The sequence below is a fragment of the Nelumbo nucifera genome, chromosome 5 (genome assembly GCF_055504915.1).
Source record: "Nelumbo nucifera cultivar China Antique chromosome 5, China Antique-T2T, whole genome shotgun sequence".
In the NCBI taxonomy this organism is placed as follows: Eukaryota; Viridiplantae; Streptophyta; class Magnoliopsida; order Proteales; family Nelumbonaceae; genus Nelumbo; species Nelumbo nucifera.
The window spans coordinates 53,393,089-53,465,177 of record NC_142653.1 but is presented as its reverse complement, the minus strand read 5'-3'; the positions used below and the strand labels follow the sequence as shown (position 1 = coordinate 53,465,177).

The 72,089-nt window shown below is 39.2% G+C and overlaps 2 long non-coding RNA genes and 1 other non-coding gene across 3 annotated transcripts; 2 read left to right on the top strand and 1 right to left on the bottom strand.

Annotated features, from left to right (window-relative positions):
- Positions 1-14,459: 14,459 nt before the first annotated feature.
- LOC148791620 (U4 spliceosomal RNA) lies at positions 14,460-14,613 on the bottom strand. The gene has a single exon (XR_016076831.1). It is a non-coding gene; the product is annotated as a U4 spliceosomal RNA (small nuclear RNA).
- A 23,540-nt stretch (positions 14,614-38,153) lies between these two features.
- Positions 38,154-39,093, top strand: LOC104596739 (uncharacterized). The gene is made up of 2 exons (XR_735087.3): positions 38,154-38,364; positions 38,692-39,093. It is a non-coding gene; the product is annotated as an uncharacterized LOC104596739 (long non-coding RNA).
- Positions 39,094-49,127: 10,034 nt separating this feature from the next.
- LOC148791619 (uncharacterized) lies at positions 49,128-50,617 on the top strand. Its single transcript, XR_016075940.1, has 4 exons — positions 49,128-49,641; positions 49,744-49,878; positions 49,996-50,053; positions 50,143-50,617. It is a non-coding gene; the product is annotated as an uncharacterized LOC148791619 (long non-coding RNA).
- The last annotated feature ends 21,472 nt before the right edge of the window (positions 50,618-72,089 follow it).

The window sequence follows — 72,089 nt, the reverse complement described above, 5'->3', positions numbered from 1 at the left end:
TTTTCGCCCGTGGCCATGCTTAAATCCATTCGGATCCTGCTAGCTGTAGCAGCATACCATGACAACGAGATTTGGCAAATGGATGTCAAAATTGCATTCGTAAATGGAGATCTTACTGAAGATATCTATATGCAGCAACCGCAAGGTTTCATAGCTGCGGGTCAAGAACACATGGTATGCAAGTTAAATAGATCCATATATGGACTTAAGCAAGGCTCTAGGAGTTGAAACATCCGGTTTGACTCTACCATCAAAAAGTTTGACTTTGAGCAGAACCCGGATGAGCCCTGTGTTTACAGGAAGTCTAGTGGAGATAAGGTTACATTTCTAGTTCTATATGTAGACGACATTCTACTCATTGGGAATGATGTAGGAATGTTGACTACGGTGAAAATGTGGCTTTCACAACAATTCTCCATGAAAGACCTTGGAGAAGCCTCCTATATACTGGGTCTTCGACTCTACAGAGATAGATCGAAGTGGATAATAGGATTATCCCAATCTACTTACATTGAATTGTCAAGAGATACAGCATGGAGAACTCCAAGAAGGGAAATGTTCCTTTCAGGCATGGAGTCACTCTCTGTAAGAAGATGTCTCTCAAGACTTCTAAGGAGATTGAGGGCATGAAGGACGTTCCCTATGCCTTAGCCGTAGAGAGCATCATCTATGACATGCTGTGCACTCGTCCTGACATTGCTCAGGCAGTGAGTATGGTAAGCAGATTCTAGGCCAACTCAGGGTAGGAGCACTGGACCGCTATGAAAAATATACTTAAGTACCTTTGAAGGACAAAAGAGTTTTGTCTGGTATTTGATGGTAGCTCACTAAAAATCCAGGGGTATACTGATGTTGATTTCCAGTCGGATCTAGATGATAGAAAGTCTACATCTGGGTATGTTTTCACAATAGGATCGTGTACTGTTTGCTGGAAAAGTAGCAAATAGGGGTCCACGACAGACTCCACAACCAAAGCCGAATACATTGCCACAAGTGAAGCTGCCAAGGAAGTCAAGTGGATGAAAAAGTTCATTCACGAATTGGGAGTAGTTTCGTCCAACACGTCACCCATCCCGTTGTTGCGTGACAACAATGGAGCGATCGCTTAAGCTAAGGAGCCACGAGGCCACTCGAAGTCGAAGCACATCGAGAGGAAGTACCACGTACTACGGGAGATTGTTGGTAGAGGGGACGTCCTGATTTAGAAGGTAGCGTTAGCGGAGAATGTAGCAGACCCATTGACTAAGCCATTGACACAGAAAGTGTTTGAGAAACACATGGAAAGTATGGGACTCTGGCTTATACCAAATTGGACCTAAGTGTAAGTGGGAGTTGTTAGACAATTGTATGCCCTTAGCTCCAATCAGATTGATGTACTTATGACATTTATTGTAAATGAATAAAGTGTATATTTGATTCATGTTCTTGTGGTGTGTTTTTGTGTAATACCCTTAAACTGGACACTTAATAAGACTCGTGTTAGTTTAGAATGTTCACAGCCGTTGGATAAGTCTGGGGAGATTTATCCTGTTAAGGCTGACACTAGTGTGCCACTAAGTGTTGGGGTGGCCTGTCTCAGCTGCCAGGGTGAGACCCAAAGCACATGCAGTGTAAGGTTTACTTGAAACCCTGAACCGGAGTAGTTTTTGGTTCCTTCCTTGGGAGTGAACACCTCCATTGGGAGATACTGTTTCTCCGTGTCAGGTATATCCCTCTCCTGCTTCTGGTTTCAGATCTGATTTGGTTTATAGTTCAAGATTGATATTTGAAAATGCAGATTTTCTAAAATAGGGAATGCGATTCCTAGATGAGGGGAAAAGAAATTTTTGAAATTTCGCCCAACCTACCTGCAGGGTTCAGCCATTCATATGATGAATCTCTATTCCTTTCAAGGATACCATTAAATTTAGCTCATACAGATTATTATTTCTCACTCCCCAATGACAAGACAACATAAGAGCCTTGCAAGAGGACAAATTAAAGCTAGAAAAGATGATGATCTAATGTGCAATAGTAAGACAAAATTCACACTTAGGGCATTTAATTAAATTTCCATGCGTATTTTTTTTCCCACTCCCCTTCCTTTTTACAGTTTCTTCCTTCCAGTTGTGTTCCATTGAAATAAGTTGAGCCGGTATAGCATAGCTCAAGTATTTCTCCACTTCCCTCCTTAAGTCTTGTTGGAAAAATGGGTCATGAGAATTTAGGATGTTATTTGCCTCTACTTAGCGTCATTGAGCTTACTGTTGCATTATAGGAAAATTTGTTATCAAGAGACAATAGAGACTTGGACGAGAAACTACAACTAGTAAAGTTAAAGATTCTCCGGTGAAACTTTCTATGGTACAAAGAAAAATAAGAGTGACTTTTAGTGAGAGGTGATAAAAAGCCTTTGTGTTAATCGACTTGGATTATTTCATTTTATAAGTTCTAGAGAGTTGTCACAAAGAGGGGTGTGTCCATTTGATTTGTACCATGGTTTTAAAAAACGACCAAAAACTAGAACCATTCTAGCCACCGGTTTTTGAGTTAATGGTTCAACCATCTGGCTCGAACGGATGGCCTGTTTTTACAAAAAATTAAAAATAAAAAATGTCAAAAAACCATTGAACGGGTCGATGGTTTGACCATCTGGATCAACGGATCATTGACTGATCCAACAGTTTTTGGACAAGGACCGAGTTTAGGGTAAAACAGAGCCGGTTGCCTAGACTGTTCTTGGGCTAAATGGTCCAATCATCTAGGTCAACAACGGTTCAAAAACCATAATTTGTACAATTATGAATTCAAATTCTGTGACTACAAACAGCTAGTTGATAGTTAATGATTGTTAATGTTTGAATAAGATACCTTCGTCACACTTGATAAAGTTATGACTATTGAATTAATTTAAAACATCAATGGTTATGGTTCGGTCCCAAGACTCAAATGCACCCTCATGTCTGATTCAAACCAAATGCGGCTTTCCGGAGTCTCTACTTGCGAATTGCGAGTTGCGGCTTGCGATTTTTGCCATTTGGCATAACTTGTGATTTGCAATTTCGCTTAGTGTGTGACTTGTGATTTTACAAAATTCATAGTCTACGAATTTGTGATTTTGCAAAGTCTGCTGCTTACAATTTGTGATTTCGCAAAACCATCTCAATGCATCAAGTGCGCCTTAATGCACTGCACACATGTGTGCATGCGGGTTTAAGTCTCTATTCTCTTCTTTACAAATGTAAGTAATGCAAATAAACGTTTTGTGGCAACATTTGTTTAATGACATTTAATACAAACATCTTAAAAGATAACGTTTCCAATAAATATTAGATGGAAACAGTAGCTTGGGCGCAATTCCTAGGGTAATAGTGGATCAGCGGAGCACCCACTCATTATCCTTCCATCGGCGGGAGCGGGAGGTTGTCGCTGCTCGCCAGCTTGATATGCCGTTGCAGATGAAAAGGAGACAAATCGGCAGAGGCCTACTGTCCCTTGTAGATCAAAAGACAAATCGTTGCAAATGCCGTTTGCCTATTAGATGTAACTGTGCAGGAATACTGTGAGAGAAGTCTCGACTATGAAAGAAAGAGAGAAGATGAAAGGGGGAGAGGAAAAGACAAAAGAAATCGATGACTTACCTCACCAGATTTTGGTTCAGTTCGATCAATCCTTTTCAGACCCCGAAGGAAGGAGAGGCAAGAGATTAGGAGAGATGGATGGAAACTAAAATCGGAGAGAAAAGTTTAAGGGGGCTTCGCTGGTGCAGATGAGGGATGATGAAGGAAGTGGGAGTTTCGTTTGCGCGGGATTCTTTTTGTTTTTCAATGTACTACGGAGTGAATGTTTTGCGATTATGCATTCGCCACCATACCTAATTGTTTCTATAGCAGCGATTTTTGTTAATCGCCACTTAAAAAACAGACGTATAGCGACGGGTTTCTTGGTGTCGCTAAGAAATCCGCCGCTATATGCTGAGTTTGTTGTAGTGCTTATAGATCCAATTTACATGCATAAAACTTGAAAGCATACTCAGTTGTAAGTTCTCAGTCTCAACTTCTTCATGTTCATCATTATTCAGAGTAAATGGAATTACAATGGTATCCTCTAGGCACAAACAATCAAAAGAATTGTTCCTCTTTTTTCCTTTCCATTTTATCAGATAACATGTACATGACCAAAACATATAGAACATTTAGCAAATTATATAGAAACATAGTGCAAAATTGTTTTATTGATCATTGTGTATCTTTTGTTCTGATCTTCTTTCCATGTATTTATTTATTTCTTTACTCATTTTGACCTGAAACAAACTAACAATCTCTCATGGACCATCATCAGCCTTTAGTCCTTATAGACAAAAAGGAAAAAAGAACATTATTTCAGAGAAAAGAAAATGAGAAGGCAAGAATAGTTGATGAAACATGAGGTAATGTGGAATTATTGGTCAGGTGAAGGAAAGGGGTAAGATACCAACAAATTAATTACTACCAAAATATATTATTATATTTCTGTTTTTCGCAATTAATATTAGTGACATAGTAATAACTCATGATTAATTACTTAGTGATATGTTTCCAACAAATTAATTAATTACCAATAATAATTAATTATTATATTAATATTAAAATTTAAAAATTAATAATTATTTTATGAATAATTAAATTAATTACTTTTATTACTATTTTAATATCAGAATTAGTTAAAAACTCCCAAAATTCAATTAAAAACTATTATTCGTATATTCATCATTAATTAAAAATTACAAAAATTAAATACCAAAATTTATTTATTGTTTTTATTAATTTATATTAGTGATATATTACTAACAAATAAATTAATTGGTAAGAATAATTCATTATTTTATTGATATAAAAATTTAAAAATTAATAATTTTGTTCATTAATAACTAAATTAATTATTTTATTAATATTTCTAATAATTCATAATATTATTTTTATTAATTAATAATATTATTGGACTTTACTGTTAATAACATTAATATTTTTTATAAATTAAGAATTATAAAATTTATTAATTCATAATTAATAATTTTTAACAATTTTTGTGAATAATTGAAAAATACCATAAAATAGTATTGTTTTTAGTAATTAATATACTCTTAATAACCATAAATTAAAAGTACTGCTATTAATTACCAGCGGGGACCCATGTGATGCACGAGTTTTGTTAAAAGAATTGGAGGCAAAAGGAGCTAGGGGTATAGCTTAGGTTGGGTGGGCCTAACTCAATCCCGACCTGACTCAACCAAAGGTTTTGCACAAGTTGTGCTTGAGTTTTCAAACTTCAAAGTTGAAATTGAGTTTAAGACAAAAAAACTCAAGGCTAACCTAAACTTAAGTTGGGGCTTCAGTTAAGGCCTTGGATAGTTCTAGCTTGACCTAACCCAATTTTTGCCCACACCAACATTTTATTATATACATATCTACATACTATCAATATGTTCTACTTGGAAATTGGGCTATAAAGCTCAATACGCTTAGTCAAAGTCCAACCCAAGATGTTAGGTTAAGGTTAGGTCAGGCCTGAGTTGGTAAATTCAGGCATATTAGTAAATTACCTATAACTGTTGAAAATTATCGGTAACTTTTCTTTTACCAACCTATCCCTAACCCGAGCTTTAACCGAACATTTTGAGTTGGACTTGAGATTAGACATGTTGATCTTTGTAGCCCAATTTCTAAGTAGAATATTTTGATAATATATAGATATGTATATCACAAAATGTTGGATAATCTCAAATTGGTTGAATCAGGCTGGAATTACCTGAAGCGTCAACCCAAGCCTAATCTGAATTTAGGTTAGACTTCACTTTTTTTGGAATTAGGGATGCAGCTTGGGTTCTATAATATTACACACGCTCTAAGTGGTTGAACCCAATTAGTGAATAAGTTTTCTAGGATTTTAAAGGCTCCAGGAAATTTTATAAATTATACACCTTTAAATATGCCTTTGTTTAATTATTTTATCGACTATAAAAAAAAAAACAAATCATTCAATTAAACAACTTTCGGTTGTGTCAATCTCGTTTGACAGAGAAGGCCCACCGTGGTCCGTGGGATGTCAAGATCATTCGCTGCAAGACTTGAAGAAGTCAATGATGCCTTCCACGGTTTCCTCTTGTGGTGTAAACCAATCAAAGGAGTTTCGAATCTGTTAAGCATGGTCCCATTTGGTCACACCACAAGTGGAAGATTTTCTTATCCAAGTGATTTTTATTTTTTATTATTATAAAATAAACAATTTGGTGGATATTTTCAGTTTAATTTATCAATGATTTATAATATCAGTTCAATCAAAACCAATCTGACCTTGCTTAATATTTTCAGTTTAATATTCTTAGTATCTCCTCTTCTTTCAGTTTATTTGTATTATTTTCTGTATCTATCTTAATTGTGAATTCTTGTTGAATTGAATTACGGGAAGTTCTCTTAATTTGAGGAATGGTGATCTCTCTCAATGTCCTCCATTATTTTGTAACAAAATGAACAGCCCTTTCCCATAAATTCTTTGTTGTTTGAACTCGAGCCAAAGAATGATGGTGATTATCAAAATCATTCTCTTGATTTAATTACGGTGTTCTAATTTGTGAAAAAAAAAAAAAAAAACTGCTTCTTCTGACTTTCTGACTTTCTCTCCTCGACTGGTCATCAGAAATAGGGGTATCAGCTGGTATTTAAAAGAAAAGATACCAATTACTTCAGATGTGGAAATTAAAATGGACATTATATTTTCTTGGGGTCCTTCCTTGATTTCAGAACTAAATATTATTTAATAAACTTTTGCCATTTGACCTAAAAAATAAAATAAAAACAAAATTCACTTTATTTTTATACTTTTCCATATTGGTGTCGGGTGATAATAGTTCTAATTGGTGAAGAGAAAGCATCTATCTGTCTACACGTATGCACACACGATCGAGAATGATCTATAAATAGGGGTTGGAGCGAATGATAGCTAACACATTGAATTGAAGTAACAAAATGAAGTCCATTGTCCTGGTTTGTGTTCTTCTGATTTCAGTTCTTTTCCCCCCAACGGAAGTAGGGGCTCGACTATTGGTCGAGAAGTCTCTACTAGGTATGTATACCATATCATTTTCCTTGTATTTCATATTAATTAATTGTATCTGTTTGGCATCGATGCCATTGCTCCAGAAAACGGAAAATGCCTGTTTAGAAGTCTTTCCTCCGAATCAATGCATTTACAGCGCTAGTTTCATATAAAAAAAAAAAAAAGAAAGGAAAAAAGAACAACTGAAGTGAAAGAATTTGTTTCGCCCACGAAAAATTTAGAAGTCTTTCTCTTCCGATTCTCTAGTGAGAGAAGAGTCATCTCTGATGAGAATACCTTCATCAATTACATAATCATCTTCTTTTGTTAATCGGTTTCATGTTCTATATGGTTCAGAAATGGCTGCTACGCCCATAACTGTTAATCCTGCTCGTCCAGTCTGTGGCAAAGGTACACTGTACAAGTCTTGCATCCCTGCCAGAAAGCACCCTCCGAAGTGTAAATCCATCTATCGTTGCAGATCATCACCTCCCTCCCCTTAAAATGACTATTAATTTAGTAGCTTATGGTCTCAATTCACCAATATGATCAAATAGTATAGCCCTCAACATGCTTTGTGGGTTTTGGTGTTAATTTTTAAAAAGGGGATCAGTTGTATTGGAGAAGTGCTTGATTTAATGATGTAAGCTAAGCTGGTATATGGTATGTATCAGTACAAAGAATAAAGGATCAAAAGTAGGTAGTGTTTTATTTCTCTTCTCTCCTCCCTCTTTACCTTTCATCCCTCCAGTTGTATGTGATTGAAATTATCAACAACAGTGAATTTTATGTATTACTCCTTGTTATATTAATCCTCTTGGAAGTTCATTTTTAATGTTTTATGTTAAATAAAGGATCTTGATTGTGGTCAGTGTTATCGTAAAATACATAACATTACTGATTGTAAGGGGGTAATTTTTTTGGATTTTGAAAGGGGGGAAAGTTCGTCAATGGGATTATAGTTCCCATTGATCAAGAATCTCATGTTCTTTTTTTAGATTTATGTGAGGATCAGAGAAAGTTTATCTTCCAGAGTATCACTTACGCGGGTAAGTGATATCCATCTCCTAAGTGGGTAAATAACTTTCTCACCTAGTTAGGGGGAGAGTTGTCACTTGCCAACACTTGAATGGGACAAAAATGTCCCTTTAAATAATGGATTTTTTATGGCTAAAATGGTCATTGTCTTATTTACATGAGAAATAAAAAAACATAGGTAAATACACTTACCCAAGTAAATGTTTCCCAAGAAAAATAACTTACCAAAAATAATGCTATATAATTACTCATCAACCATGCACCCTTATTTTCCAGATTTTACAATTTTTGTTTGCCTTGGGTTCTTGTTTTTTTCTTTGTATTATTTTGTTGTTAAATTAAGGACACTTCATCATCATTTATCTCTTTCTATTTATTTGTTCTGTAGAAAAGGACGCTTTCATAGTTCCATTACTCTTATTCCTAAAACTCCACCTATTATTTGTAGCAAGAATGGTAATTGGTAATTAAACCATACTAGTGACTGAATTGGTAAACCATATATAGATACACACACATATAATCCCCTTTTCCCTTTTTCTCTCATCCCTCCAAACAGTGACTGAATTTCTCAATTCCATCGATAGTGAAGGTTATGTTTGTTACTTTTCTATTCGTTAGACCTGGACCAGTCTGAACGATTGAACCATTGAACCATGTCACCCACAGTTGATGATTGAGCTAATTTCCCTACTAGACTCAATTATATGCTATCATTCCAACATATATATGAAGCCCCAATTAATATTATAATGTCAACAAGATCCGGTCCAATATGGGTCCGAGTGTAACTTGGACGGGCTTGGGATGTAAATTTGATAAAATCTGAATGGACCTAGCACAATGCCATAAGGGGGGCACCCCACAAGGTTTCACAACACATTCTTGCCATGTATTAAGAATATCTCTTAATGATGATATCATTGCTTCTAATATTATCATAGGGAGATGTGAACTCACTTAACACAAAATAAGAACGGGAAAAGTACATCCATTGACTCTGACTGCCCAAGTCAAGAGTTGGAATTTGATAATTAATAAGCAGCATTGACTCCAAGTCAATGACCTACCAAAATGTGATAGTTTATAAACAAACAAACCTGAATATAGGCTCAATTATTCAAATCCGATTGTTGGATATGAGGGTCTAAAGAGTTTGGGCCACCCACGTGAGTGATTGTAGATCCATGAGAAATGTTTTGGCTTCTTTCAATGGTGGATTACGCCTTTCTTTTCCAAAAATATCTTCAACTTGATCTGTCATAAAATGGGCTACTAAGCCTTATTTGCCAAATGCTGATGGTTAATGGTGTTCCCCTCCCTCCTTCCATGGAAGAGAACATTAAAAACTGTAGAAAGTGGGAAATCTAGCCACCAAAGTTGGCTTTCCCATTTCCAAAGAGTGACCCCAAAATGTATGATCTTGACATTTTGACTATAGTCACTACAAAGGGTTCTATCATTTAGATCCTTCAATTCTAGTCCCGACTTTAGAGAGTGTTTGGTATTTATCTATTGTCTGCCATGTTTAAATAATTATCTACTTCAATGTATGTGTATACAAGAACAAAAAATCAAGATTGCTCGTGTATTGATGTAGGAAAATCAATGTAAAAACTTTATATATTTTTTAGTGAAGAGTTTACTCTCAATAGAGAATTGACCATCATAAATTGTATTAAAGTTTACCATAAAGAAACAATGAATTGGGACATATATAAACAGCTTACCCCCTAAAAAGGAGAACTGGCCCATAATACAAAGGTCCAGCTCACCTACAAAGAAATCATAATAGAAGTTTTTAGCAATTATCATATCCTAACCTAAGGGAGACAAAGAAAGATGCTCCGGTTTTGTAGCCCCTTAAAAAAAACTTGAATTTGGTCCTAATTTCACAAGGAAGCTGGGTGGATGAACGAAATATAATCTTACAGTGGAAGTAACAAACACAATTAACTAGGGAATCTGCAAACAGGTGCAGTGATGAAAAATGTTTTCATTTTTCTAGGCCCCGTTTGTTTTTGGTAAATTACTTTAAGAGCAAAATGATTGTTTTTGGTAAATGTACTTATCCGGTTAACGGTTTGTCCATTTTCTCTTAACTCTTGCAATTTGAAGAACAAAATGATTGTTCCTTTCCTCTTATCTTTTATCTCTTAAAGTAGATTCTTATATTTTTTTGTTTTCCAATTATACCCCAAATCCACAAAACACGTTTTCCTCCTTATAACTCAAGGACCTCGTATGCAATAATAATAATAATAACTATTATTAATTATTTATTATAATAATAATAATTGTATTTTAAAATATAATTAATAATTAATTAATATTTATTATTATAATAATTAATCATTAATCCCAAGTGACTAAGTTGTTTTTTTCATCTATTTCCCCTATAAACAAAGGTATGATTTGTCTGTAATATGAGGAATGACAACCGAATAAAATGCATAACAGAGAAAATTATTCCGGAATCTTATTTTTGTAACATTTTGTGGAGAACCCATGAGTCGCATATGCACGACAAACTGCATTTTGTTTCATACTTACAAATTTTGGTGTCTTCTAATAATTCAATCCCTCTCTCTCACACAAACCATACATTTACAAGAGAATGATCTATAAATAGGGATTGGAGCAGAAGACAGCTTAACACATCTTAATAGAAAAATGAAGGCCGTTGCCCTAGTTTGCGTCCTTCTGATTTCAGCTGTTTTCACCCCAAGAGAAGTAGGGGCTCGGCTACTTGGTGAGTACACCATTTCAATTATATATAATTAATTGGAGAAACATTTGATATGTTATAGAATTAGTGGCTGTTTCATGCATTCGTTAGATTTGATTCATTCATAGCAAAGAAGATAGACCTTATTGATTTCTAATTCTCAGTCCAAAGAAGCTCAGTTTGGAAGGAGTATAAATACAAATATATAGAGTGCGAACCCTTATCTTTTGTGTTTTTTTGTATGAATTTGCATTGTACATATATTTGTAGATTAAGAGTCAGTTTGGAAGGAGTACAAATGCAAATATGTACAGTGCAAATATATACAAAATCATGGTTTTTAAAATCGATCCAGAGATCGAACCGGTCAGGGGTCTGATTATCGGGTCAAACGGCCCGACCATTTGAACTGAACAGTCAACCCATTCTGACAAAAAAATAAAAAATTTAAAAATAAAAGAACGGTCAAAATTGTTTGACCAAAGTGGTTGCGGGAACGAGACGCTTTGGTTACCGGCGAACGCTTCCAAAGGCGACCCTCTCGAGTTTCCGGCTGTTTCATTTGATCCAAGAGGTCCTATCGTCGCCCTACCCTAAGAAAGAAGTCACTATCAGCCCTACTGAAGTACCAAAGGTGCGCTCCGCCCGGTGACTAAGAAATGGGTTTGCGACTGAAGAAAGGAGGGCGGCGTTCGTCCCTCAAAAGGCGACCAGCTTTCAATACTAGTTGTTACGTTACGCTGCCATTTTTCCAATATTTTCGAATAGCATGGCCTGGGGCTAAGGTAACTCAAGTGGGAGAGCCGTGTTATGGGTGACCTTATTGCACGGTTCAGAGAGCACTTGTGTATGTGATGCAAGTGAACGTGTACGAAAAAGCTGTCGTAAAGTTTCGTTGTTCGTTCCGTCGTCGACCCTATCTATGTTTCTACGATGGCCCAAGAACACGCTCATTCTTCAGCCGTAGAGAGACTTTTGAATTGCGAGGTACCATTACGAGCTCAATATATACGAGTGTCATTCCGTGAAATAACTCGAATTTCAAATCATTCACTTGCTTCAACTACTCATGCTATGGATGTGGGAGCATCAACTCCGTCCCTGTGGGCTTTTGAGGAGCGGGAGAAATTGTTGGAATTCCATGAAAGAGTCCCGGGAGCCAGGATGCATGCCAGTTTCATACGACCAGGTGGAGTGGCACAAGATCTGCCTCTTGGCTTATGTCGAGATATTGATTCCTCCACACAACAATTTGCTTCTCGTATCGACGAATCAGAAGAGATGTCAACCGGCAACCGTATCTGGAAACAACGATTAGTGGATATTGGTACTGTCACTGCACAGCAAGCAAAGGATTGGGGATTCAGTGGTGTAATGTTAAGAGGTCGTGCGACATGAAGACATTGATAGCAATATGGGGGAAGTTCCCATCAGGCAACAACGGTTCTGCCTGACCCTACTCAAGCATGCATATTATGTCAGTGAAGACTTGGTGTGAAGCCTTGGAGACGACGTACCCGGGGCTAGGGTGAGCTGAGGGGGGACAGCGTAAGTGAGCGAATGTGTGTAAGCCCAGTCAAACATGACTGTTCTAGGCGGGGCGGGCCACCCACCTTCGAATGGTGTTGGTCCTACGGACCGTGAACGGATTCGCCTCTGGCCTCTGGGCACGTCGGAACCGCATGAGTTCACCGGGGTGGAGCACGGTCCGCCAAAATCGGCATAGGTTAGGTGCTATTGATGGAACATGGTAAGCCCATCTTTCTCCATATGGAAGTGCTGCGGGCACATAGAGATGTGGGTAGAGGAAGCCTCAAAAAGCGAAGGCCGAGCTGTAGGTCACGTGACCTGCACCGATAAGGTGGCTGACTGGGCTTTCTCCTTGATCAAAGCAGATCAGCTCGCCCCATTGGTCGGTCGAATCGGGCGGGCCCCTGCCCCGGAACGTCGAATGAAATAGGTGGCCCTGTCTTTAATGCAACCCTTTTGATATGATAGGCCCGGCCCCCTTCTAACAATGATTATGAATTTGTCTTTGCAATAGATAATTATTGATGAGGGCAGATTTGGCCCTCCACTGAAATTATGACACCTGGCACCTCATGTCAATTAAGTGCAGCCTCTTGATAAGTAGACAGGTCGAGCTAGATACAGGCAATTCGTCACCTATAGGCAGTTCGCCACTTACAGGCAGCTCGCCACTTACAGGTAGCTCGGCATAGGCAGCTCGCCACATGTAGCTCGCCACTTACAGGCAGCTGGCCACTTACAGGCAGCTCAGTGCAAGGTAGCTCATTGCAGAGCAACTCGACACAAGGTAGCTCGTTGCAGAGCAGCTCGGCGTATCGCAGGAAGATTTCCTACCTAACAACCGTACCTGCCAAATCTGGAGACCTGCGCTCACATCTCTCATCGTGCCTACCAGCCCTGAGAGGTGTCCCTTGTCTGGTAGGGCCGTACTCTGCAACGGTTACCTGCGCCCACCAGCTCAGCCCTGGCAAGTAATGGCTGTGGCAGAGAATTAGAGGTGATTATGCCAGATCTATCAGAACACCGCTATATAAGAGCTCCAACCCCCCAAAGAGAGGGGGAGAGGAAAAATAGAGGTAATCCCTACTCTCTAGCTCTCTCATTTCTCTAATATCATCTTTAAGCTCTCTATTATTAGAGTGCTAACTTAGTCATCAGAGTGGCCCCGCCGGGTAAACACCCCCGGGTCCTCTGATTCAGTTCTCGTAGGTTTCTCGGCTTCCGCCGTCTACAAAGAGGAGCAGATCATCTCATGCAAAGGGCAGTTGGATTACACTACACCAGGGAGCTCGCCACCAAGGCAGCGCACTTAGCAGCTCATCAAGGTGGCTCACTTCTAGGGAGCTCACCAAGTAGCTCACTACCAGGGAGTTCGCCACCAAGTAGCTCACCACCAAGCAGTTCGCCACCAAGAAGCTCCATCATCCTTTGAGTCACAGGCCACCTAGGAACAGGTCAAAGGACGAGGTACTTAGCCAAAAACTTGATATATCACAAAAAAATTGGTACGTGACAAAAAACAGTTATACCAATTATTATTCAAACACCAAAAAACAAGAACAAGGTTATTCCAAGGGACAACCAATGCTGTCAGCCAATTTATATGGGCATTTGATTTAAGTAGTTAGAATATTAAATGACATCTACTCTATTGTCTCCATAAATTGGACAAGATTTCATTTATTCTTAATTAGTCCTTAAACATACTAACCGATGTATGTATGTATGTATTCTTAATTAGTACTTAAACATGCTAATTAATACATCTTAATTAGTCCTTAAACTTACTAACCGATATATAGAATGCCAGCAATAAATGTTGAATATATATATGTTGATCTTAAACAATTATTAACTCCCATCTATAGTATATCGATTTTATACATTTTAGAACTTTCATAGGACTGAAGAATTTCCTTGATGGAAATTGTATCAATCGACTTCATGAATCAATATATATGCTCAGCACGGGCGCCCCTCGCTAGTGCCGATGTAAAGAATTCTTGAATCAATATCTCCAATCCTTGATAAAAGTAGCTAACATTAGTAATATACCGACAATTCATATCGAAGGAGTACCATCAAAACATTTTGGAGACGGGTTTTGTAGGGTCTTACCCAATTAGGGGACCCTTCCAGAAATTCTCAGAGGCCAGGGCGGCAAGCCCAGGCCTGAGAGGGGGTTTGGAAATAGTTTTCAACCAGCAATTGACGCGCCTCGGTTAATACCTCATCGACTGCGTCATTGCCCCAAGCGCAAAGATGGTTTCTGTTGTTTTCTTATCACTGGTTTATAGAACCACATCTCCACTCACATTTATCTCATATCCGATGTGGGATTTGTCCAGCCATATTTGCTTCCTTTTCATTTTTCAATTTTAGTCTCGTTTGGTTCGCAGGATTAGGGGTCTGAAATGGGCTATTCCGATTTCAATGGTTTGATTGGGTGGAATCGAAATTCTGTTTCCATTCTTATTGGAATGACATTCTTTCATTTGAGGGAATGGCTATTCCCTATTCTTCCCTTGAGAATGAAATCACATTCCCATTTCTATCTGAACCAAATAAACTATGGGAATAGGTCATTCCGATTCCAGTTCCAAAGGATTTCAATTCCAATTATGATTTCGATTCCAACTGCAAACCAAATGGACCCTTAACAATTTGCAACTGTTTATTAGCATCTGCTAGGACTGCTATCCTATAATCATGTGTCAATTTGGTCTCTCAAAAGTTAATACGCCATACAATCAAATTCGAAAGTCTCCGTGAACGGCTGTCTTCCAACTTCAAGTTCTACTTTTACCAATGGTTTGGGCGGTGACTGGTGAGTGTAATCGCCAATCAGCAATGGCTGATCAGCTTTTATAGTAATCTTGTTGCTTTGGATAAGATGTCAGCCTTACAGTTTGGCTTGTCTGTTGATTCTTATCTTGCTCAACATGTGTTTGTTCTTTGCTATAGATACAATTGTGGAAACTGCCCTGGCTGAACAAATTGATCTCTTCCCTTTCCTGCTCCTAACCCCCCTCCTCTCAAGGTTGTCTTATTGTGTTCAGGAGGTTTATGCCTCACGTTTCACGCCTTGCATCAGACCTTTACGTTTTAAAACATTGCTGCTGATTAATTGTATTACCAAGAGTTTGTATTCTAGAAACAAGAGTAAAGTGTAGATCGATGAAACAGTAGAGGCAACTTTGGATCTAGTTTCTGTAGCATTTTCAAGTGGCACGTTTGAATTTCTTTACTGCACAATATATCATTGGAAAATTGATGAAATGTTATCTATCACATACATTATCCAACCAATCGGCAAAGGCACCAGCAACACTCATATAACACTCATATCTGTTTATCAAATTGGTATGGCTTCATTGGATCTGTTGCCTTGAGAAGATACTCAATTGGAATCTCTGGCTTTGACCTCTGCAATGGAACCAGAGGATGGTAGTGCTTCTCTGGGTCTAGACAGTAGTCCTGAAATGAAAATAACCCAGTCCAAAAATTACGAAACCGCCACTGCACCATAGCATTTAAACAAGCCTAACTTTCTAATTCAGGAAAATGGAGGCTTCTCTTCTTCCAAGTTCGAACGAAGACGCGCAGCGGCGGATCTGAACCCGACAATAACCTCTCTCCGGCCTCTCATCTTCTCTCCGATCCCCCTCTCTCTCCCACCTTCTTCTTCTTCTTTCCCGTCGTTGCCCCCCCTCACACACTTTTTTTCCTTTCTCTGTTCTGCCACTGCGTCTGCAACTTGCAGCGGCGGATCTAAACCTGGCAGCAACCTTCCTCCCACCACCGGGTCTCTCCCCCCATTCTTCTTCTTTTCCTTTCTTCTTTTTCTTCTTCTTCCACCATTGTCATTTTCTACTGTCCATGTGGGAACCGAACCACAACAGCACAAACCCAATGCAGATTTCTGATGTCCACTGCAGGCTATAAACATCCAAAATGTCAAAACCCCCACTACAGAGCTATAATTCTTAAATTTAGATAGATATTGATAAAAAGTATGAGAGAGGATAAATAGGAATTAGAGAAAATTTAGGAGAGAAAATCTCTACTAAATTAGAGATAATTGTGGAGATAAATAGGAATTAGAGATAATTTAGAAGATAAATAGAAATTAGAGATGATTTTGGATAAAGTGGGGGAGGTAGTTTAGGGGAAATTTTAAGAGAAGAGACTATTTAGATTATTGGGAACCTATATCCCATTGGTTGTTTAAAAAATGACATGGAATAAAAAATAAAAAATTCAAAAAAGGAGAAAAGTGAAATAATAAAAATAAATAATAGTAAACATATGTAGCTACTGTACAAAAATAATATGTTTCAATAATACATTGTCCATACAATTTATGATATTACCATTAATTTCTAAAAATGGTCATATTTCAGAAATATTGGTAATATACTTTTGGAAATTAAACGTAATTTTCTACTAATTTATCATATTTTTTGGTAATTTTTACTAATTTATGAAATTTTTTGGTAGTTAAATGTAATTTTCTAATTTAAATATAATTACTCTTAATCATAGTTTTTTCTAACATTTTTTGGATAATTTTCAACGATTGTGACAAAATTGTAAATTATTGGTAATTTTATGGTATTTCCATTAATTTCTGAAAATGGTCATATTTTTAGAAATATTGGTAATATAATTTTGGTAATTAAATATAATTTGAATACTAATTGTGACAATTTTTGTTAATTTTTCTACTAATTGATCGCGTATAAACAGATTTAAAGCAACGGAAATCAACGATATCGTTGATAACCATTAATTTATTTATAACTTCAAATTGTATTCAAATTATTTATTTAAATATATTTATCAGTATAGTTAATGCTAATAATAGTTTAAATATAATTACAAATAAAGAAAAAATAATTTAAAAAATAAGTATAGAATAATTTTACAATAATACGAAAACTAATGTTTATTTATGTTGAATTTTGGTAATCTACCATATTTAGTCAAAATAATAATTATTTTGTCAATATAATTTAAGTACAATAATATAAGGTTATTTATTTTAATTACTATATTTTTAAATAATAAAGCTATATTTTTTGTCTTTATTATAATACATTGATAATTAAACTTATAGTCAAATCATTAATAACCATTAATTTCAATAATTTATTTAAATATAATTGAAATATAGTTGATATTAATTATAGTTTAAATATAATTACTCTTATAATTTGTAATTTATTCTATCTTTAGTTAAAATAATAATAATTATCAATAATTCAAATTTAACTTATTATATTATTATTACAGATATAATTATAGATAATTAGGATAGTTCTTAATTTGTAATTTATTTTATCTGTAGCTAAAATAATAATTATTGTCTATATTTCAAATTTAGCTTATAATATTATTATGTAGATATAATTACAGATAATTAGGATAGTTCTTAATATTAAATATCATTATTTAACTTATATTATAAACTGAAGATATAATTTAATTTTATTTATAGGAACATAAAATATAAATATAAACTTGAAATGTATTTTACGTTTATTATATTTAATTTCATTTAGAGGAACGTAAAGTATAGTTGAAATATAAATGTTTTTTAAACCTGTAATTTATAAACTTACAACATAAATTTGAAATTTATATTTCATTTATAAATTTAAGCATGAAATAAAATAATAACCTTGCAAAATGCTATACATGTATAACATGGTGTATGTATTGAAGCGGGTACAAAACTCTGGCATGTAACCCAATAATAATTCTTCCTTGAAAAAAGATCCAATAATAATTCTCATTGTTTATTATTATTAAAGAAATAATAATAATAATAATTATTATTAAAATAATAAAATTGTAAAGTGTTATAAACGTATAATAACCTTGTAGATATATATAATGTGTACAACGATGTATATAATGAACTGGATTCAAAACCCAATGTGTAATAATACTGTTAACAATTAAATAAAAATTGTATTTAAATAAATATTGTAACTAATAAATACAATAACTAATTTAATACCGTTAAATTTTACTGCTATTTAAATAAATATCATAATTAAATTAAATATATATTGTATTCCAAACAATGTTAACGAATACTGTAATTAATGAAAAATACTGTAATTAAAGTAATACGTAGCAATTTAATAAAAAATAACATAATTAAATTAATAAAACTACACTGCAATTAATAGTAATTTAATAATATAATTAAATACCAGTAATCTAATTTAAAAGTAAAATAATTAAATAAATACTGTAATTAATAAAACTATAATTCAATTGAATACTTTATTTTAATAAATTCTATTGTTAAAAAATTAATTAAATACCGGAATTAATGATAAATACCTTAATTAAATAACGGAAGTCTTCGGTAGAATGAAGATGGCAGTGGGTAGAAACTCAATGACTGCAAATACGACTGAAGTAGTGCCCTCCCCTGCTTCGTCACCTAAAAGAGCAAAAAAATAACAGATAAAAAACAAAAAAAAAAATAACAGATAAAAGAGCAAATACGACCCGTTTTTATTCATCTTTTTCACCCGACTGCTAAAACGGGTTAAACAAAAAATTTTTAACAGCGGCTTTTCCCCTTTGTTTTTTGGTTTTCTTCTTACCGTTTTTTCTTCCTAAGCACACATATAGTGTTCAAATATATTTAATGTGGGTTCAAGAACAAAAGTGACTGTTCATGTTTGGTGTTCTTCAGCCAAAACTGTGTTTCTGCCCCTGTTTTTTGTCAAAAGTCAAACATATTTAATGTGGGTTTATAATAGAGAAAGAAGATAGAAGACAATAAGGTGATTTTACCTTCCTAGGCGATGAAATAGAGTAGTTCGACCCTTGTCGTTTTGTCCATAACAGAGCAGTTTTGCCTCTGTTTTCATCACAGATGAATCACCTCTGCTTTTTAGTTTAAAGCAATGAGAAAGAAGAGTTGGAAATGAAAAGAAAGTAAGTCAGCTTGGTGTCTTAGTGGAACGTCCATCGATGTAGGCATCGGACGTGATGACTCTAGAAAACGCCATTAGATGTGGCCAACAAAAACATAGAAATTTGATTCGCTACTCGGTTTGGATGTGAGAAATTTAGGAGAGTCCATTGGATATAGGCATCTCAGACATGGCCAACAGAGAGAAATATAAAAGATTGATTCGCTATTGAGTTTGGACGTAAGAAATTTGATTGGTTAGATATAGAAAAATGTGGATTAAAAATTTGAAAATTTCAAAAAAAGGAAAAAATTTTTGACCTCTTTGATTTAAAATATATACTAGTGGGGATCCACACGGGATTTATTAAGCGGAAGCTAAATAATAGAAACGGCCATTTATTAAAATACTCTTTATAGTTTCATGGATTTACTAAAATCTACACTATAGTTAAAATTTTACTAAAACACCACTTATAATTTGCAATGGATTTAATCAATCTTCCATTAGATGATTGCGGAAAAATGATAGTGTTGAATTTAATGTTCATTTAAATAAATTTAATAAAATAAAAATAAAAATAAAAATACCATTTTTGCCCTTTATAAGATACGAGTAACCACTCTATTTGCTATATTTGGTTAATTTTGTTTTTTGTACAAAAAAACGTGTTAAGGGTATTTTGGGAATAAAAAATCAAGGGCCTAAGGGCAAAAGAAACACTCATTAATTATGAAAGGTTGATTAAGTAAATAAGTTGTAAAATATATGCGATGTTTTAATAAAATGAAAACTATAAGGTATGTTTAAGTAAATATGTAAAACTATAAGATGTGTTCTACTAAATGACCTTAATAAAATCACATAAGAGTATACAATTGTTTTATATTTTTAATTTTTTAAATAAAAATTAATAATTATTCATATTTTATATATTACTTTTAATAATTTTTTTATAATACAAAAATAACAATAATTAATTTCAATTAGGTTTATTCATCAAATTGATGAAACAGGCCAACCAGATCAACTCGACCCAAGTTGGTCGGTTTTCTAGTATTTTAGGTTGGCTATGGTTCAAAAATTTCCCAATTTGACCAAATTGGATCAATTTCACTTTGACCACTTGTAAGCCAATAAAAATCGAATGACCTAACCTTGGATATATATTAACATTTTATATTTTAAATATAAATTTTGATATGGAAAAAGTGGAAAATTTCCCATATTTCTTAGTCTAAAATATTTTATATCATAAATCTAATTTTTAAATTTATTCTTCTAATAATTACACTATAATTTTTAAAATTAAATTAAATTTTTAAGTTTAAATCTTTTGAACTAACTAACCAAACCAAAAAATCGACCCAAATAGATACAACCTAAGTGGGTCAGTTTTCACAAAATTTTTAGTCAATTTCAGCTAACCAATTCCCCAACTTGACCAGGCCAATTTGGTTGGCCAAATAGCCTATGACCGAACCGAACCAACTCATGAACACCCATAATTGCAACTAAATTAATACTCATTTATGATAAATAACAATAGTTTAATCTCCAATAATTATTGAAAATTTATAGAAAAAATACACAATTATTAAAAATAATTGATAATGAAAAAATACAATAATTAATAAAAATATATTAACTTAGTCAATAAATAGTATAATCTCAAATAATAGTTTAATCTCTAATAAATATTAATCAGTAAGTTATAACAAAAATACAATAAGCACAATAAGTACAATAAATTAAATTAAATTTAATCTCCAATAATTATTGAAAGTTTTCTATTAAATAATAAAACAAAATAAATTTATACATAACCATTGAAAATACATTTATCACTAAAACAATAAATAATTACTAAAATACAATAAGTATTAATATTAGTATATATAATTATATAGTAAAGGCAAATTAAGAGTTTAAAATTATTATTAATAAATATTAATTTTTTTGAAAGTTATTTTCTCGAATTATTACTTGATAAAAGTGAAATTAGTTATTTACAATATTATGTAAAAATATTAAATTATTATTAATTTCAATATTATGTTATATTTATTTTTCTACTTTACAGATATTTTTTTTATTTTATTATATATTTTTTTTATTTTAACTATTTAAAATCTAGTTATGTTAAATATTTTTTTATTTAAAATACCCAGTTATTTAAATACTTAATTAATACGTAAAATATTTAAATTTTAAAAGATTATTTATTTATGGAATTTAATTATCCATAAAATAATAATTTATACTATTATTACATAATTTCATTATTAATTTTGTAATATGTTAAATTATTATTAATTTCAATATTATGTTATAATTATTTTTCTGCTTTAAAGAAATTTTTAAATTTATTACATAATATTTTTTTATTTTAATGATTTAAAATCTAGTTATTTAAATATTTAAATAATCTATAAAATATTTAAAATTTTTTGTTATTTATCTTTATTTATTTAAAGCTATTACATATTATTAAATGTTTGAAAAACATTTAAATTGATTATCCAGAAAAACATAATTTAAATTGTTAGTGCATAATTTTGTGATATATTTTATAAAAATATAAAATTTTTTATTTGTTAATTTCATTTTTTTAACTATTTAAAATATAGTTTTGATAAATATTTAGTGATTTAAATATTTAAAGAATCTATAAAATATCTATTTTTTTTGTTATTTGAATTTTATTTATTTAAAGCTATTACATATTATTAAATATTTGAAAAACATTTAAATTAATAATCTAGATAAACATAATTTAAATTGTTAGGACATAATTTCGTGATATATTTTATAAATGTATAAAATTATTTTTTTGTGTTTTTAATAAATATTTTAAAGTTATTATAATTTTGTTAGAATATTTAAATAGTTCTTAAATTTTTTAATCTAAACTTTCTTTAGATAGATATAGATAAAAAGTAGGGGAGAGGATAAATAGGATTTAGAGATAATTTATGAGAGAAACTCTCTACTAAATTAGAGATAATTTTGGAGATAAATAAAAATTAGAGATAATTTTGGAGAAAGTTGGGGAGGTAGTTTATGAGAAATTTTAGGAAAAGAGATTATTTAGGTGATGGGGAAGTGCATCACATTGATTGTTTCAAAAATGACATGGAATAAAAAAATAAAAAAATCAAAAAAAGAGAAAATTTCTTCACCATTTTGTTTTAATAAAGATTTTTTGCCACGTCTTCTCTTTGTTCTATTGCCTCAACCAAGTAATTCTAAAGGGGGTGCAAGATTCCCTCAAAAAGCCCACAGAATTGCCACCTCAGCATAGCACTCTCTCCCTTTTCTGCCCCAAGTAACTATATCTATAGTATATCACGATTATAGGAATCCAACCCAATATAATAGGAAACCAATCACCATATAGTAGGAAATCTTCCCACCTTTTAAACTCTATCCCAATATAGTAGGAACTTTTCCACATTTCAAACCCTCTTCTCTCTCTATTTATCTTCTACCCAATATAGTAAGAAAGCTTTTCACAATTGAGTTTATAGTTCTCTCTCGGTTCCCACAACATCTTTTCACTCTGCTATACTCTTTCCATTCTTTCTCTTTACTACTCTCTTTCAGAAGTTGATTGACAGAAGGCGACTGGGTGAATTCAATGGAGGGAAGACGTGCCATAGATGCTGCTACATTTGCATTTTGCTTGGTGCATTTTGTCATCTTATTCTTTTGTTGTTTAGAGAGAAAATCAGGACATGTTTCATTTTATTGTTTTGAAAGGTGTTTGACAAGACAATAGCGGAGAAGATTTTTTGAAAGATTTTCTAATAAGGTTTCATTTTGATAAGACAATTTAAATTATTTAAATTATTCCTTCCAATAAGCTTGGTCAATCTATTGTTTTCTTTCCAATAAGGTTTGACAAGACAATTCAAACAATTTAAATTATTCTTTCCAATAATTTTATTCATTTTGACAAGACAATTTCGTGATTTGCAAAACCTTATTTAAAACTATGTTTGACAAGAAAATAGCACAGAAGACAATAGATCAACAGAGAGAAGAGATAGAGATCGTTGTTCGACTGAGCACACAAAGAGATCATAGTTCGACCGAGAGAAAACAACAGATTGACCAAGGGAAGAGGGGAAAGGTAGCTCCATTCCATCATTATTCTACTGAGGAAGCGAAGGGATGGACTGGTTTAGAGCTCCATTTTAGCGTTGTATGATTTAGGAAGCTCGATACCAGCTTTAAATCCTTGATCGATTGAGAGAGAGGGAAAATTTGTTTTCCTTGATTGGGAAAGCTCCGTATCAGCATCGACCCTTAGATTTGTTCAACAAGGTAATCATCTAATCCCCTTGATAATCTTTCATTTTCTAACACTTGTATTTTGGAGATAGTATGTAATAGTTTTTTTTCTGAATCCAACGTGAGATCAATGAAATCGGATTTTGTATAAGAGGCCAAAGGGTGAATTGGGTTTAGGATAGTAGACCAAAGGGTTTTCTCCCAATTCTAGAGAGATTCTTCCATCCTAAAAGTTTTATTGAGTTGATACAAAACACTAAAGGCCTAGACTAGAAACTCCTATCTAAAAACCTTAGAAAACCCATTAAAACCTATCTCTATACCAACTATCCTCTAAATCTCACCATTTATGCACTCTCTTTGGTCTATCTGGTTCAGTTCATACTATTTTCTCAAATAATATATATATATATATATATATATATATATATATATTGTACTGTAACACTTGAAAATTCTATGTAATTCATTAATGCTTACTGTTTCCTTTCTAGATTAAAATTTTTATTGGTTTTAATAAAGCAATAAAAAATGGACAAATAACTAAAATGTGCATATGGTAATTAGTCCAATGACTTGTAGATCCAATTTACATGCATATAACTTGAAAGCATACTCAATTTTAAGTTCTCGGTCTCAACTTCTTCATGTTCATCTCATTATTCAGAATAAATGGAATTACAATGGTATCTGATTAATCAATTTTTGGTCATGTATCAATTTTTTGGCTAAGTACTTCGTCATTTGGTCTGCATTCAAGTAGCCGATGATTCAGAGGCCGAAGTGGAGCTGCCTAGGTGCCGAGCTGCCTGTGAGGTGCTGAATTGCCTGTGAGGTGCCGAGCTGCCTGTGAGGCGCCGGGCTGACTAGGTGCAGGCTGCCTGTGAGGTGCTAGGCTGACCAGGTGGCGAGCTACTTGTGAGGTGCCGGGCTGACCAGGTGCAGAGTTGGCTGTGAGGTGTTGAGATGCCGAGCTGCCTAGGTGTCGAGTTGTATTGATGAGCTCCGTTGCTCTTTAGAGACTTGCAAGGAACTAAATGTCAGAGGACCCGGGGTGGCTAACTCGGTGAGGTCGTTCCGATGCTTAAGTCAATACTCTCATAGTAGACTGCGAGCTAAAAATCACAAAGTATGAGAGCTAGAATTTGCTTACTTGTTTGCTTTCTCGCCTGCTTGCTATTGGGGTTGGTGCCTTTATATAGGCATTGTTTGGCATGGGCTTCACACACCATATCCGAGATTTCTACAAGGTCGTCTAAGTGGTTCGAGATTCCTAGAGGTAACCGCCATGCACATTGACCACCCTCTGAATCGTTCGACACGTAGGCCGATTTACAAGGATTGTGGGATTGTTTGGATATGCATGCCAAATTCGTCTGCGAGCACGTCTTGCAAGTCGCCAGGTCGGCAGATGTGCCTGGTCACCCGGTCGCGCCTGTGCTAGGCTGCCAGGTCGCGCCTGTGCCAGGCTGCCAGGTCGCACCTGGGCCAGGCCACCTGGTCGGTGCCTGTGCCAGGCCGCTAGGTTGTGCCTGTGCTAGGCTACGAGCTCGTGCTAGGGCCAGGTCGCGCTTGGGCCAGCCCGCCAGGTCGCGCCAGGGCCAGGTCGTGCCTGGGCCGCCAGGTGGGACACCATCAACTTGGCTAAGGCAAGTTGTTGCCAAAGTGATTTCGGGTGTCACCTATTTGTTCTGAGGTGCCATGTGTTACAATATCATTAGAGGGCCAAATCCGCCTTCATCATTTGCTCCCCCACTCCCGAGCTGAAAGTAACTCGACGAAGGGAGTAGATTTCTCCTTTTGGCCCAGAATGAATAATTTGATGAGCTCATAAGCGTCATTTCATTTCCTTAGGCTCTGGGCGCAACTCGTAATCCGCTCCTTGATTTTGCCCATGCCGAAGAGGCGACTAAGTCTTATATGGTGAGGAGGTCTTCGCTAGTTCGGTATTTTGGCCCTTAGGCTCTGAGAGCAACTTGTAGTCCACTCTTCTTGATCTTGCCCATGCCGAAGAAGCGATTGGGTCTTATGTGGTATTTTAGCCCTTAGGCTGTGGAAGCGACTTGTAGTCAACTTTCCTTGATCTTACCCATGCCGAAGAGGCGACTGGGTCTTATGTAGTATTTTAGCCCTTAGGTTGTGGGAGCGACTCATAGTCCACTCTCCTTGATCTTTGACTTTGCCCATGCTGAAGAGGCGAGTAGGTCTTATGTGGTGTTGAAGTCTTTGTCAGTTTGCCAGTTCGCGCCTAGGCCAGGTCGCCAGGTCGGTGCTTGGGCCAGGTTGCCAGGTCGCGCATGTGCCAGGCCGCCTGGTTGCACCAGGGCCAGGCCGCCTGGTTGCACCAGGGCCAAGCCGCTGGGCCGCGCCAGGGCCAAGCCACCAGCTCACACCTTGGCCAGGCCGCGCTTGTGCCAGGCCTCGCTAGATCGGCTCCTTAGAGCTACGACTGTGCCGCATCAGCCTCGTTAGTGACGTCGGTTACCCACTCCTACAAGAAGCTACTAGGAGCTCAACCTACGGGGGCAGCACTACTGACTTTAGGTCACCAGCTCGCACGGGAGCCTTGGAAGGCTTGACTAACAGGGGCATCCGTACAGTCTGTTGGTCGCCTACTCCCGCGGAAGCCACGAAGAGCTCATCTTTGTAGAGGGTACCTCACGAAGAGGACTAATGTGGCTTTATCCGAGTTGAAATAAAGTTGGTAGAGCTGCTTAGTCTGTTAGCCATCAACTTCCTGCATAGTCTTTGAGTTCATAAAAAATGGAAACTAGAAAGTGATAGCTTTTAGTTTCTAAAAGGTGAGAACTTAGCTTTCTGGAAGAAGAGGACTTTGCCTTTCGGAGGATAAGAATTTAGCTTTTTGTAGCATTTCCCACAGACGACGCCAATTGATTAATCAGTATCCTCTAGGCACAAACAATCAAAAGAATTGTTCCTCTTTTTTCCTTTCCATTTTTGGTTTTGTAGAAACTTATTTAATTATCAGATAACATGTACAATAACATATACATGACCAAAACATATAGAATATTTAGCAAAATATATAGAAACAAAGTGCAAAATTGCTTTAGTGATCATTGTGTATCTTCTGATCTTATCTTCTTTCCATCTATTTAGTTATTTCTTTACTCATTTTGACATGAAACAAACTAACAATTTCTCATGGACTAGAACTAAAGCAAATCATCAGCCTTTAGTCCTTATAGACAAAAAGGAAAAAAGAACATTATTTCAAAGTAAAAAGTAAATGGGAAAGCACGAATAGTTGATGAAACATAAGGTAATATGGAGTTATTGGTTAGGTGAAGGAAAGGGGTAAGATACCAACAAATTAATTACTACCAAAATATATTATTTATATCCACAATTTATTAAAAACTACCAAAATATATTTCTGCTTTGCGTAATTAATATTAGTGATATATTAATAACTCATGATTAATTAACTAGTGATATATTACCAACAAATTAATTAATTACTAATAATAATTAATTATTATATTAATATTAAAATTAAAAAATTAATAATTATTTTATGAATAATTAAATTAATTATTTTTATTACTATTTTAATATCAGAATTAATTAAAGACTCCCAAAATTCGATTAAAAGCTATTATTCATATATTCATCATTAATTAAAAATTACAAAATTTAAATACAAAATTTATTTATTGTTTTTATTAATTTATATTAGTGATATATTACTAACAAATTAATTAATTGATAAGAATAATTCATTATTTTATTAATATTAAAATTTAAAAAATTAATAATTTTGTTCATTAATAACTAAATGAATTATTTTATTACTATTTTTAATAATTCATAATATTAGTTTTATTAAATAATAGTATTACTGAACATTGTTGTTAATAACAATAATATTTTTATAAATTAATAATTATAAAATTTATTAATTCATAATTAAGAATTATTACTATTTTTTGTGAATAATTGAAAAATGCCATAAAATATTATTGTTTTTATTAATTAATATACTCTTAATAACCATGAATTAAAAGTACTCCTATTAATTACTAGCGGGGCCCATGCAATGCACCGGTTTTATTAAAAGAATTAGAGGCAAAGGGAGCTAAGGGTGTAGCTTAAGTTGGGTGGGCCTAACTGAAGCCTAACCCGATTCAACCAATGCTTTTGCACAAGTTGTGCTTGAGTTTTCAAACTTCAAAGTTGAAACTGAGTTTAGGCCAAAAAACTAAGGCTAGCCTAAACTCAAGTTGGGCTTCAATTAAATTCTTGGGTAGTTCTAGTTTGACCTAACCCAATTTTGCCCACACTAACATTTTATTATATATATATCTACATATTATCAATATGTTCTACTTGGAAATTGGGCTATAAAGCTCAATAAGCTTATGTTAAAGTCCAGCCCAAGATGCTTGATGTATGCGCAAATTACACAACATTTCTATTGTTTTATGCATGGTTTTGATGATAATTTGCATGATTTCTCACCCTAATTGAGAATGATTTCAGGAATTCAAGAGTGTGAACCAACTTAGGGGGAAGATAGCATAAAAACCATGTTGAGAGGGCAAATGTGGAAGCAATTCGGCCCATCTAGAAGACAGGCCCAGCCGAGATTCATAAGTAGGGAACTTTCGGCCCATAAAGAAGCAAAGCCCCATGGGAGACACCAAGAAGAGAGCCCAACCGAGACTCTCCAAATGAGACCTTTTGGCCCACCAAGTGGGAGGCCCAAGTGTAGCCCAAGTTGCAGCCCAAGGGGTCCTAAAGGCTGCTACAGTTTAGAAGAGAGAGGGCTGAAGAGAAAAGTATAAAAAGGAGAAGAGAAAGGGGAGAAAAGGGTTCGAACCCCCAAAAGGAGAAAGGAGAGAAGAGAGGCGCGAGAAAGGAGAAAAGAGAAGATTTAGAGGAAGAAGAAGGTTGCTGAATGCGAATTGGAGGAGAATCACATCCAATAAATTGAAGATTGAAGCAGAATTCTAGGTTGTCTTCTTCTTTGGTTCAGCGCAATTGGTAACTGAATTCAGCTAGGGTTTCATGCAATTTTGTCAATTAATTTCTCTTTCTTGCTAGAATTCGAACCATGATTGATGATGCTTCAGATCTGTAATTATTTCTCTAGGGTTATTCGATTGATTGGATTCATTCTTGGTGTTTCTTGGTTAGGGTTTTAATTGTTAGAACAGTTTTGGTCAAATTGTTCTTGATTCTTGGATTGTCTGAATTACTTGAAAAAGAATTTAGGTAATTAGATCTGCTAATCAAGAACCGAATCTAACACATCTTAGAGATAATTTGTGTGATTCGGTTGGTGTTCATTCAAATCTGAATTGATGCCCTTCGAATTGTTTGTTCTTAATGCATCCATGGGGATTAAATTCTTGATAGAGATATAAGAATTGTCACCCATTGATAGGATGAGTTGTGCTTGAGAGAGGCTGCTCATTGCCATCAGGGTTTCACCAAACCATGGCTGAATCCCAATTCAATTGAATAACTTCACGAATTAATTGCTAGATCGAATTTGTTAGTGTTCTTATACAACCTTGCTTTTCTCTACATGAAGGTGGTTTGATCCGAATTGATTAGGATAGTTTGCTAGTTAGGAATTCAGATTTTGATTAGGTTAAGAATTCGGTTTATCAAATAACAATTGACTGATTTATTACTAGTAGTTGTTGGATAAATCCTCGTGGGAACGATACTCTATTCATCACTTTATTACTTGATCGGCTAGTGCACTTGCTAATGTAAGCAATACGAATCAATGATACGTTAAGCTTAGGTTAGGTCTGAGTTGGTAAACTCTGGCATATTAGTAAATTATCTGTAATTATTGAAAAATACCAGTATTTTTTTCTCTTACCAACCAATCCCTAACCCGAGCTTTAACCCAATGTTTTGATCTGGGCTTGGGATTAGACATGTTGAGCTTTGTAGCCCAATTTCTATGTAGAATATTTTGATAATATATACATATATATATCACAAAATGTTGGCTAAGTTCAAATTGATTGAATCAGGATCAGACTATCTAAGGCCTCAACTCAAGCTTAATCTGAATTTAGGTTAGACTTGAGCTTTTTTGGCATAAGCCCAACTTGAAGTTTGAAAATTCAAACCCAACCTATGCTAAATCTTTGATTGAATTGGATTGAGCTCAGGTTAAATGTACTCAAGCTGCACCCGTAATTCCTTTTGCCTCCAATTCTTTTAACAAAATCCATACATTTTACGTGTGTGTATATATAACCATATTTCTGACTATAATATTACACACCCTCTAAGTGGTTGAACCCAATTAGTGAATAAGTTTTGTAGGATTTTAAAGGCTCTAGTTCTAGGAAATTTTATAAATTATGCATCTTAAAATATGCTTTTGTTTAATTATTTTATCCACTATAAAACAAAATAACAAATCATTCAATTGATTTCAAAATCATTCATTTTCTACGACGGCTACTCGTTTGACAGCGAAGGCCCACCGTGGTCCGTGGGATGTCAAAATCATTCACTGCAAGACTTGAAGAAGTCAATGATGCCTTCCACGGTTTCCCCTTGTCACGTACACAATCAAAGGAGTTTTAATCGGTTAAGCATGGTCCCATTTCGTCACACCACAAGTGGAAGATTTTCTTATCTAAATGGTTTTTATTTTATATTGTTAAAAAATAAACAATTTAGTGGAAATTTTCAGTGTAATTTATCAATGGTTTATATTAATAGTTCGATCAAAGTCCAACTTGACCTTGCTTAATATTCTGGGAGAATGACCGAACAGCCTGGGTCAGAATTTGTAGGCCCTAACTACAGTTGGGGTGGATGGCAGTTTTGAATTCATGTTAATTCATAGGCGGATATTGTTGTATAGAGTGGGGGTTTTTAGCTTTTGAATGTTTATAATTCTATAGTAGAAATCAGAAATTTACATTGGGCTTATCTGTATTTTTCCCTAATATTTTCAGTTTAATATTCATAGTATCTCTTCTTCTTTCAGTTTATTTACATTTTCTCTTATCTATCTTAATTGTTAATTCTTGTTGATTTGTGTTTGGGTTATGGTTGAGCTAGCTCTGGACACCGCGTGGTGCCTACATGGCCGCCTTATCTCTTCGGCCACGTTAGTGCCACATCATATCCATGGCTCACCTCATCTCTTCGGCCATGTCAATACCGCGTCACTTCTGCTGCCCAGCTTATATGTCCAGCCACGTCGACTCCACGTCATGTGGATAAGCACAATCAAGACAGGAGAGTGGATGAAGATAATCCCGCTGGGGATTAGGTCTTATCTCGAAGACCTCGGAGGTTAATCTCATCCCGACAACCCCGGAAGCCTCATTCGACCAGGACATGAATCATTGGCTATAAAAAGGCTCCTCCCGCTCAAGGTAAATGATCCAATTCTCAACTTCCATAAAACTACTATTGCTTGGACCAACACTGATCTCCAACTGCTCGGCCTGATTCTCCTTGCTTTCTACTGACTTGAGCGTCGGAGTGTCCACCCGAGGATAACTCCTCAGGTCTCTGATTCTTTTCTTGATTTCAGATCTTGGAGCGTGGTTTCGTTCTTCCACTTCGGCTTCGCCCAATTGACAAGGATTATCTAACTGCGACCTCGATTCTTGCACCACCTAGGATCGAGTAGCATCAATTTGAATTACGGGAAATTCTCTTAATTTGAGGAATCGTGATCTCTCTCAATGTTCTCCATTATTTTGTAACAAAATGAACAACCCTTTCCCATAAATTCTTTGTTGTTTGAACTTGAGCCAAAGAATGCTGGTGATCATCAAAATCATTCTCTTGATTTAATTACGATGTTCTAATCAAATCATCAATTTATACGCCAAACAATCTTAATTAAATTGAAAATTCTCTATTATGTAAATAAAAAAATAATTGCTTCTTCTGACTTTCTCTCCTCAACTGGTTATCAGAAATAGGGGTATCAGCTGGTATTTAAAAGAAAAGATGCCAATTACTTCATATGTAGAAATTAAAATGGATATTTTATTTTCTTGGGGTCCTTGATTTCAGAACTAAGGCCCCATTCACTTTTCGGTAAATTACTTACCCGGGTAAATGCAATTACTTACCTAGGAAGCACATACCCAAATAAGAGCATTTACCCATGTTCTTTTATTTCTCAGGTAAATAAGGCAATGACCATTTTATCCATAGAAATTTATTATTAAAAGGGGTATTTTTGTCTCATTCAAGTATTGACAACTTTTCTCCTATGGGGAAAAGTTATTTACCCATTTAGAACATGGGTATTACTTTCTTGGGTAAGTGGTACTTAAAAAAATAAACTTTCCTTTATCCCCACATAACGTTGAAAAAGAACATGGGGTTCTTGGTCAATAAAAATCAAAATTCCATTCACCAACTTTCCCCTCTCAAAATCTAAAAAAAGAACACCCCCTGAATATTAATTAATAAATTTTTGCCATTTGACATAAAAAATAAAATAAAAACAAAATTTACTTCATTTTTATGCTTTTCAATTTTGGTGTCGGGTGATAATAGAAAAAGCATCTTTCTCTATCTCCACATATGGACACACGGTCGAGCATGATCTATAAATAGGGGTTGGAGCGAAAGATAGATAACACATTGAATTGAAGTAACAAAATGAAGTCCATTGTCCTAGTTTGTGTCCTTCTGATTTCAGTTCTTTTCCCCCCAACAGAAGTAGGGGCTCGGCTATTTGTCGAGAAGTCTCTACTAGGTATGTATTTACACCATATCATTTTCCTTGTATTTCATATTAATTATGTGTTAATTATGTGTTTAAGCTTTGCTATTAATTGGCGAAATATTTGATATGCTTATCATAGGGCTGCAAATAAGTGGGATCCGAATTCGATCCAATAAGATACAGATTTACATTTACATACCTCCCTTGATCCCGGATATTTTCATATCTGATACAATACTCTCGATTAATTATGTGTTATTATACTCTTGAAAATCTAACAGATTCTTATGGGATTTAGATCGATCAGATCAGATATTCTTTCCACCGAATCCGGTTCAATCCATTTACAGCCCTAGCTTTCATATAAAAAAAAAGGAAAAAAGAACAATTGATGTGAGAGAATTTGTTTCGCCCACAAAAAATTTAGAAGCCTTTCTCTTCCAATTCTCTAGTGAAAAAAGAGTCATCTCTGTGAGATTACCTTCAACAATTACATATATAATCATCTTTTTTTATTAATCTGTTCTTGTTTTATTCATGTTGTATGCTACAGAAATGGCTGTTAAGTCCGTAACCGTTCATCCTGCTCGTCCAGTTTGTGGCAAAGGAAATAGACCGTACACGTCTTGCATCCCTCCTAGAAACAAGCCTCCCAAGTGTAGATCCATATATGGTTGCAGATCATCAACACCTCCCTCCCCTTAAAATGACTATTATGTAGCTTATGCCTTATGGTCTCAATTCACCTATGATCAGATGTATTGGAGAAGTGGTTGGTTTAATGATGTAAGCTAGTTAAGCTGGTATATAGTATGTATCAGTACATTGTACAAAGAATAAAGGATCAAAAGTAGGTAGATTTTGTGTTTTATTTCTCTCCTCTAGATCTCCTCCCTTTTTGCCTTTCAAATTATCAACAACAGTGAAGTTTATGTATTACTCCTTGTTATATTAATCCTCTTGGAAGTTTATTTTTAATGTTTTATGTGCAACAAACGATCTTGATTGTGGTCAATGTTATCATAAAATACATAACAATACTGATTGTAAGGGGGTATCTTTTTTCTGGATTTTGAATCAAGGATGCATGAGTTGCACAAGGAAAACTCCTGGGATTTTGAATCAAGGATGAATAAGGAAAACTCCTATATAATTACCAAATTAGAATTCAGGAAGCTTTGTAGCCAAAAACTTCAGAAATCTTATCTAGATTTCACAAAATTGGTGGACCCATGAGTTGCATATTCGTCAAGTATGCACCCTTATTTTCCAGATTTTACAATTTTACAAGTAGAAACTCATCATTTATCTCTTTGTATTTGTTTGTTCTGTAGAAAAGGACGCTTTCATAGTTCCATTAGTTTTATTCCTAAAACTCCACCTATCTTTTGTAGCAAGGATGGTAGTTGGAATTCGATAAACCATACTATTGACTGAATTTGTAATCCATATATTGATACACACACATAATCTTCCTTACCCTTTTCTCTAATTTAGGGGTGATCATTTCAGTCCGGTCTGAAAATTTCAGGTTTGGGTCTAGGTTTTTTGTGTTTAGGCCTGGTTCAGGTTTGGACCTACATCAGGCCTATAAATTTTAGGGTTGGGTTTGGGTTTAATACTTCAAGCCTGGCTTAGCCCGTATATATTTAAAATAATATATTATAACATGACATGTATAATTTATATTATATGTAATATTTTATATTATATAATGTATAAAATAAGTTTTTTGGCATGTTATATCATTTAACATAAAATATTACAGATATGTAATGTTTTTTATATGAGTGACATTGGCCCAAAATCAGTCCCAGCCTAGCTTGGGCCCATATACACCTGCGATAAGGCTTACGTTTCAGGCCCAGAACCCCAGGCCAGATTGGGCTCAGGACTAAGCTATAACCCTTATCATAAGTGCAAAGGCTGGCCCAGCCCAACCCATGATCACCCCTACTCTCATCCCTCCCAAGTCCCAACAGTGACTGAATTTATCAACTCCATCAATAGTGAAGGTTGTGTGTGCAAAACCTGTACCGGACTGAACGATTGAACCATTGAGCCCATGAAATTTTCTAAATCTCAGTGATTTGACAGTTAATTTTTTCAGGCTTTGAATGATCTAGCCATCTCATTTGATTGGAAAAGCTGTAACACAATTAGCATTCCATATTTTTATCTTGTTGACAATATTTTGGAAAATGTGGAGAAATGCTGATGAAATCCGGAGAGATTGAAAATCAAACTGATCAGGACCATTGTAAATATTATTAATGACGTGAACGCCAAGATTGAACTAGAGGGACCTTGTTCCATGTTACATGTCACCCATAGTTGATGATTGAGGTAATTTCCCTACTAGACTCAATTATATGCTATCATTCCAACATATGAAGCCCCAATTAATATTATAATGTCAACAAGATCCTATCCAATATGGGTCCATAGGGTTTTAGGGGTGTAAATTGGACGGGCTTGAGATGTAAGTTTGCAGAATTTGAATGGACCTGGCACAAAAGCCCAAGCCCAACAAAGAGTAAATCCTTTAAATTGGGTACCTAGCTAGCACAAGATAAGAATGGAAAAAGTACATCCATTGACTGTGACTGCCCAATAAGCCAAGAGTTGGAATTTGATATTTAATAAGCAGCATTAGGCCACCCACCTGAGTGGTTGTAGATCCATGAGAAATGTTTTGGCTTCTTTCAATGGTGGATTACGTCTTCCATCTCCAAAAATATCTTCAACTTGAACTGTCATAAAATGGGCTGCTAAGCCTTATTTGCCAAATGCTGATGGCTAACGGTGTTCCCCTCCCTCCTTCCATGAAAGAGAACACGAAAAACTGTAGAAAGTGGGAAATCTAGCCACCCAAACTAGGCTTACCCTTTCCAAAGAGTGGCCCCAAAATGTATGATCTTGACATTTTGACTATAGGCACTACAAAGGGTTCTATCAGTTAGATCCCTCAATTCTAGTTCAGACTTTAGAGTGTGTTTGGTATTTATCTATTGTCTGTCATGTTTAAATAATTATCTACTTCAATATATGTGTATAAATGAACAAAAAATCAAGGTTATTAGTGTATTGATGTAGGAAAATCAATGCAAAAAATTTTATTAAAATTTGCCATAAATTAGATTAAAATTTGCCATGAAGAAACAATGAATTGGGACATGAATAAATAGCTTACCCCCCTAAAAAGTCTATAGGAGAACTGGGTCCAACTCACCTAGAGAGAAATCATAATAGAAGTAGCATATCCTAACCTAAGGGAGACAAAGAAAGTCATTTTGATAGTCCGGTTTTGTAGCCCCTTAAAAGAATGAATTTGGTCCTAATTTCACAAGAAAGATGGGTGGTTGAATGAAAAGTAAGCCTACTGTTGAAGTCACAAACCCAATTAACTAGAGAATCTGCAAACGTGTGCAGTAATGAAGATTACAGTGATGACATATCCACTTTATTTTGAAAGCCAAAGGGAATAAAATTTATCTCATAAAACAGGTTACATCTCATCTAGAGTGATAGACCTGACGAAAACCGGAGGATTCGACGTTTTGGAAATCGAACCGGTGACTGAACAGATCAGGGTTTCGGTTACCGGTTCGAACAGCACAACCGTTTGACCCTAACGGCTGGCTTGTTCTAATAAAAAAAATAACAAATTTGAAAAACAGTCAAAACGGTTTGAATGGTTCGGCTGATTCGAACGGTTAATCGGCCGGTTCAGCGGTTTACTAACCAAAATCAACTGTTTTGGGGAAAAAAATGGAACTGGTTAGCTGATCGATTCCCGGTTTTTCTGATCCGATCATCCGGTCCGGTCCAGTTTTAAAACCATGGGTTATAGCATGATTGTATCTAAAAGCATGATTAGCTAGCCCGAGGGTTAAGCGATTACAAGAGCGAGATGTATGAATAATATGGGTTGAAACAAAATAAGAAGCAAGATGTCTACATTCTAGAATGGTCTAATGTAATCTCCAAGGAGAGTCTGCACCCGAAGAGAGAATGTCAATAATGTGCTTTGCATCACTTTTGAAGATGAGAGCATCGATGTCCATTGCAATTGCACATCTTAGACCTTCCAAAATTGGTAAGGCTTCAGCTTCTGCAGGGTAAGAACATTGGAGGGGAGCACATCTTTGCAGAATGAAATCTCCATTGTGATCTCTGATAACAATTCCTAATGCCAAGTGAGAAACACTCCACGCGCCATTCGTATCAATTTTTAGGACTCCGGTTGGAGGTTTGATCCACCCCTAAAATGGCTGAGGACCTGTGCTGATATGAGAGTGAACATTATTAGTGTTTGAATATGAAATAGTAGCTCTGGAAAATAAGGCACAATGAGGTCCAATGACTGCAAGGGACTGAATTGTTTTAATAGGGTGTTGTTCAAAAGTCACTTTGTTTCTCTACTTCCAAATGAACCACATTACAAATTATCCCTCCAGCAAGACATTGGAATGCAAGAATTCAACATATGGACCCATATTGGAGCAATGCTGAGGGAACGTGTCCAAGCATACTTAGAAGCCCTAGAAATGGATCCATCGTCATTTTCCATGCTATCTCGTTAGAAAAATTAATGCACTTCACTACTGCAACCCAGTTGCAGATTCTCTAGCTTATTATGCTACGACTTCTATGGTAAGTATATTTTTGATTCATCCACCCAATTTCCTGGGGAATTAGGATCAAACTGTTCAATGACTTTCTTTCTCCTTTAACTAAACAATGCTAAATACTTTTATTATGATTCTTTCTTGGTGAATTGGAGGTATGTATTATGGGCAAGCTTCACTATTGTATAGATGAGGCTCAGTTTGGATGGAGTTCAAATACAAATAAAGATATCAATGGACCAGTTTTGAACAGTTCAAAATTAATTTGAACAGATTGGATGGATCAACAAGACATTGGGTTGAACCAATCTGGTGCAAAGTAAATATTAAATTGGATTGAACCTGATTTATCCATAATAAATTTATATGAATTAGAGTTGGATTAAGCCAATGTCTGATCCATTGATATAGGATAAGAATATAGGTATCAATAGGCCGGATTTAAGTGAAAACCAATCTAAACTAAAATGAATTCGAAAGATGCCATTGCCATCAAGTAGGTGGCCCAAACATCCGCTAACGGAAGACGTGATCCACCATTAATGAAAGATGCCAAAACATTTCTAATAGGTCTATAGCCATTCAAGTGGGTGGAAAAAATTCTTTAGGCCGTCATAACTGACCAACGGACTCGAACAATTGAGCCTGTAGTTGTTTGACTTGGAGTCAATGATATATTTTAGTTGTCAAATTTCATCTCTTGACTTGGGCTTAGGCTTTTTGTGCCGGATTCACTATCAAACTTTAAAAAATTCACAACTCAAGCCCGCCTATGGACCCATATTTGATCGGATTATAATCAAATCCAATTTGTTGGTCTAGTCGTATTAATTGGGGCTTCATATTTTGGAATGATTGCATAATTAAGTCAATTAAGAAAATTAACTGAATCACTATTTCGAATGTCAAAAAACTGAACCACTATTTATAATTAACTGAATCACTATTAAGTCAACTCAAATGCACCATCCAGAGGTAAACAATTTTCCCACTTAAGGGGAAAGTTGCCAACATTTGAATGGGATAAAAATTTCCCATTTAATAATGAATTTTTATGAATAAATTGGTCATTATCTTATTTACATGAGAAATAAAAGAACATTGATCTGTTAATGTTCTTGCTTGGTTTTGCCGTGATTTGGTTTTTTAGCATCTTGGTTGTACTCTAAACATTATTCAATAAAATATTGTCATTTGGCTTGAAAACAAAATGCACTTCATTTACATACTTTTCCATCTAGGTATCGTGTGATAATTGGTGTTGAAATTTCTCCACACACACACACACGAGAATGACCTATAAATAGGAGTTGGAGAGACAAGATAACACATTGAATTGAAGTAACAAAATGAAGTCCATTGTCCTAGTTTCCATTCTTGTGATTTCGGTTCTTTTCGCCCCAACAGAAGTAGGGGCTCGGCCATTAGTCGAGAGGTCTCTACTAGGTATGTATGTACACCATTTTAAGTGTTTCAGCTTTACAATTAATTGGCAAAATATTTTATATACTTATCTTCATAAGGCTGCACATGAGTCGGAGATTTGAATCCGATAAGAGCTGGAATCAGATGCCTCCCTTGATTTTAACAAATCGGATCCGATTAGAAAAGTCGAAGTCGATCTATTTAGTTAATGGATTAAATTGGGATATATGACGATCTGATCCAATATCCAATCCGTTATTTATGAAATATTATAATTATATTTTTTTATTATGATTTGCTATTGACCTAATCCAATCTGATTTTGTTTATTCATGTTGTATGCTACAGAAAAGGCTGTTACGCCCGTAACTCGTATCCCTAATCTTCCATTTTGTGACAAACCTGGTAGACCGTACAAGTCTTGCCTCTCTCCTAGAAACCAGCCTCCCAAGTGCGGCAGCATCTATCAATGCGGACCATCAGCACCTCGCTCTCCTTAAATAGTTTATGGTCTCTGATGAGTTCATCAGATGTATTTGGAGAAGTGGTTGGTTTAATGATGTAAGCTACTTAAGCTATATAGTATGTATCGGTACAAAGAATAAAGGATCAAATTAAAGGTAGGTAGATTTTGTGTTTTATTTCTCTCCTCTAGATCTTCTCCCTTTTTACTTTTCATCCCTCCAGTTGTATGTGATCGAAATTATCAACAACAGTGAATTGAAGATTATGTATTACTTGTTTTTATAATCCTCTTTTATTGAGCATAAAAGACCTTGATAAGAAAATCAAGATAATGGGTTTTACTCTTTCCCTGGAAGATGCAAAATTGGACTCAACTTTGAAGATTCAGTTCATCGATCCAAATTATCAAATTCACCTCCTGACCTACGCAGTCAATGGATGCCTTGTGCATTTTTCTGTATGGTGTGATGCATAATTGGGTATCTTACAATCTCAAATAGCACAGAGAAATTCTCAAAATTGGACCACTTAAATCACAGCAACAAGAAAGGTTCATACTCATACCACAAATGCAAGAGTTTTGAGAGAACCATTTGAAAAGATGTGTTGAAATTAACCAAGATCACAGAGAGAAAGACACAACGCAGTCAAATCAGTATTAAATTATACACATATGAAATAGCTGAGAGTGTTTAAATTATTGGGATGCCCCTTATATGTCCATATATTATCTGCCCAAATCAGTGGCTTTGTAGAAACACATAAGAAGAAAAGGAAAGACTCGAATTTTGAATCAAGGATGAATAAGGAAAAACTGCTATATATATAATTTCGAAATTAGAATTCAGGCAGCTTCGTAGGCAAAAACTTCAGAAATCTTATCTAGATTTCACAAAATTTGTGGACCCATGTTCGTCAAGCAGCCAACTTTATTTTCCAGATTTTACTATTCCGAAGGACCCTTCAGCATCATTTATGTCTTTCTAGAAAAGGACGCTTCCATAGTTCCATTACTTTTATACTTTTTTTCCTAGCTAAAACTCCACCTATTATTTGTGGCAAGAATGATAATTGGTAAACCATACTATAGTCTAATATTCCTAAAAAATCACGTGTATATATATATATATATATATTCCTTAATTAATTCAATATATTATCTATAATCATGGTTTTTAAAATCAGACCGGACCGGACAGTCAGACTAGAAAATAGGAAACAGTCAGATGATCATTTTCGTTTTACCTCGGAATTATTATTTTGCAAAAAATCATTGATTTGGTTAACAAACAGCTGACCCGGGCATTCGAACTCTTCAAGTCGTCCAATGATTTTGCCGTTTTTTATTTTTTCGTCCGAATGGACCGTCCGTTCAATTTGAACAGGCCATCCATTATGTTCGAATGGTCAAATCATTCAACTTGGGAACTGGACCCCTGATCGGTTCTATGTCTGGTTTGGTTTTAAAAACCTTGCCAATAATAGCTCCCTCTTTCTCCCCACCAAAGTTGGGAACCAGTCACCTAACTGGTTTCGTTTTCCCCTAAAACTGTTTTTTTCTCCAAAACCATTGATTTTAGTCAGCAAACCGCTGAATTCGCCGATTACTTAATTTACACTAATTAATTTATTAAATTTTTTACTAAACCTTTAATTTATTAGGTTGCTTAATAAAACTTAGGTTGTTTAATTAACAAAATTACTTAGGGATGACAATTTTCCTCATCCTCATTGGGTACTCGACCTCCTTGACCCAATGGGGATTAATAGGGTAGGGACAGGATGAGGGTGGGGATGGGGATGGGGATGGGGTTAATAGGGATTCCTAATTGGGGATGAGAGTGAAGTCCCTACCCTTCCCCAACCCGGATTATATATATTTACATTTAATATACATCAAAATATATTGAAAACTAATATTATTTATATTTTAAAAATTTCCTTTATTTTAAGTGAATCTATTTTTCAAAAATACTTTTAATTAAAAAATTTAGTTAACTTTAATTACATAATTAACAGTAAATTGGTTAATTTTGTTATCTTAATTAAAGAATGAAAGAAAGGGTGTTGAATTGACAAAATGGGAGTGGTGGGAAGAGGAAGGGAGAGAGAGTTAGGGAGGAAGGGGGTTTAGAGAAAGAGTTTGGACCACCCACCTGAGTGGCTGTAGATCCATGAGAATTGTTTTGACTTCTTTCAATGGTGGATTACGTCTTCGATTTTGAAAAACTGTAGAAATATAATAGAAATTAATAAACTAATAAGAATAGAATAATAAAAATATAACAAAATAATAACTAATTAAAATTTACGATCACCCCACCCGTGAGGTAAAGCCTGAACTAGAATTGAAGGATCTAATTGATGGAACCCATTTTACTGACTATAGTTAAAATGTCAAGATCATCCATTTGGCACATGGGCCACTCGTTGGAGAGGAGAAAGACTACTTCTGGTGATAGATTGCCCAATTTCTACACCTTTTCATGTTCTCTTCTATGCAAGGACGGAGGGGAACACCATCAACATCAACATATGGAAGATTTGATCCTCCATAGAAAGATGCCAAAACATTTCTCATGGGTCTATACCATTCAAATGGGTGGTCCAAACACTTTAGCACATCATATCTGACCACCGGATTCGAACAATTGAGCCTGTAGTCAATGATGCTTAAATTTAGGGGGTATTCTTTTTTTTTTTTTTTTTTTTTTTTTTGAGAGGGGGAAAAGTTGGTCAAAGGGATTTTAATTCTCCTTAATCAAGAAATTCATGTTTATTTTTAGATTTATGTGGGAACCAGTGAAAGTTTATTTTCCTAGGTAAATTAACTTTACCATCTAGAGAAAAATTATCAATAATTGGATGGGACAAAAATATCCCTTTTAATAATTAAATTTTTATGGTTAAGATGGTCATTGCCTTATTTAAATGGGAAGAAAAAAAGAACATAAGTAAATACAATTGTCCGAAAACTATTTCCTACCAAGTAAATCTTTCCTAGGAAACACTTACTCGAACAAATGACCGAAAAGCAAACGGAGCATAATTATCAAATTTCAACACTTGAACAACCATGCCTACATACAAAGTTTCATGTATAACATCCAAAATTATAATTATTCTCCCTAATGAAAAATTTTATTTCCTGTTCATTATTGAAATTTTGGATGGTTATTATTCATCAAGACAAAAAGACAACAAAGCCGCCTGGAGTTCTCTTTCATTTCACATAGTGTTTGAAATAACAAAATGAAGGCCGTTGCCCTAGTTTGCATCCTTCTGGTTTCAGTTCTTTTGACCCCAAGAGAAGTAGGGGCTCGGCTACTTGTTGAGAGGTCTCTCCTGGGTGAGTACACCATTATATTTCATTTTATTTAGACGATGAACAGTGATTTCAAGTGTTTAAGCATTAATTACAATTAATTGGCAAAACATTGATATGTTATAGAATTAGGCGGTTGTTCCATGCATTAATTACGTTATATTTGATTCATCCATAGTAAAGATTAAAGAAGATTTTGGTTTCTAACCTGCCACTACTTAATTATCATCATGATCTTAATTAATTATTAATTAATTTATTTATATTTATTCATATTCTACCGAAAAGGATGCTAGCATCATTATCGGTACACCGGCGCCTAAACGTGGTATTAATTGCGGCAAGAAGGGTTCTCCGTACAGGTCTTGCCTCCCAAAACATCCACCTCCGACCAATTGAAGGGGCATCTATGGTTGCAGATCACCTCCCACCCCTTAATTAAAATATTGACTATTACATATCTTATTCTATCAATTCACCTATAAGCTACAACCAAACAGTTTGGCCGTCTACCGCCTTGTTGGGTTATCATTAACAGTTTGGCCGTCTTCTTTCTTCTCTATCATCTCTCCACAAAGTGATTCATATTACCAAGGATGAATGTTATGTATTGCTTTTGTTATTTTTCTAATATAATGCTCAGCTACATGTTGTTATGGTGCTTGCTTTTCATCTCTCATGATTAATAAATAAAAGATCTCAATTACTAAAAAAGCAAAAAGAATCAAAGGCCATGTTTGATAGTTCTTAAAAATATGTGTTTATTTGAAATAAGTGTTTATTTGGGTGAGGACCATATCACTAAGTACTTATTTGTGTTTGGGAAAATAAGTCTGAAATAAGTACTTATTTTAAAAAATAGGGGATTATATTTTTAAGCCCAAATTTTCAGTTTTTTTTTTTTTTTTGAAGTGCTCGTACAATAAGCACTCATTCAAATTTTTTCTCCCATATTGTCCCCGGTAAATTTTTAGAATACTAATTATGCCCTTTTATAAAAACAATTTTGTAAAAGCACTTTTATAAAAGTAATTTATGAAATGTACTTTTACAAAAGTAAAGTATTTTTATGAAAATGCTTTTATGAATGCACTTTTACAAAATCACTGTTATAAAAGTACTTTCATGAAAGCACTTTCATAAGAGCACGTCTGTGAAAGCACTTCTAGGAAAGTACTTTTACAAAAATATGAAAGTAATTTTACAGAAGTACTTTATAAAAGTGTTTTTATAAAAGTACTTTTACAAAATGACTTTTATGAAAACATTTTTATAAAAGGACTTTCATCAATTTATTTTTATTCATTCACTTTAGACTGGGTATTTGGAAAATTTAAAAAAAAAGATGTATCTAAGTGCTTATTAGAGTAAAAAACCACTAAACCCCAATATGAAATAAAATTAAGCACTTGAAAAAGCTGAGTACTAAATGCAAATAATTACTTATTCGAATAAATACTTCTTTTTAAACACTTACTTTTAACATAAACACTCCCAAATCATGTTAAAAGATATTAATATATAATCAACTTCTTCTATATTTCACAAGTACTAGCTACCACCAATGTTTTATCAACACTAAGGTTAGCTATGACATCCATTTATATGAACTGGTCCACATCGTTTGCTGCAGAGTGCATGCATTTAATGCATCATAAATTTTGTCAAATACAAAAAATGATTATGAAATTACAGAAAACATGAACGATCCATCTGATGAGACCTTCAAATTGAAATGATCAAAAACACAAAATAATCTGTTTGGGATTTTCTTATTATTCGACTGAGTGAGCATATTCTTGATGCTAGGGCTGTTCATAAGAAGGCTCAACCCGATCAAACCGACCAATCTGAACCAACCCAACTTGAATCAGCCGGGTTTTCATCGGCACGGGTCGGTTTCGGGTTGTGCAAATTCCTAAACCGATGATTCTGGTTGATTTCGGTTTTCACACAAGAAAATCGAAACTGACCCGAACCGAACCGATTTGGTTCAAACATGAAGTTTCAAAGCCCATTAGACCACCTAGTTTTTGAATGGTTGCAAGAAACTTTGGATTAATGAATAGTGATTAATGAACAACTTTTGTGATTAACTTTTCATTTAAATTTTATCATAGGAGATGGCTGAAATGATGTTCAATTTATGACTGTTTTTAAAATTAGCAAGATTTTATCACAGGGATGAACTTAGAACCGAAACCGACTCAAACCAACCCAACCCGACTTAAACCGACCAGGTTGGTTTTTCTTAACACTAAGTCGGTTTCGGTTTCTATATCAGATAACCCGACCAAGTCGGATCGGTTGGAAAAATTACAATAAACCAACCCCACCCGACCCGTGACAGTCCTACTTGATGCTTGAGAATTCATATTCTTTCATTCCATGAAGAATTGAGACATCTTTTTGTTCAAGAACCTCAACAATAGATATTTTGGTATTTAACCCAACACACTTTCAAAAACAGGTGGCAGGATTTGATTAATCCACATGTCTGCTGAGACTAAGCAACTAACATACTAACTGGGCCACCGCTCGATAGACATATTTTCGTTCGAGTACCTCTATAGTGGAATATTATTCTATTGAGACATCTTTTCGCTCATTCCATCTCGTACGTCCTTTGTGGAAGGATCAAATTAAAATTGAACTCTACGTTTAAATGATCAAGTTAATATCATCGAAATTGTAAACTATTGAATTTTGGTAGGTCATTGACTTTTGGAGTGGTATATATGGAATGGAGAAGGAGCAACTGGAGTTGTTCTTGGAAAAGAAGAAGATAATTTCAAAAGGTTTTAAAGCGTTCGTGGTATATATGGAATGGAGGAGGAGCAACTGGAGTACAATAGCAAGCTGGAAGAGTGGGAGGTGGAAGAGTTTGTATGAGTAGAAGATTGGAGGAGTGCCAAGCTACAATAATAAGATAAAAAGTTTTTTTGGACGTTTTGGTAGATGTTTTAAATAAAGGCCTCTTGTTTTTTTGGATTTTAAGTGTGGGGAAAATTTCTACAGAGTAAAACACCCATGTTCTTCTATTAGATTTAATTATGTAGTGTCTACGGAAAATTTATTTTCATTGAATATCATTTATTCGAATAAGTCGTATTTATTTCTCAGATGGATAAATAACTTTTTCACCTGGGGGGAGGAAAGTTGTCAACACTTGAATGGGAAAAAATTGTCTCTTTCAATAATGGCTTTTTATGACTAAAATGGCTATTGTCTTATTTACTAGGAAACAAAAGAATACAAATACATTTAACCAGATAAGTGCATTTACCCAATAAGTAACTTCTTAAAAAGTGAATGGGGCCTAAGAAAGACAATCAGGGTACTTGTGATCCGGGAAATTGTAGCTTGAAAGCCTTGACTATTTGGTGCCTTTTGGGGATTGTAACACTATCCCTGCTCCTCCTACTTCCATGGTTACAACTCCATCAAAGAACAACTGTCATTCTACTTCTTCTATTAATGTGACTACAGAAAGTTCTCTTAGTATGCCTTCACTTAACCACATCAACCATCTTACCATTTGTCCTAAGAGGAGAGGTTTTTCTACCAAGTATTTGATTGCGTCGCTTTTTCTTACTACAACATGTTGATGTTTGCATTTGGCACAACCATTCTGCGCTTGAGTGTGCGGACATGATATTCGGTGAGAAATACCAACATGGTTGAAAATCTTTCAAAGGTCTTGAATTCAGAACACTATCACTTTAAAAGTATTTAATTTTAGTATCAAAAAGTAATTCAACATTAGTTTTAAATTTCAAGAATGTAAGGAAAGCTTTAGATTTGCAAGTAAGTGGAAAAATCCAACTATAGCGACTAAAATCATCAACAAAAAGAATGTAATAACAGTAACAAGAAGTAGATGCCACTAGAGAGAGTCCCCATAAATCATAATGAATCAGTTTTAAGGGGGAGTTATTAATAGCATGATTTTGGGAAAAGGGAAGAACATGGCTTTTAGTTATGGAGCAAGCTGAACAAAAATTTAAATCAGTACTAGAAACTACTAGTAAATGCTGAGAAAATATAATTTATTAAGTCACTCTAAGAGTAGGGTGATCTAGTCGATGGTGTAAATCCCAGGGCTAGCACAAGTACCCACAAGTGCAACAGGAGAAGAAGCCATAGGTGATAACTTGATTGGAAGATGAAGCTGATAGCAACCACCCCTATTTGGCCCTTGAAGAAGTATCATCCTGGTGCATCGATCATTCACAAAGAATTCATGAGGATGAAATTCAAAATAGGCATTATTATCAACAGAAAACTGAGCCATAGATAACAGATTGAAGGAAATCCGAGGAATATGAAGAATATTATACATAACCAATGATCTAGAAGATAAAGCAGAAATAGTATAAGAGCCAGAATGAGCAATCGACAAACCTGAACCATTGCCAATGGAGATGCGATCAGAACCACCATAGTCAGAGTATATTTGAAGTTTATTAGATCTGAAGTAAGATGGTGTGTTGCACCAGCATCAGGAAACCAAATCTCTATATTCTGCTTGTCATGACCTGATGCTGTCATAACTGCCAAAGGTTATGGATGTTTAGGATTCTTCAAATTGTCAATATGTGCAAGAAGTTTCCGATAGTACCTGGCAAAGTGATTTTGTCCTTCACAAATTTGACAGGGGTTATTATTGTATTTGGAGGGCTTGGGAGATCCATTACCCATTTGTGGTAGATGAAGTCAATTATATTTGGATTGAGTCTTGGAATCCTTGTGTTTGGAAGCAAGGTTCGTTGAAGGAGAGCTAACCTGTGTAGATGATGTTACTAAATGAAGCAAATGATTCTCATGAGTTAGAAGCATACCTTGTAAGCTGGCAAATGATAGCTCATCTGTCCAGGTAATGATTGCAGTTAGCTTATCACTAAAAACTTTGAGTTTTTGGAGATAATTAGTCATGGAGAGATCATTTTACTGTACCGCTCCAAGTTCATTCCTAAGACCAACTGCACTAGCTGTTCCTCGAGGAGAGTAAAGATTCTTAAGAGTTTCCCAAACTTCTCTACTTGTTTTGCTTCCTACGACTTGTGTCAGTGTTGCTTCTGTCAGAGAGGATAATAGCCAACTGAAGATGTAACGGTCCTATTTGACCCATTGTGTTTAGGGTTCTGTTATCAAAGTGGAAGATCTCGAAATGGCTGTAGTTGCCATAGAATGAGATGGATAAGGAGTTGTCCCATCAACATGGCCGAGGAGCTCATGGCTCAGAAGAGTATTCTCAACCTGAAAATGCCATACGATGTAGTTGAATCCATCAAACCGAACTGAAATCAGTTAGGGAATATGATTTCCCGATGCACCGAAGTTTAATTGGTTTATAGAGTTGGTAGACATAGTGAAAGTCATGATGAGAATCTTGAATTGATTGCTTATGGCTCTGATACTATAATAGAACAAAAGAGAGAGAGAGAGAGAGATTTTGAATGATGGTCGAATAAATCTATTCGACTCGTTCTTCTTATATATATTACAAAGATGAGATATATAAGGATAATTCCTATCTAATCTAGGATAGGATTAGATGTAATCCTATTTAGGATAAGACATCTTATTAGGATAAGAGTTATCCTTTACAAAGATAATTAGTACAATATTAGAAGGACTAGGATACAAGGGGAGTTTAGGACTCCTGGATATGTGCATGATCCAGGAGTATCATTATCTTTTACGGTCCCCGTAGGAGCATAAGGCGAAAAGGGCTGTGCTCATCAACTCCTCCAATGAGCATCTGGGAGGGGTCCTTAGGTTGAACGAACTCCTCAAAATACTTTGAGTCTAATAGTTCTTGATGTTATGCGAGACTACCTAGTGAAACTCGCAGATTTAGACACTCTACTTCTCCTCCATTGTAGTCGGTCGAGAAACTTGTGGCCATTGAATCTTGCCATTTGTGAGCAACCTCTCCATGATGGCCATCACTTCTTGAATTCTGCAAGTGAATGTGGCCAATTTGACCTTCCTCTTCCTCTCCTTCCTCCGTGGGTTGGGAACCTTCTGCAGGAACGTGCTCCTTCTGAAGCAAATGCTTCCACATACCACAATCCCCAACTACAATCCTCCCTAGGCCTCTCCAATGTCTGGGTCGCCGTTGTCGTGCACTACCATAAGCTAGTGAAGTCCTGCAGGTTCAGGTTTTCCAAATTTTGCCGGTAGTGGGGTGCATGTTTCTGATGCTCACTAGATCAAACTCCCTCACCCCAATCATCACGAAGTTTGTAGGTGGCAGCATGAAACCCCTCCAGATAGGCCAGCAACTCCTCACTAGCATACTGCTTCACACCCCTGAGATTGGCCCTGGTGAGCCTAGTCTGTACAATGAACCATTTTGACAGAAACTTTTTTGCAACTCCTAGGACTTAGGGTGTCAATGGACCAATTTTGGATTGGACCCCATCCAGTCCAAAATCAATTTGGATGGATTGGACGAAGCAACAAGACACCCCATCCAGTCCAAAATCAATTTGGATGGATTGGACGAAGCAACAAGACATATTAGATTGGACCAATCCAGTCCAAAATATTTATTAGATTAGATTGGACTTGGTCTGTCCATAACAAATTTATATTGGATTAGGTTGGATTAAGCCAATCCATTGATATAACATAAGAATATATGCGTTAATAGACCGGGTTTGAGTTGAAACCAATCTAAATCAAAATGAATTTGAATAGATTGGACAGTCCAGACATTGAATTGGACCAATCCAAATTGTTCCATAACATTCATTGGATTGGATTGGACTGGACCTAGTCCATTTATATAGACTCACATTGGACTGGTTCGGATTGGACCAAATCCAGTCCAATTGACACCCCTCCCTAGGACTAAATACTCATTGGCATCAAGTTAACAATCCAGGGGCAATCAAGTCAGTGAACGTCTTAGAAACGACTAAATACTCCCTGATCTTGAGGTGCCCATCCATAGACTTGCTGTTAAATTTGAAACACAGACTTATTGTTAAATTTATCTCATCTGTGGACAAGTTGCTGATATACTCACCAAAGCCCTGCCTACACCCAGTTTCTTCCATCTGAGATCCAAGCTTCACGTTCTCTCCAGAACGCTTCACTTGCGGGGGCATATTGGGATCAAGGATAAGTTACCCACGTAACGGGATGATAAGACTAGAACTCCATTCATTATCTGTACTCTGTTCATTATCTGCATATCTATCCCTCTACATGTATTTGTATTTCAGTGAAAGTGTAACTCCTCTTTCGAAGGGTATAAATATAGATGGTTCTGGTGAATCTAAAGAGTATCGAAACCTTTATTCCATTCATATATACACCTTGTCTCTGCTCTGTTTCTGTTTCCTCTGTTTGTTTTACTGTTTCAAGTCAGGAAAGTTTTGTGGTGGTCTTTGACTGGCCAATCATCCTTGTGAACAGGATGCTGATTATCCGCAAAGGCAATTCAGAATCATTGTTAGAAGCACTACGGGACCAATTCATTTGTATCTATTGAGGTATTCCTTTACTTCCCTGCTTTTTTCCTTCTACTTCTGCAGCAATGCTAGCCACTCACTGCACATGCCATTTTGTCACTAATTGGATTCAAATTCATGCAGTAAATACGAAAGGACAATGTGAGGATATAAATGTCAGATGCACAAAATTACCCAATTCTTATACCATAGGAAAATTAACCATCCAGCTCATTCAGTTTACCTGGGGTTCAGAAAATCGTACCTTCAGATTTTAATGTAATGATAAATAGAAGCTTCATTTCTCACTTTCAGATGCAAATTGAAGGATATGTAAAAGCTTCATACTTTCACCTGCTGAGTCACAAAAATTTGACTTCCTTTGACTGGTTGCAGATTGATGAGGATTACTGGTTCCATTCGGATCTCGAAGTCAGCATTACAGATCTGTGGGGTAAGCAAACCACATAGCCGGTGGTCACTTTTTTAATTGGTTTTATATTAATTAAAAAAAAAAGAAAAAGCTGACTCATATGCTGCCAGACGCTTTCCAGAAACCCAGAGATGGATCATATTACTGCCGACTTAGTTTGCAGCACCACAGACAAAAAAGCTCTTCTTATCCTGAAAAAGGGTCTCAAAGATCCTTCAAATTGTCTCTCTTCTTGGGATTCAAACAACAGAGAAGATTGTTGTAGACGGAAAGGAATAGACTGCGGCAACAGAACTGGGTGGTGAGATAAACCATCATTTGCTAGAGCTGAAATACCTGAGGTAGTTGGATCTAAGTGGTAACAACTTTGGAGGAAATCAAATTCCAGACTTCCTTGATTCAAAAAGCAACCAAAATGGCATTAAGATGTATTTGTGATTCAAATGTTTTGAATGGAGAATGGGTTTTTAAAATTTTATTTGTAATTGATGTTTTTTTATTTTTGTATTTCAATTCAATTTAGATGAATGTAAAGAAAGCGGCAGCTTATTTGAAGCAGATTAGAAAAAAAAAATGGTAAATGAAAAAAACTAAATTATAAATCGGACTGCCGCTAAAAATCATGCGTCAAATTTATAGTGGCAGCCAATTCATTTTTTAGCTGCAGTTTTGAATTTATACTAACAATCGTGAAAACTGCCACTAAAAGTAAATTTTCTTGTAATGCCAATTACATATAAGAAATAAAATCACCACAACAAATGTAAAATCTTCTTTCTAGAAAAGCTTTCAGGTTCAGTTGTCAATATCAGCAAAACTAAACTAAACTAAACTTTAGATGAAGTCCACGAAATGGATAAACTTGAATCATTGCAAAAAGAAAAAAGAAGAAAGAAAAGAGTTTTCTTAATTTTACCATATCTATATACTTTAAAATAAATAGGCACAGAATTGCATAGTGCCTACATATACAGTTAAAATTGGGCGGAGAATCAAGGTTTGACAAGGTTAACTGAGCCCAAGTGGCCAAGCAGTACTTATCGAGGTGGAAAAAGGGAAACTGAATCAAGGCTATCAAGCAAACCTAAACTAGTCTCTAATCCAAACTAAGCATTCTAGTCCCTCTATATTTGCAGTCATGCAAGTCGTTACGGAATGCTTTTTCTTGTTTCTTTGTGGTGGATATTCACATCCTTTTTTGATAATTTTTACGCCATATTGAATTTTTTATCTTCGAGATGGAAAAATAAAATTTTTACATGGTTGCTCTTATATTTATTTTGGTATTATGTAATTTGGCACAGAGAGATGCGAAAAACAGAGCAAGAGATAATGAATTCATTAAGGCTATTTAAGCATAAGCTGTCCTAAAAACAAGATTTTACATGTGCTTGAATGTATAGTTATTCATCAGCTGTCTTAGACCAAGGCATGCAATTTGCCAAATTTGTTACAGTTGTTGCAACTGTTTTCTATTATCTGGTGCGGTGTTTGAGCAAATGCCCAACTTGCTGAGAAGAAAGATGAAGCGATCGACAGCCAAAGCTTTTTTGAAAATATCTGTAGGTTGATCTTTCGTGGAAATCTGAGATGTTGTAATCGCCTTTCGTTGGATGTGTTCTTGAACAAAGTGACAGTGCCATCACCACGTCGACCTCAGTGCCATCATCACGTCCAAGATTACTAAGGAGATGGCCGTTGAAGCGGCCAAGGATCCGGACTCTGAGGCGGAGAGCGACAACGACCTACTCGATGACGAGACGACAGGAGAGGGAGAGGAGGCTGATGCCGCCGAGGACCACATGGAGACAGATCCGCCTACTGAAGCCTCCGTTGGGGGATGAGGAGCCTCGAACTGACTGATGCCTCTTTTCTTGGATCCCCCTCGTAAATACTTGATGTTCCGAGCCTCCAAGCTCAGCTAAATAATTGTAATCATTCTCTTTTTTTTTTTTTGGTACTCAAAGCATTTTATCAATGGAATACAAGTACTTTGCAAGACTCCTCGTGTGCAAAATTTTCCTAAGTGTAGGTTTCTCCCGAACTCGAGAATACTCCTGAACTCGAATAGGAACAATTGTTATTGTATTCCAGGGTGAGCGGACACTATAGGGTATGCACGCCAACCTGTCTGCACCTGAGCTACTTTACCTTACCCTTGCCAAAGCGACTGGGTTTCAATGAGCCCATGCCAAAGAGGCGACTAGGTCTTAAACAACCTATGTTGAAGATGCGACTAGGACTTCCCTGCCCATGCCGGAGAGGTGACTGGGTCTTATATCATACCGATCTCTTTTTTCAGATCGACACTATAGCCCTTAGGCTTCTAGGAGTGACTTAAGATCCTCTCTCCAATACGTTGTCCATAGGATCAACTCGGTGCTCTAAGGACTTAGTCGCTTTTTGCTTGCGTTGAGATTAACATGTAGTATCTCCTTAAGTTGTCGATATCCCAAGCATGAGGTACCCGCTTTCCTTCAATGGTCTTGAGCTCGTAAGTTCCTTCTTCGAACACCCGTCTCACCCGGTAAGGACCATCCCAATTTGGACCGAGCTTACCCACGCCCGGCTCAGGTACCATTACATTGGGCAACTCATCCACCCACAATCCTTTAACTCGTGCAAGGCGAGCTTTCATCACTTCGGCCTGCCCGTTTGCTTGTGGATGTGCTACCAAAGTGAAGTTCTGTTGAATCCCCATCTCGGTGCACCAGTTTTACAATTTGATATCTTCAAATTGCTTTCTGTTATTCGCAATCAAGACTTTGGGCAGTCCGAAACGGCACATGATGTTTTTCTAGAAAAATTTTGCACGTTCCGGGCTATAATGTTTACCAATGGTTCAGCTTCCACCCACATCGTGAAGTAGTCTACTGCCATGACCAAAACTTCCACTACCCGGTTGTTGGCGGAAAAGGACCGAGGATGTCGATTCCCTACTATGTGAAGGGCCACAGGCTAGTAAGATACTTAAAATCGACAGCAGGTTGATGGAGGATGTTGGCATGCCTTATACATCTATCGTAGTTTTTGACAAGTTTGAGTGCGTCTGCCTTCATTGTGGGCCAGTAGTAGCCCTGCCTGAATGCCTTTTGGGCAAGGGCTCTAGCCCCCAAGTGTCCTCTACATAAACCTTCATGGATATCGCGAAATACGAGCTCATCTTCTAAGGGTCGTAGGCAACGTAGGTAGGGGAGCGTGAAAGATATATACAACTGTCCGTCTATGAGGACATACCGGGTTGATTGATGCTTTACCCTCTGAGCTGCATTGCATTCTTTAGGTAGGGTCCCGTGGAGTAGATAATCAATGAGCAAGTCAATCCAGCTCGGTTCTGCTTGCAACACGGGAGCGACCTCTTCTACCCCCTCGAGAATGCTAGGCCTCAGCATAGTATTGTCTCTCGTGCTTGCTAGTCATGATAAAGCATTGGCCTCAGCATTCTCAGACCTCGGAATTTGCCTGATCAAGCAAAAGTTGAAGCTTGGTAGAATCTCTCTGACTTTGGTTAAGTAGGCTGCCATAGTCGAGTTGCGAGCTTTGTAGTCACCATTGACTTGGTTAACCACCAATTTAGAGTCGCTGCAAACAATGAGGTGCTTCGTTCCCATTTCCTTTCTAAGTTGAGCCCGGTAATTTGCGCCTCATACTCTGCCTCGTTGTTCAATGCTCCGAATCTGAACCGGAGAGCATATTCCAGCTTCACCTCGCTTGGGTCGTACAGTATCAGTCCCACACCACTTCCTCGCTGGTTGGACAAGCCGTCAACGTGGAGGATTCAGGGCTTCTCGTCCCAGGTCGGTACTGCTCTGGCCGGGATTGGTGTTGCACTAGTTGACCCCTCCGACGTGCGAGTGGGCTCAATCAGTTCAAAGGTCAATGTGCTAAACGTGCATTCTACTACGAAGTTTTCCAAGACTGGTTCTTTGATTGCTGGCTGTGGCTCGAACTGGATGTCATACTTGCAAAGCTTGATGGACCACTTCGTCAATCTCCCTGACAACTCGGGCTTAAGTAGGATATGCCTCAAGAGGTTTATCAGTAAGGACGATGATGGTATTGGCTTGGAAGTATGGGCATAATTTTCGAGCTACTACCACTAGCACGTACGCCAGCTTCTCGATATCGAGTTATCTGGTCTCTACATCCCACAACACTTTACTTACATAGTAAACGGGTTGTTGAACCTGGTCTACCTCTCTGATTAGTACCAAGCTGACTACCTCGTCACTCGCGGAGAGGTACAACATCAACACATCTCCTTCCTCAGGTTGGGTTAAAACTGGGGCTGTACTTAGGTACCTTTTTATCTCATCAAACGTGAGCTAACACTCTTCATTCCATTTGAATGTCTCATTCCTTTCAATTGCCTTAAAAAAGGGGAGGCACCGACTTACCGACTTAGACATAAACCGGTTTAAGGAAGCTACCCGGCTAGTTAGTCGTTGTACCTCGATTTTCTAGGGTGGTAGCATCTCTAAAATAGCCTTCATTTTGTTTGGGTTTGCTTCGATGCCACGTCGGTTCACTATATAACCTAGGAATTTTCCTGATGTGACACCAAAGACACACTTATTTGGATTTAACTTCACATTATAATTCCTTAAAATTTGAAAAGCAACATGTAAATCGTTAATTAAGATCTAGAGAACTAGGTCTTCACGACCATGTCATCAACATAACACTCCACTTATTGAAAATCAAAGGTTCAAAAATTTTGTTTACAAGTCGCTGGAAAGTTGCTCTAGCGTTCTTCAAACCAAAGGGCATAACTTTATAACAGTATAGCCCAAGTTTGGTTACAAAAGCGGTTTTTTCTTGGTTAGCTATGTCCATCCTAATTTGATTATAGCCGGAGTAGGCATGCATGAAACTTAGCAACTCATGCCCCTAAAGTTGCATCTACCAGACGGTTAATTCTAGGCAGGGGAAGCAATCCTTTGGGCAGGTTCTGTTCAAGTCGGTGTAGTTGATGCACATGCTCCACTTGCCATTGGCTTTCTTCACAAGCACAAGGTTTGCGACCCAGCTCAGGTAATGGACCTCCCTAACTAAGTCTGCGGCGAGGAGCTACCCAACCTCCTCATCCACTACCCTCCACCACTCTGAGGCGAGGTTGTGTTTTCTTTGTCTGACTGGCCTAACTAGAGGGTCCACATTAAGTTTATGAGTTATAACGCTAGGGTCAATTCTGCGCATTTCTGCCACGAACCAGGCGAAAATATCTAAATTGTTTATTAAAAAACTTACTATTTGTGTTCAGAGTGGTTCACTTACGAGTGTATCGATCTGGAGAGTCCTGGTCGGTTCTAGTTCTGGATTTGCCCTTGATGATGGTTTGTCGACTGGCTTGGTTGTAGTGGTGGAAACTATTGCTAATATTGTTGATAAAAATGGTGAACTAGCCGATCGATAGTCATTGAGGAACCCTGGGGAGTTCATGTCGCTCTTTCCGTTGTGGCTGGATGATGCTATTTGAGGTTAAAATTAAGACTAAGACTATGACTTGGATTGGGATGACCTTTCGATCATTCCCATAGATAGCGCCAATTGATGATGTGTGACCTGGAAGCTCTTAGCTGGAGGATTGCTTGGACATATTCGCATGGTGAGTTGGAGCAAACTGTAAAACAGGGATCAGAGAGACCAGGGTGGATGACCCAGAGAGGTCGCTCCGATGCTTAAGTCAGTATTCTTGTTGTGGTTGCGAGCTAAAGTTTGAGTGGTAGAGAGCTTGAATGTGGGTAATTGCGCGTACCTGGACCCTGGAGGGGTTGATGCCCTTATATAGTTAAGTTGTCATGGTTCTCGCGAAATGGTTCCGAGATCTTCAGCCTGAGTGGATGAGATCCATTTGCGCTTTAGTCGGGGAGTAACGTATCAATCAATGAAGTTTATTGTTACCGCCAGATCCGAGCGGGGAGAGGATAAGGCCTGCCATTACACAGTGTGATCCCGCAAAGTTAAAAAAGTCCGCTGGGAAGCTTCTGGAGTCGATTACGTGTCACTTTGGTTTCTGGGCCCTGAACTGACTTAGGTGCCGAGGTGACTTTATGCCGAGGTGGCTTTGTGCCGAGGTGGCTGAACATCCAAACTCTAGAAACTGCTGATTAGGCTCTTCTTGCTGAGTTGTCAGTCTACTGGCAGATCACGTCTAGGTGACCCTTACTTACTAGGTCATACCAAATTACCCCTCATCAGATTCCATACCTTTTTCTTTCAAACCAAACACAGCATAAATGAATCCCATCCCTATCTTATCTTAACTCAACTACTCTAACTCATTTTTATCAGATCGTGCCACATCACTACTTTCATTTTACTGAAACGAGGTGGATCAAACTAAACCAAAGAGAAAAAAAGAAGACGAGAATCTACAATCAGCCCATTTACTCTCCCATACTTTGACACTCCAAAATTCATTTGCAATTTAAACAAGCAGAGCCTGAGGATCCATACATTGACAAAGGGGCTTCTACAAATGCATAGATATTTTCTTGGATTTTGCACATGTGATATCCATTTATGATTGCAAGGAAAATCATTGATATTGATAATGAAAAGTCTATGCAGCTTTTCTTTTTCTTTTTTCCTGACTTTATAGTTTCTTTATGTTATTATTATTATTATATTTTTTTTTGAGAAAGGCTTCCTGACTTTATAATAATGTGACAAAAATAGTGGTCCAAGAATGCGTCTTATCAGACAAATAATAAAATTTCTCTCCCTTATGGCCCAAAGAAGTGTAATTAAGTAGGGACTCCCTTACTTAGTAGGCTCTCCAAGTTGCTACAAACAAGAGGTATATAACTGGATACGAAAACCAGTAAGTAGTAATTGGTCGGTTACTCGGTTGCTAGTACATCTGGTTAGAGTATGGATTATGGAGGATTCGTTTGGTTTATGGAGCCGTTGCTAGGACTTGCGGCAGGTGACATCCCTCGTTCTCCCTCTCTTTCTCTTCTCTCTGTCTTTCTCCTTCCACTCTCTCCTCCCATTTTTCTCTACCTGCCACTCCCTTCTTCTGTTCCTCTTCTAATCCCATTTCTTGCAACCTAATCAACCAGTGTCCTCACTTTGGTCCCAAGGCAAGTACCCAAGTATAAACAATACAAAGTGTTAAAAAAAATGATTATATAACTTAAAGAAAAAGTTAAAACAAATTAGAAAAAGGTAGCTTGGGCATTTAGGAAACTTAAAATAGAAAATTGGAGGGGTTTTGTCACAAAAGCAGTGCAGGGGTCTTTGTCACTTAGCTCATAGTACAGCGGTCCTTATAATTTACCCTATACTTTATGGGGTTTCAATGTTTCACTGCATACGTCTGTTTGTAGCAGTTGTAGGGCCCTCCATTGATTGTAGTGAGCTGTTGTCTCTCACTAGAAACCAAAATTGCACACGTGGCTTAACATTGAGAGGCTCAAGATCTGCTGCGAACACAAGCATGTACAGTGGGCTTTGTAACCAATTACAAGTGGACACGTTAGTATTCCACATAAATGAAGCCACATATGATGTCGATTTAGGTGCATGTCATGTATAGGAAACACTAGTATTTCACTTGTGATTGATTATATAGGTGTGCATAATAAATCTAATTTTTTATGAAAATTCCAAAATGCCTTCAATGAGTTAGTAGGGATGATAATTTTTTTCCATATGGGGCTCCCCGTCCCTGCTCCACCCCATTTCCATTCCTAGCTTTGAATGAGCCGCATTGAAGAAGTTATTAAAAAATCACTAGTAAATTACTTATTGGCTGAATTAAATTAGGGTTCGACTATAATGTCAGAAACACATGATACTGAAAGAAGTTTCAGCGAATCAACCGATATGAGGTGACCAATCAAGTGGTATTCATCAAATTTAGGAGAATGCTTTGATTGGTCAAATCTCTTCAGTTTCATGTCATTTTGGTATCATAGGTTTTCCGCTTAAATTATAATTAGGCTTTTTGAATTTTTCACCAAACATAGCTTCAAGGTCATGCCAAATTATCCCTCATCAATTGCCCCCCACTCCTCGTGTCAGGGGTCCTAACCTGGTGTAGGGAGTTCATGACGAGCCTAGGTGGATTTGGCATGAAGTCTAGGTGATGTGGAGGGCAGATCGTTGGTCAAACCTATTTGACCACTTGGCTCAACCAGGAAGTGACCCAGATTGTGTATTAGGTGCATGCGGACGTCAAGCCGATTATAGTCTCCGTGAACGTTAAAACGTGCGCTAAAGAAATTTCAACCCCGGGAGGCATGCAGCTGGTTTTCCTAGGAGCCGTTGGATCATGCAGATCTTGACCGTTGATTCTCCGATATACTGCTTATAAATAGGGGCCAAAGGTCCCATTTTCTTCATCACAAAACTGCGAATCCAAAGTCCTTGAGGTCGCATTCAAGTATCCCAGCTTGGTGTCAGCTATTCCTGGGTCCAAGGTCGTCTCGCTTTCTTCGGTCTTCTTTTGGTGAGTCTGTCTTCCTTTGCCTTTGATTCCGTTGTTCTTTCCATTAATATGTCTAGCCTTAGCTTAGATAGCCTTTTAGATGGGAGCGGTGAGTCCATTGGGGCCGAGGTGGGTACATCGGCATAGATCATGGGGTCTCATCCTACCAAAGTGGGCACTTTGACACAAGATGTGGACTCCAATCCACCTAAGGCAGACTCACCTCGACGAGAGCGAGAAGCTTCTAGAAAATCGGCCTCCACCTCCCATCGAGGTCGCCTACCAGACAGTTTCGGTCCGTCTACAATGATAGTGGATAGGCTCCTATCCTTAGTAGCTCGGTACAGACTCCCCAATGACTTTGTATATAGTATTCCTTTTAGGCAACCTTCCTTGGGATCGTGGTCACGATGAGATCATGGTCTTTGAGGAGCAGCTCGTAGCCGGTCTACGTCTTCCTCTCCACCCTTTCATAGTCGAAGTCGTTAAGTTCTTTGACACTGCCATAGACCAGCTACACCCGAACTTCATCCGTAACATCGTAGGTACCGTTTCCCTTTTCCATGATTACAACCATCCTCTAGACCTTGACATCTTCTCTTTGATCCTTTCCTTCAAGAAGAATTCGGCTGGCATTCTACCCGAGCACAAGCGGAGTTACTATATGTCTCCTCGCCCTGGGTACAAGCTGTTGCACGAGCACCTTAACAAGGTCCCGGCCTAGAAGAGATGCTACTTCAAGGTCCGTAACACCGAGGGGTGGTCCTTCCCGACTCACTAGAGGGCAGAGCCATCCAGGACCCCGGTGTTAGACTGAACCCGAAGACAAGGAATGAGGTCTGATCTTAGGCGAAGCTCAGCTTGAAGATCAAAAACTTCGTGACCGAAGAGAAACTCGTGCAAGCCGGTCTGAGCCCTCTTGGTAGGTCGTTACTTGTTGTACCTTCTTCCGTTTGTTTTACTTCGGTGTTGTATCTGACTTAGTTTGTCACTTGTTGTAGTTGCCATGGATAACATCCCCATCGGTAAGCTCTTTGGGAGCATGCAAAAGGGGAAGAAGAAGAAGAGGGCCTCCAAGAAGGTTCGCCTCCATACCGAGACCACCACCATTGATGTCGTCGCCTCTGCGCTCGAACACCCATTGCCGAACAGCCTCCCATAATTGACTTGGTTGAGGAGGACCCAGGCGAGGCCACTCCACCCCGCGTGCCCGAGGAGATCACGTCCTTAGAGACCGTTCCAACGACCGCCACCTCTTCGGGCTGCGATACTTCAGTTCAGAGCATTTTGACTCCGAAGTTTGGCCTTCTCAAGAGCAAAGATGCAGTGTTTGTCGAGGAGGTCACTCGATGGGCTAACTTGCCGGTTGCTTAGCTCGGGGCCTGAGTGGCCACACACTGTATGGTGGTATGTACTTAAACACATAGCCTCAAGTTGCCTTTTACTTAGATTTTTCTGCATACTGGTACTTAAACACATACTTTGACACTCCAAAGTTCATTTGCAATTTAAACAAACAGAGCCCGAAGGATCCATACATTGACAAAGGGGCTTCTACAAATGCATAGATATTTTCTTTGATTTTGCACATGTGATATCCATTTATGTTTGCAAGGAAAATCATTTATATTGATAATGAAAAGTCTATGCAGCTTTTTTTTTTCTTTTTTCCTGACTTTATATTTTCTTTATGTTATTATTATTGTTTTTTTTTTTGAAAAAGGCTTCCTTACTTTATAATAATGTGACAAAAATAGTGGTCGAAGAATGCGTCTTATCAATTTGGATAAATTATTGAAGTTCATTTCAGACAAAGAATAAAATTTCTCTCCCTTATGGCCCAAAGCAGTGTAATTAAGTAGGGACTCCCTTACCTTAGTAGGGTCTCCACGTTTTTACAAACAAGAGGTATAGTACACCTGGTTCGTTTAATTTACAGTCGGAATCGGAATAAAAATTCTTTAGATTTTTTTGAAACTAGTTCAGAGGGGCTGATTTAAGGCTGGACAACTTTTTAAATTATTTGTCGACCCGAACCACCCTCTGTAGGGGCGTATTGGGAAGACTAATATGAGCCCATATGTGATGATATTCTGATCCTTGTTTGCGATTATTACATTGACTTAATATTAAAACTAATGCAATTGAGTATTGATTTAATATTAAAACTTCAGTTTCGCTCTCTCTCTCTCTCACAGAGAGAGTGCGCCACCGCCGTTGCTAGGACTTGCGGCAGGTGACATCCCCTGTTCTCCCTCTTTTTCTCTTCTCTCGGTCATTCTCCTTCCACTCTTTCCTCCCATTTTTCTCTACCTGCCACTCCCTTCTTCCCTCCCTTCCTTTGTTTCTCTTCTAATCCCATTTCTTGCAACCTAATCAACCAGTGTCCTCACTTTGGTCCTGATGAAGGGGAATTTGGCTCGACCTCGCAATCACCTAACACGTGGCAAAAACAAGCAACTCGGGACAGTAGAGTGCCCGAAGCGAGCACCGAAAGCAAGTTCAAGCTCACTACTGAGCCCGAACTCCACCAGACCGCTCTAAAAGGAGCCCGAGCTCCCTACCAAGAGTCCGAGCTCCCTACGGGGAGTCCGAGCTCCCTATTAAGAACCCAAGCTCCCTACTGAGAACCCGAGCTCCCTGCAAGGAGCACGAACTATATTGGGCCCCAAGCCTCACAAAGCTGTGACCCGAGCTGGCCCATGGAAGCTCGGAACACTCCCCAAACCGAACTCAAGACATCTCGCTCGCCACTCCAACACTTCGCTTCCGAAACACCAGGCTGACCAAACGTACCTAACACCAAGGATGTCCGTATCCAAGGGCGACGCACCTGACTGATTTGGGATCTGACGCCTGACAGCCGCACTTCAAACGGCCTCCTACTACCGCCACTTGCCACCGTCGTTACTAGCCGCAGAGACGGCTCCGACAAAAGGAGCAGTGGCGGTTCTGTCCGGCCAGAGGAAATGACATCCGAACTGGCAGGAGTTCAGAAGTAATCATGACTGATCTGACAGAAGCCTGGAAGTGAGTGCGCGAGGTGGTTATAAAAGGCTCCTACCCCCCAGGAACGAGGTATGCTAACTTTTGCGCTATCTAGTCTACCTTGCCTTTGAAAGACTCTAACTTGAGCTTCGGAGCCCTTACGCCGGGTTCTCCCCGGAGATTCTCTTCTCCCTCCGTTTCAGGTCCCTGCCACCCAGTTTAGAGGCAAGATCGTTGACAGCTAAGATCGGCCGGATTGTACATCATCAATTGGCGCCGTTTGTGGGAAACCTTCAAAAGGCCTCCCTCAAAAACTTTCATACCCCTTTCTTCTTCTTTGAAAAACTCAACACTCATGGCCTCTTCCAGCAACGCCGGATGCGGCACAGAGACAAACACCACCGGGGAACAGCCTCAAGTTCCCGTGGTGTGTGTGGGGCAGTTCACCATCCCTCTCGGTGGACGGAATTCCCAATCTGAATACGCCACAAGCGGTGGCGCCTGCAAACCTTCCTGCCGCAAACATCCCCTTTCCTCTCCCCATTGAGACTACCTTCGCTGAACCAACCGCCGTCCCCCTGGCAGCTAGCCAAAATCGGTTGGACAACCTGATGCAGTGCATGCGGGCAATGCAAGCCCAGATGCAACAATTCCAGCAACACCAGCTTCACCAGCACCAAGTGTTGCACAACCTCTCCTAGTATCACTATCAACAGCAGTTCCCCCAACTGCCACCGAACCAACCACTACTTCCACCTCGCCACCCTGCTCCGAAGCCGGTCAAGGCCTCTCCGCAGGATGGGTGCCCCCACCAAGGAAAGGCCTCTAGGCCCCAGAACCCCCCAAACAGCCAGGCCTCATCCCCAGGCCGGAGAGAGAGAACCTCGCTCGCGAGCTCGCAGGCGGGATGGGAACCTCGCCCGTGAGATCGGCACCTCGGGGCTCCAAACCAGAGTTCCCACTCATGGAAAACCGATTCGGCGCACTGGCAGCAGCGGACTACCAGCACTCCAGGCCCATCGAGCTCGGCAACACGGAGGCCAGCAGCGCCAGTACAAGGCCCACTCAACAGCGAAGGCGCCGTCGAGGTCGACGAACCGCCACCCGCGTCCTGTCAGAGCTCAGAGGCAAAGGCGAGACGAGCTCGGACAAGGTAGGAGTTGCCCCGATTCTCTCAGTTCATTCCCCCCTCGCGTCAGAACTCCTGGCAGTCCCCTTGCCCAGAGATTTCAAGCTCCCACCTCTAGACAAGTATGACGGGTCCTTCAACCCCAACGACCACGTTGACGCTTTCTAGTCCCAAATGCACCTCGCCAGAGCCAGCGAATCATGCATGTGCGTGGCTTTCACCACCACCCTCAAGGGGGTAGCCCACACTTGGTACAGGAACCTGGCCCTCGGGTCGATAAAGTGTTGGGCTCAGTTCGTGTAGGTCTTCACTGCACACTTTGTCACCAGCAAACGGTGCCCCAGAGCAGAGGAAAGCATCTTCGGGGTAGTCCAAAGGGAAGGGGAACCCATACGGGGCTACATCAAACGATTCAATGAAGCATGCTTACAGATACCGCGGTTGGACCCCGCAGTGCAGCTCGCGGTAGCAAAAAGAGGGGTGACGCACAAAGAGTTCAAATGGCACATGGTAGTTAACCAGCCCGCGACCGTGGCCGAATTTCTTAAGCTCGTGGACAAGTTCATGAAGACGGAGGAGGAAATCAACCAATGAACCGAGAGCGGAAACGAGAAAAGAAAGAGGGATGGCGAGCCCTCTAACTCAACCGACCGAAAAAACCCGGCCCGGGACCCAAAACCGAACCAGTCGTTCCGAGCTCCCCAACCAGTTCGGACGGATTACACGCCACTGAACACAAGGCGGACCGAGATCTTAATGACGATCAAGGACGCCTCATACGTGAAATGGCCACCTCGCCTAAAGGGAAATCCGAACGAAAGAAACAAGAATTTGTATTGTAGTTTCCATAGGGACCATGGTCACAGTACCGAGCAGTGCAATAACCTCCGAGACGAAATAGAGGGGCTCATCCGTCGCGGATACTTAAGAAACTTTGTACAGCACAACAATAATAGCAATAAAGCGGATCGGCCAGGCGAGCACGAAAAGGACGCCCCCGAATCTAGCAGTAGGCCTGCCGAACCGTTGCAGCGACAGCCCCCGGTAGAGAGGCCAATTCGAGGAACCATCCATGTAATTGTGGGAGGTTCGGTGGTAGCAGGGTGTACATCGGCGGCAGCCTGGATTTCAGTTTGCGAAGCGGTCCTCGAGGAGCGGAACCCTCCAAAAAGGCCAAAGACCGAAGAGCCAATCCTCTTCACGGAAGACGACGCGTGAGGAGTTCGCTACCCCCACGATGACGCACTTGTCATTAAACTAAGGATCAGCGACTTCGAGGTTAGACGCGTACTCGTAGATTCGGGCAGCTCGAAGGACATCCTCTTCAAATCAGCGTTTGATCGGCTACAGCTGCCGAGGAGCGAACTAAAGCTCGCAAACACTCCCCTGGTGGGCTTCAGCGGAGAGGAAGTCAGGCCCCTTGGAAAAATAACGGTGCCTGTGGAAGTCGGCACGTGGCCTTGTTAGGTCAGACTCAACCACGACTTCCTGGTGGTCACGACCCCCTCCCCATACAATGCCATAATAGGGCGGCCAATCACGCATATCCTGCGGGCGGTGGTCTCCACCTACTATTTGGCCATGAAGTTCCCTACGGACTTCGGTGTGGGGGTAGCGCGGGGTGACCAGCTCGAGTCCCGCAAGTGCTACGTTGCCGCCCTAAAGGGAAAGACCAAGGCGGCCGGCGACCTCGATCTGGAGCGGCCCGCGGAACAAGGCAAAGAACGAGCCTCGCCTACAGAAGAAACAGTCACGATCCCAACCTCGCCTACGGACCCAGCTCGTGCACTCCAGATTGGTGCTTCCGTCAAAGAACCCCTACGGATCGAACTGGTAAGTTTTTTACTCCAAAATTTAGATATTTTTGCATGGTCCGCGGCCGATATGCCCGGTATTGACCCTGGTCTTATAACTCACAAACTTAACACTGACCCTTTAGTCAGACCCGTTAGACAGAAGAAACGAAACTTAGCCCCAGAGCGCTGGAAGGCGGTCGACGAGGAAGTCGAGAAGCTCCTCGCGGTAGACTTCATAAGGGAAGTCCATTACCCGAGCTGGGTGGCCAACCCTGTGCTGGTGAAAAAGGCGAACGGCAAGTGGCGCATGTGCGTTGACTACACCGACCTGAACCGAGCTTGCCCGAAAGACTGCTTCCCCCTTCCTAGGATCGACCGACTAGTGGACGCGACCTCGGGACATGAATTGCTAAGCTTCCTGGATGCCTACTCAGGCTACAACCAAATCCGGATGGACCAGTCCGACGAGGAAAAAACCAGCTTCATAACCGAGTTCGGTCTATACTTTACAAGGTCATGCCCTTCGGGTTAAAAAATGCCGGGGCGACCTTCCAAAGACTTGTAAATAGGCTGTTTCGGCCCCTGATTGGCACAAAGATAGAGTGTTATGTAGACGACATGGTCGTCAAGACACGGTTTTCACAAGAACTAATAAAAGACTTGGACTCTGCCTTCCAAATCCTGCGTCAGTTTAGCATGAAATTGAACCCCAACAAATGTGTCTTTGGCGTCACCTCGGGCAAATTCCTAGGCTACGTTGTCAATCGACGTGGTATCGAGGCCAACCCGGACAAGATAAAAACCATCCTAGATATGAGACCACCTCAGAAAATAAAAGAAGTTCAGAGGCTAAACGGCCGCATAGCCGCTCTAAGCCGCTTCATGTCCAAGTCGACCCTTCTTCAAAGCAATCAAAGGCAAAGGGTTCGAGTGGACCCAAGACTGTCAGCTCGCGTTTGACAAGCTAAAAGGTTACCTCGCCAGTGTGCCAACCTTAGCTCGGCCCGAGGAAGGTGAAGTCTTAGAACTGTACCTCTCGGCTAGCGATGAGGTGGTCAGTTCGATACTAGTAAAGGAAGTAGACTAGGTCCAACGACCCATATATTATGTTAGTAAAATCTTGTAGGGAGCAGAGACAAGGTACCCGCAGATAGAAAAGCTAGCGTATGCACTGGTGATAGCAGCACGGAAACTCCGCCCGTACTTCCAGGCTCACACCGTCATCGTCCTGACCGACAAACCCCTGAGACAAGTTTTACTCAAACCCGAGGTTTCCGGCCGACTGATGAAGTGGGCCATCGAACTCAGCGAGTACGATCTCTAGTACAAGCCAAGAACTGCCATTAAGGCCCAAGCCTTGGCAGATTTTATTGCAGAATGCACGTTTAGCCTCGAAGCCCCTGAGCCGGTCGAGCCCGAGATCCCCAGTTCGGGCGAACTCGGAGCTCCCAAGCCAAACGAGTCCGAACCCCGTGAAGTAGCAGCCAGTGTGGCATCCCTCCTGGTTAGACCAAGCGCGAACTGGGATGAGGAGCCCTAGATCCTTCACGTAGATGGCTCCTCGAACCAACAAGGCAGCGGGGCTGGAATGGTGCTACGCGGCCCGAGCGGAACAAAGCTGGAATACGCACTACGCTTTGAGTTCGCGGCATCCAACAACGAGGCAGAGTACGAGGCACTGATAGCCGGGCTAAACCTAGCACACAAGGTTGGAGCAAAGCACATGGTTATCTGCAATGATTCCTAGCTCGTGGTCAACCAAGTTACAGGCGAATACGAAGCGCGCGATCTCACAATGATTGCATATTTGACAAAAGTAAAGGAGGCTCTGCTCAGCTTCCAGTCACACTTCATCAAGCAAATCTCGAGGTCAGAGAACGCTTAGGCCGACGCCCTGTCCCGACTAGCTAGCACGAGCCACAACGCCAGGAGAACCGTGTACGTAGAGGACTTCCCTCGGCCCAGCATTCTTGGTGGGGCAGAAGAGGTCGCTCCCGTCACTGAAGCAGAGCCGAGCTGGATCGACCTACTCGCGAGCTTCCTGCTAGATGGAACCCTCCCCGCGGACCGCAACGTAGCCAAGAGAGTGCAGCGCCAAGCAGCCAAATACGTCATGATAGACGAACGGTTGTACCGATGATTCTACACGCTCCCCTACCTGCGATGCTTGCGCCCAGCCGAAGCCGAGTTGGTACTCCGCGACACCCATGAAGGCTTGTGCGGCGGACACCTAGGGGGCAGAGCCCTCGCCCAAAAAGCACTTCGATAAGGATACTACTGGCCAACGATGAAGACAGAGGCAATCGAGCTCGTCAGAAAATGCGACAAGTGTCAGAAGCATGCCAACATCCACCATCAGCCCGCTGCCGACCTCAAATACCTCACCAGCCCATGGTTTTTCGCCCAATGGGGCATCGACCTCCTGGGGCCATTCCCACCAGCGACAGGCGGGAGAAAATTCCTAGTGGTGGCAGTAGATTACTTCACAAAGTGGATAGAAGCTGAACCCCTGGCAATAGTTACAGCCTGAAACATATAGAACTTCTTTTGGAAGAACATTGTATGTCGCTTCGGGCTACCTCGGGTACTGATCTCCGACAACGGCAAACAGTTTGAAGATATCAAGTTCCAAGAATGGTGCCAAAGTATGGGAATTAGTTAGAACTTCACGTCGGTCGCACACCCGCAGGCAAATGGCCAAACAGAAGTAATGAACAGAGCCATCCTCCGCGGACTGAAAGCACGATTAGACCGAGCCAAAGGTTTGTGGGCAGACGAACTACCAAGTGTTCTATGGGCTCACCGAACCACGGAAAAAACCGCCACAGGAGAGACCCCCTTTAACCTCACCTACGGCACCGAGGCGGTGATCCCGGCGGAAATCGAAGTGCCTACTTTGTGACTAGAAGCGTACGACGAACAGACAAACGAGGGCGAGTTACGCACCAACCTCGACCTATTGGACGAAGTGAGAGACCTCGCGCACATCCGAACTGCGGCCTACCAACAAAAGGTAGCTCGGTATTATAATGCGCGAGTAAAGAAGAGGAACTTCCGCGTCGGCGACCTGGTTCTCCGTAAGGTCATGGTGCCCGAACCCGGCGTAGGGAAACTTGGACCAAACTGGGAAGGACCCTACAAAGTAAAGAAAGCACTCGGTGGGGGAGCATACGAGCTCGGAACCCTAGAAGGAAAACAAGTACCCCGAGCATGGAACGTCGTCAACTTAAGAAGATACTACCTATAAACCACCAAGGCAAGTACCCCGAAGCCTAGGTAGAAAATAAACTAAAGGACCGAAATGGTTAGTTCGGCAAAAAACGCAGCTCGAAGACAGGACAACCAGCACTTAAACAAAAAGCCATTTCATTTTAGATAAAGGTGTTAGAAAACGAACTGAAGGACCGAAATGGTCAGTTCAGCAAAAAACGCAGCTCGAAGACAGGACAACCAGCACTTAAACAAAAAGCCATTTCATTTCAGATAAAGGTGTACATTCAAAAAAAAAGCCATTTTACAAGCTAGGGGCTACTTTATCATTATCAGAAGCCACTTCGACAACACCTGAAGGACCTGCCTCCCCCTCGAAGTCCGGTTCGGCATCCGCAGCATTAGCCATCTCTTGAGTAATGTGCTAAGTGGATATGGCGCTGGTATCGAGCTCGGGGTACGTATTCCGGATCATCCACCGGCTTAGCTTGAAACGCCTCCTGTAGGAGTCCACCATCAGATCATCGAAATCCGGCGAAGCAATATAATCATTGACAGCTTTCTTCTTCGCGTCTTCGATGCCTTGAGAGAAGATCTGAGTCCTCTCCCTGATATCCTCCTGAAGATACTCGACCTGGTGCTGCAGGTCCAGCTTCAATTCCGCCATATGCTTCACCACCACTCCCATGGCCTCGGCATCTCTCTGAGACCTCGCCTGCCTAGACCGCGCGAGGCGAGCAGCAGCCTCAGCAGCACGAGCAGCCTCCTCGGCAGTTCGAGCAGCCTCCTCGGCAGCTCACGCCTGCCTCGAGCATCTCTCCACCTGGTTTGCTAAGGTGTGAATAGAAGAGTTCACCTATCGAAGGGAAACGGGATCAATGGAACGAATAGAAGAATAAAGGCCGAAGAACTCTAAAGAAGGGAGCACTTACCACCATAGCATGAGTAATGGCACGGCAGGCCACTTGGTGCAGAGGGAGCTCGGTCCACGCCGCAACTTCCTCGGGAAACATCGCTCCTTACTCCATTGAAGAGCATGAACAGGCGACAGCACACTCCTGAAGTCCCCCGGGGCCTCCGAGCCCGACGGCCCAGCTCGCGTATGGGCAGACTCGGAGTAAGCGGGAGCCCCTGTGTGTGGGGTTTCGACATAAGGAGCCCCCGCCGGCTCCTGCATAGGAGGAACCATCTCGGGCTCCATAGGCTGATCCTCCGCCGGATAGTCCGGCACCTCGGGCTCCGCACCCTGGGGTGGTTCGGCGCGAGCTCGCTTAGCCACCCGTTTTCTCCTCTTCATGCCCTGGAACAAGTGCCCACCTCGGGTCCCTCGAGAGTCCATCGTACCTGCGAAAAGGAGTTTGGCATCAGTAAGACACGTAAAAGAAGAGCAAGACAGGATCGCTAGGGAAAGAACCTACCCGAACTCAGGCCCGCAGCAATAAGCTTGGCCTCCGTCAGATACCGTTGACACTCCAGCCCAAGCCGTGCCCATTGCCGAAGGCCCTTCGCCGTCTCCTTATTGAGTGTGATGCCGGAGTCGGGAGCGGCCATCCCCCAACCGGTCTGAAACGGCCACCCCAGCGCACTTCGCACCCCGAAATAATACCGCTTCCACGCCAGGACCTTATTAGGGAGTCCGTGTAAGAGCTTGAAGCCTGGGCGAGGAGACAGGTAGTATGCCCGCCTACGCCCAGGAAGGGGACCCGCTTGCTTTTTCAGCATTAAAATAGAGGAGAAAATCTCCAGATCCAAAGGAAAGTTCTCGTCACAAAATAAGGAGATCGTCCCCACTAAATTCCTAATGGAGTTCGGGTGAAGCTGGCCAACCGTCACACCGAAGTGGTTTAGAACCTCGACGAGAAGATGATGAAAAGGCAGTCGCAGCCCCGCAGCAAGCTGTTCCCGGAAAATCACAATCTCATCAGGACCGTGTTCCCAAGGGAAGCTACCCGTAGGGATGAAGTAGGCGTGCCCCCCGGGCAAGTCGTAGTAGTCTATGAGGGATTGAAGTCCCTCAGGCATCATAGTCGAAGGGCCGAACTGATCTAAAACCCGGCCACGACGGGAGGTGGACGCCGACCTACCTGAAGCACCTCGACCTGTAGGTTCAACCCCTTCCTCAGGACCTACATCGGGCTCACTTGAACTATCGGGGGACGCAAATTGGTTTGTAGAACCTACATCAGACCCGCTTGAACATTCTGAACCCTCCGAACTAGACATCAGAGAATGGAACGGGATTCTAAAAGCACTCACCCGGGAAGAAGACTAAAGTAGACCACGAAAGCTCGAACAAGCAACCTGGGACGCGAGCTGAAGAGCCTGGACGTGAACTGAAACTTAGGCGCGAGCTCAAGAGGTACAACAGTAGCAAGGATGCCCCCCCCCCCCGCGCGCTATTTATATCCACAGCGGCCGGAAAGCGACGGCCCAGATCGAAGCCAATCCAACGGCCCACAGCCGCGCTAAACCGCACGTCTTCCGAAGCCAATCAGCGCACGTCTTTCCGAAACTGACGAGGCGTCGCGCACGTCCTGTCAGAGGACGAGTGTCAGCACACACCTTCTCGAAACTGACGGGGTGTCGGCGCACGTCTCCTCGCAATAAAAGCGTCTGCAGCACAACTCTCGAATGACTGCCGTCACGTCTCCCAAACGCGCGCCCTTTTTTGAAAATCAAATTAAAGCGAGCACCCTCAGCACGGACCAAAACCCTCCTGCTACCTTACGAACTCCCCGCGCCAAGACAGGACCCTTGTCGTAGGGAGTGGGGGGCAATTGATGAAGGGGAATTTGGCCCGACCTCGCAATCACCCGACACGTGGCAAAAACAAGCAACTCGGGACAGTAGAGCGCCCGAAGCGAGCACCGAAAGCAAGTCCAAGCTCACTACTGAGCCCAAACTCCACTAGACTGCTCTAAAAGGAGCCCGAGCTCCCTACCAAGAGTCCAAGCTCCCTACGGGGAGTCCGAGCTCCCTATTAAGAACCCGAGCTCCCTACTGAGAACCTGAGCTCCCTGCAAGGAGCACGAACTATATTGGGCCCCAAGCCTCACAAAGCTGTGACCCGAGCTGGCCCATGGCAGCTCGGAACACTCCCCAAACTGAACTCAAGACATCTCGCTTGCCACTCCAACACTTTGCTTCCGAAACACCGGGCTGACCAAACGTACCTGACACCAAGGACGTCCGTATCCAAGGGCGACGCACCTGACTGATTTGGGATCTGACGCCTGACAGCCGCACTTCAAACGGCCTCCTGCTACCGCCACTTGCCACCGTCGTTACTAGCCGCAGAGACGGCTCCGACAAAAGGAGCAGTGGCGGTTTTGTCCGGCCAGAGGAAATGACATCCGAACTGGCAGGAGTTCAGAAGTAATCATGACCGATCTGACGGAAGCCTGGAAGTGAGTGCGCGAGGTGGTTATAAAAGGCTCCTACCCCCCAGGAACGAGGTATACTAACTTTTGCGCTATCTAGTCTATCTTGCCTTTGAAAGACTCTAACTTGAGCTTCGGAGCCCTTACGCCGGGTTCTCCCCGGAGCTTCTCTTCTCCCTCCGTTTCAGGTCCCTACCACCCAGTTCAGAGGCAAGATCGTTGACAGCTAAGATCGACCGGATTGTGCATCATCAGGTCCCAAGGCAAGTACTCAAGTATAAACAATACAAAGTGTTAAAAAAAAAGATGATCATATAACTTAAAGAAAAAGTTAAAACAAATTAACAAAAAGTAGCATGGGCATTTAGGAAACTTAAAATAAAAAATTCAGAGGGGTTTTGTCACAAAAGCAGTGCAAGGGTCTTTCTCACTGACCCTATATTTTATCCGGTTTCAATGTTTCATTGCATACGTTCTGTTTGTAGCAGTTGTAGGGCCCTCGATTGATTGTAGTGAGCTGGTTTCTCTCTCTAGAAACCAAAATTGCACACGTAGCAGTTGTAGGGCCCTCGTTAGTATTCCACATACATGAGAGCCACATATGATGTGGATTTACATGGATGTCATGTATTCACTCATGATTGATTATATAGCCCATTATACATGTTGGTGTGAATAATAAATCTAGATTTTTATAAAAATTCAAAAATGCTTTCAATGAGTTATGATCCCATTTGTGAGGGCGTCAGATTTGCTTGAGCTGCTTTGAGTAGGGATGATAATTTTTCTCATTTTCCATGGGGATTTGCTCTAAATGTGGTGGGGATGGAAATCCCCATGGGGCTCCCCGCCCCCGCTCCGCCCGTTGCCATTCCTACTTCTGAATGAGCCGCATTGAAGAAGCTAATAAAAAATCACTGGTAAATTACTTATTGGCTGAATTAAATTAGGGTTCGACTATAATGTCAGAAACACATGATACTGAAAGAAGTTTCAGCCAATCAACCGATACGAGGTGACCAATCAAGTGGTATCCAATTTCTTTCAAACCCACGATCCAACCTTGCTCCATACTCAATCAACTTCATGCTGTGTTTGATTTGAAAGAGAAGGTAAA